The sequence below is a fragment of the Capsicum annuum genome, chromosome 3, assembly GCF_002878395.1.
Source record: "Capsicum annuum cultivar UCD-10X-F1 chromosome 3, UCD10Xv1.1, whole genome shotgun sequence".
Lineage (NCBI taxonomy): Eukaryota > Viridiplantae > Streptophyta > Magnoliopsida > Solanales > Solanaceae > Capsicum > Capsicum annuum.
Window position 1 is genome coordinate 221,674,354 of NC_061113.1, and position 72,089 is coordinate 221,746,442.

At 32.9% G+C, this 72,089-nt stretch overlaps 3 protein-coding genes across 5 annotated transcripts; 1 reads left to right on the top strand and 2 right to left on the bottom strand.

Moving 5' to 3' along the window:
* Positions 1 to 1,230: 1,230 nt before the first annotated feature.
* LOC107863208 lies at positions 1,231 to 7,686 on the bottom strand. 3 transcript variants are annotated; one of them, XR_007053648.1, is made up of 9 exons: positions 6,549 to 7,685; positions 6,347 to 6,445; positions 6,154 to 6,252; positions 5,520 to 5,728; positions 5,062 to 5,150; positions 4,518 to 4,880; positions 2,931 to 4,181; positions 1,831 to 2,107; positions 1,526 to 1,688 (listed from the first exon to the last, which is right to left on the bottom strand). XR_007053648.1 is itself a non-coding variant. In XM_016709026.2 (8 exons), the coding sequence occupies exons 1-7, from the start codon at positions 6,626 to 6,628 to the stop codon at positions 2,937 to 2,939; spliced, it is 2,184 nt and encodes a 727-aa protein (XP_016564512.2). In that variant the 5' UTR covers positions 6,629 to 7,686; the 3' UTR covers positions 1,231 to 1,491; positions 2,931 to 2,936. The 3 variants fall into 3 exon arrangements, 2 of the variants coding, with proteins under 2 accessions (XP_016564512.2, XP_047265353.1); XM_016709026.2 differs by lacking the exons at positions 1,526 to 1,688; positions 1,831 to 2,107 and adding an exon at positions 1,231 to 1,491 and having other exon boundaries at positions 6,549 to 7,686; XM_047409397.1 differs by lacking the exon at positions 1,526 to 1,688 and having other exon boundaries at positions 1,735 to 2,107.
* A 1,577-nt stretch (positions 7,687 to 9,263) lies between these two features.
* Positions 9,264 to 12,712, bottom strand: LOC107863207 (heat shock protein 83). Its single transcript, XM_016709024.2, has 3 exons — positions 12,090 to 12,712; positions 11,144 to 11,424; positions 9,264 to 11,047 (listed from the first exon to the last, which is right to left on the bottom strand). Exons 1-3 carry the CDS (start codon positions 12,367 to 12,369, stop codon positions 9,491 to 9,493), a joined length of 2,118 nt encoding a protein of 705 aa, XP_016564510.1. The 5' UTR covers positions 12,370 to 12,712; the 3' UTR covers positions 9,264 to 9,490.
* Positions 12,713 to 32,074: 19,362 nt separating this feature from the next.
* LOC107865067 lies at positions 32,075 to 32,745 on the top strand. Its single transcript, XM_016711426.2, has 2 exons — positions 32,075 to 32,425; positions 32,647 to 32,745. The coding sequence occupies exons 1-2, from the start codon at positions 32,075 to 32,077 to the stop codon at positions 32,743 to 32,745; spliced, it is 450 nt and encodes a 149-aa protein (XP_016566912.2).
* Positions 32,746 to 72,089: the final 39,344 nt, after the last annotated feature.

The window sequence follows — 72,089 nt, forward strand, 5'->3', positions numbered from 1 at the left end:
TCATTTAAAAAAAAAAATCATATAACAAAATCTTCATAAAAATATAAACATTATCTTCTAGAAAAAAAAAGAAATACTATTTAAGTATATAAGCTAATGGTGATCTTTATGAAGTACATTAGCATGATATAAGAAAATTAGTTTTATTAATAATAATCAAAACTATAATATTTATTTTACAAGCGAAAATAATAAGTAATACAAATTTTATAAACATATTTCAATGCAAAAAATACAAACAATAAATGAAAGAGAAGCCTCTAGTAAAACCTTTATTACATAAAATGGAGTCCACGTTAAAGGTGTCACGTCATCTAAAATGATTGACAAAGGATGTCACGTTAGCTAAAAAGATTGATAAAAATACGGTAAAATTTAATTTAAGGGGTAATAGGACCCCCGTGAAGTTGACGTGTGTCGTAGCAAATTTGGTCATAGTTTGGGGGTACTAGATGTTTTTCTCAAATAAAAATAAGGTCAAATTTTAAAGATTATATTATTTATATAAATTATAAAATATGTAATATTCTATTAATGACAATCACATCTTATTTACTGATACAGACAATAGATAATATTGTTTCTTATCACTTGTCCTCATACTAAAAATAGAAGTTTTAATTTATCTGCTCAATGTGAAATCAAAAGAATTGTATTATATTTTTTTCTATCATTTAGTGTTAAATAACTATATAAAATAACAATATAAACAAATTTAAAGTCTCAAATTGTTATTAATAAGGTTAATTTAGCAAAATATACCTCTGAGTAAAATTTTCTTAAGGATTGTGTTATATCAACAAAAAGTTAAGTAATACAAAACGAATTTAGTAAGAGAGTGATAAAACACGAAAATATATGCATATGCATGTACATACGTATGTATATATACACATTTAGGGGTGGATTGTTTGGAAACAAGTTATTCCTGAATTAGTTATTACAAAATAAGTTGTACTAACACGTATGTGATAATTTATCTCATCACTATGGTATAAATGGTGCGACAAATAATTTTGACACTACCTAGTACATCTAATTAAACGCAGGATAAAGAATCATGAACTTTATCTCTGAATTATTATAATTATACCTCACACCAAACGACTCTTTAATAAATATAATACTAAAATAATGATCTTAAAAAATAACATTAAATTTTGTGATAAATTTATAAAAAGTATTAATTTGCTTATAAAGTTAATAAACTTAAATAAAATACTATAAATATCCATGTTAAAAAAATATTCATTACATATAATATAAATAGATATTACATAAATATAGAATTAAAATTATAAGGACAAAATGGACATTGCATGAGACAGGGGAGAGGTTGATTATTGTTTGATAGTTCCCGAAAGTTAATTTTTGAAACAAACTCCACCGATTTTCACCTCATAGATACCTATATATGTTGTAGAAATTTATATTTACACCCTGTGAGGTATATCCCTGACTCACCAATTTAGGACATGAGCTTCTTGATACCTGCAAACTAACAGGAATGTTAAATTAATCAGAATATTTTCTTAAAACCTGCAAATTAGGAAGAAAAAAAAAAAGTCACGTTTTCATCATTCCTACTGACTTGTTTAGATACCTGGTAATTGTATGTTGCCTTAATTTGCCATAATCAGTTAAACGCCTTATAGAAGAAAGAAGAGATTATTGATAAGGTTATTTTACTGCCAGGAAGATGAAGAATATGACGGAGAAGATGTTAGAATATGATAGAGAAATTGTTAATCACAGTATTTTCATGTATATTGGTGTCAATCAAGATACTGATATTCAGGGATTAAATCTGAAGTTTGATTTACTTAGTACCTTGGCGAATGTTGTGTTATCCTATAGTCGGTTACTTTTCCAACTAAAACAAGCTCCCCCAAGCTGCTTTCCTGTCTAAACCTAATGGGTGGGTAATTACAAACTTCAACGGGGGGTGAGATTTGTGTAATTGTTGTATCAGCCAGAAATTGCCCAACCAATCCATCAAAATGATCATCTACTACATACTACTAAAATTCTACGGTGGTGGAAGTTGGATAGCCACAATTAAGTTTCCTTTTTCCTTCTAGTTGCACATCAGCAGCATCTGGATAATCTGCAATATGATAAGGACCTTGAAATCTGTCTCCAAATGAATCTAGCAGATGGAAATAGACAAACAAAAGAGTAGGCATGCCAGTGAAATCGACAATGGTTGTAGCATTCTGATTTGAGGTTGAAGCAGTTTTCAACATCTTTCTCCAGCATTTTTAACTAATATAAAGGCGTTGAAGTTGAAAACTACAGAGAAAAAAATGGGCTTATGCTTTACACGATCCTAAACATTAATGTTTCATCTTCCCCATGACGTGCTAGAGCAATGACCAATTACGAGAAGATTTCAGAGACAGCTAAATTTGCCATGGATTAGAAGCAATACTAATCATATGTCATTAATTAGATTCTACACATGTAGCTGCATATATACACCATACAGAAGATACTTATTGACTGCTTAAACAAAGGAGAGATGTATTAGTTGATTTATTCTTGGTACTGTACTTAATTCAGTAAAATCTTTACCTTTCCAATCCGAAGAGAAAAAATTAGTTGACATACATATGGAAGGCAAAAGCTGAAGACTGAAGTTACTGCCGAGATGATAAATTACCATATCTTATAGAGATCTTGAGAGGACTCCAAGCAATTGGGAGTAGTGAGTATTTATTCAAACTTTTTTCTCGTTTATTGGGTGGTGGGATCTATTTCCATTTGCTGGGGAATGACAAGTTTGAAATAATCCAGGTAAAAGAAAAAGATGTTTGCATGCAGTACCAAATGACTAAGGAGAGTGATCAAATGAAAACAAGTTCCTGCCTTTCTCCACGACAGGCTTTATGTTGAAGTTAGAGGTAAGATAACAGGGCAGGAAAAGGTACCTCGCTTCATATTGGAAATCCAAATCCAGGATAGTGTAATTGTTGATAAGTCTCAGGCAATTGCTGCATAGCATCCCACTGTTGTACAACATCATAAACAACTTGCTCAATAGCATCTGTTGGGGACACACTTAGCTGCTCCCTTTGCTGAAGAAAACTATCTGGCCGATGCAACACTGTATACTGTTCAAGATATCCATTTTTCTTTTCCATGGCAGGTGTGGTTTTCATGAGAGTCTCATGATGAATGTTCGACCACGGGTAGAAATATACTGCAGGGTAATGATGAACAAATTTTTCTTCTCTTGTGTTCTGGAAACTACTGCAAGTAAAATACAGATCCAATGGATGGAAAGTTGGAATTTCTTGATTTACATAGCAACACGAGGTCTGAGAAGAGATCTGGTGGGGACATGGTTTCCGGTGAGTTGCAGAGCCTGAAAAATTGTGAGATGGTGGAACTTTCCGAGCAGGTGGAAAAGGTTTCTCATAACAATGAGCAACTTCTGGGTGTCCAGTTTTATCAGCAGTGAAGTTAGGCATCAATCTATCAGTATTGCCAACAAATGTTACCTCTGGACAATGCTTTGAGAGCGGCAATAGATGGTCAACAGAAATCAAACTGTCCTCGTCAGGCAAATTGATTTCATCTTCCACAAAATCTGAATCAATAGAACTGTCCACATTAGGGCTCTTGGGCTCTTTTGGGCCTTCCTGATAATTGAGTAAAATCAATTCATCTTCATCCGGTAAATGTAGTGGAACTTCAGATTCAGTTATGTTAACTGTATCAGCTGAGTAATGGTCCCTAGGTTCTTGCTCCAAATGAATAACTGCCAATATTTCAGCCCAAAAATCATCAAAAGGAGATTTACTCTCCTCGATCTCATCCAATTCAAGCTCACAATCGAAGATGGAATCCCTGATGCTTTTACCATCTGTCTCAAAAGCTCCACAATCACAGAGAACTGATGCTAAGAAGAATTCATTGGGCTGTAACTCCTCGCTGTTGGAAATCCTCTCATACAAATTTCCCTGTGAAGCAAAGAATGCTTCATCTGAGAGAACCTCATTGCTGATTTCAGTTTTAACATCTTCCTTGGACTCCAGATTCAGTTTATGATTTTCATGGCTTTCTGCTGCTAAAACGTTGACTGTGAGAATACTATTCTCCATTCCACCAGTACATAGCCCCCTCAAACATTTTGTTTCAATGCCAGGAAAGTCAGTATGTTGCAGGGATACTTCCTTCTGCAAAGAAGATGAAAAAGGACAAACTTGCACCATTATCATTGCAATCATGAGTTAGATGTAGTATGATTATCTGACTACAAAAATGTATTCCAGTTCAGCCTCAGCCCATTTATTTTCTCAACCTTCCTGCCCCTCACCATGGAATGTGATACTTCCAAGGAAAATAAAGTTTTAAATCAAGGAAGAAACCCAGACACCACTTACAAGTTACAAGACAAAACCAATAATTTATCACAAACCTACTAAGAGAAAGAGGGAAAAGTGGATAACAAAATAAATATTGGGACTTAAGTATCTCTTAGTAATCAACATATAAGGATGTACAGAACTTACCCCTAGTATCTTTCCAAGTTGTCCTTTTTCAGATTCTTCCCGAATAATATTCACAGTTGGTGCTTTAGCTTCAGAATCAAGATGTTTTTGCTGAGTAGCAATGACAGCATTAATAGAACCAAATGCTTTGCTGTGTGACTTCTCCTCATCCACAGACTTGTTAACAGAATTTTGGGCTTCAGGTAAGTTTAAAATCTGCTTGCTCCAATGAGTAGCCAGAACACCAGAACTTTTATCCCCAACTACATCATCTTGAAGAGTATCCTTGTTTAATGGAACATCCTCTTGAGCAGTACAGGCTGTGTTGGTCAGAGACTTCGTTCCTTTAGATGAATCGCAAGCATATGAATAGAAATTGCCAACCTGTCATAATAACAAGTCTTAATTTACAAAAGTCAAATGCTCTTAGAGCACATGCAAAAAGATCAAGTTCATGTAGAGCACATTATAAGCGAGTATTGTTTTGCTCAAGAGAGGTACTGGAACATTATAGTCTTTACAAGAGAGATAAACACGACCAATTTTTAGTGCATAATAACCAGACCTTGTAATACTGTGGTGGACGATAAGGGTTCTTGCTCTTACTAAGAAGTGATCCCAAAATCCCAGAAGAATCATTCTGCGCCATGGAATCTGCATAACACATATTATTAGAACAGGGCTATGAGCACTACTTTCTATGTACTTAATAAGTGAACCATCTATGACTGGGCATTTGGAATTTATGCAATATCCAGAACATGTAGAAAACTAACGTGTGCTATTGAAGCATTGATTTAGCCAAGTTAATAACCTAAATGCTATTCCAAGAGTTTGCTGTACATATAAACCTGACTGTTCTATGAAACTAGCTCGATGATAAAGTTCAAGCGCACCGTGGACAAAGATTTATACTTTGGCCTGTTACTTACATGGTTCACCAAGTGAAAATGTGATATCAAGGATTGGATTTGATTGATCATGAAGTAAAACAACTAACTTGATGCATCGTAACAACTATACCTGAATCACAGCTTCCCTGTAAACTGCTCTCTCCGTTCAACCGTGAAAATTGTTTTTCCCATCTTCCACAAGATCCACGAGAATTGGAAACTAAATCACATCTAATAACAGGTGACGAGCCAATGTAACAATTGTTTGAAGCATGTAGGGGTAGAGTTGCAGATGTATGTTGCGCTCCCACCTTACACTCAGATAAGCCATCTTGTTCGCTGTTCCAAAAAGCAATTATAAGATGCAGAACCAACTTGTCACGAGAAACAAATTAGAAATTATTAAACCTATCAGTGTCATGCGTCAACTTAGGATTTTAACATTTTATTTCTGCTTTCGTTTCATTTTTCTTCCTTTAGCTATGGTGAGTACTAAGTACTGAAGTTGCTATCGGGTAATGAATGTAAGGCAGTGCTAAATAGTTTACGACATCAAAATTCTAAGCTATACATGGAAGTATACAACTTAAATTCATGATCGTCAAACAATTAAATTCAAGTAAAATTTCTTCTTTTATCAGCAATAATTGACAGTTCCATACTTTACCTCGCAGCTAAATCATGATGAGCTATAATTCAACCAACAATACAATGTCAAAAACAGAGACCTAATCAAGCAACTAAAAATTGGACTTATAACTCACTGTAAAGCTGATGAATCAAAATCTTCGGGCAAGTCTTCACAAATTTGTTGGTTAGACAATGATAACATGACTTCTTTAGCATATGTAATCCTCAAATCTCTGCAGCGAAAGCATGATGATATAAAGCAATTAATAATGCGATTCAAAAACAGAGACCTAATCGAGCAACTAAAAGTTGCGACTTATCACTTACCGTAAAGCTGATGGATCAAAATCTTCAGGCAAGCTTTTACAAAAAGGCAGGTTAGACAATGATAACATGAACTCTTTACTGTATGTAAGCCTCGAAACTCTGCAGCGCAAGTATTACAACAGGAATTTATGTTAACCGTTTGCTAATTGATTAACTTCCTACTATATAAAAACGAAAACTCAAAAAAAGGTACTAATATCACTTTGAGATCCCTGTAGTGGTACTGGTTCCCTCCGATTCCAACTGCTCTTCCGAGCTGCATTCTTCAATTTCCACACTCATTCCAAAGTCTTGCTCAAATTTTTCAGAGTCCGTACAAGTTCGTGTAACTGAGTATCCAGCCTCTGCAGTTTCCGGATATAACTGTTCACTACGTAAACCTTCCGAAAACAATAATCAGAGTCAATTTCGCACTTGGAACCAAAATCAAAGCTTCTGTATCGTCAATGTTGATGTATATGTTCTGTAAAACCCTAGCTACTGCACATTTCTACAGAGAGATTAGAAGATGAAAATTGAACGGAACTCCACTAGAATCTGCAGAGGTGATTACATATTCACATTGTTTTGTAGTGATGAAGAAGAGAGAGCTTTACAAATGGCTACAAAAACGTGAACTTTTTTACACTAAAAGTGGAAAGAAGATTGCAGAGCAAGTAAAAAAAAAAAAAAGCAAAGGACCTCTGCGAGTAGTAGAGGTGAGAGGTATTTTGTCTTTATATTAACAGCCTAACCAGAGGTACTACTTTTGCTTCTCCACTAACGCACTGCACTGAAGCTTAGGTGGGGTTAAAATAGTCTTTCAACTTTAGATATATTTTGAACAACATTTATTTTATTTTGGATAAAATATAAATGCTGTTGAATAATTAAAATTGTTATTTTGGGAGTTTTGCTACTGGATGGAAAATTTTAGGGAACAGTCTCAGCAGTGTTTTGAATGGCCGAATAGACTTTTATTGGGTTGATGAGAAAACTTTCTTTAAAAAGTCCGGAAATCAGAGGCAAGACAGAAAAGCACTGTGGATAAGTTATTTCAATATAGAAGCAACTTTGCAGGTTATAGCAATTATCTCTTATCAATATAGAAGCAACTTTGCAGGTCATAGCAATTATCTTTGGCAACATCAACACTCCAAAAGAGAGAAGAGTAAAAAACAATGGAACTTAAAAAAAGAATCAGAAAGAAAAAAGCAAAAAAGCAGAAAAAAAAAAAAGCAAGGACATTCGAGAAGATCTCCTTTCACATATATGATCATATGTGACCGGTAACCATCATAATGTTTATCATACTTCATATTTTTTTCCTTTGAAGAAAATGGATTTTTTCTCTTCTTTTGGCATGAATAGAGGATTAGTTGTTCAATGTTTAGGTACTAGGACTCGTGCGTAAAATGTTTTCCCTTTTAAAAGATTATGTAACACCCTCGTACATGTAGGGAACACCCAAATTTTGAATGATTTTTCAATTGAGATAATACATAAATATTATCGTAAATTTGACATCAAATTATAATTTTTATCTTAAATTTTTATAATGCACAAATAGAACCTTTAACTATTCAAAACCTGAACAAATATGACCTCCGATTTTGCAACCCCATGCGTGAGTTTCACTCTCTCCTACATGGATAAGTAATCCAATCACACGGTGCCACATCGTTAAAAGGGCTGACTTGGATGGAGATCATATTTGTGCAATTTTGAATAGCTAAAGGTCATATTTGTACAATATCAAAATTTTATTTTTTGTGTTAAAACAACGTTGTTATTATTATTATTATTAATTATTATTATTATTATTATTTATTTATTTCTATAGCAACAATACCTAAATTTTTTTTAATTAAAAAATCAAACCCACGCAGTAGGCTGAAGGAAGCGTCCAAGAAGAGCAAATAACACCACTGAGCTATCGAAGTGTCTTTTTTCATGTGGTTCAACATTAATATACGTACATAAATATAGATTTTCTACCATATATATAACGTAATTTTTTTACCGAGGGGGTTCGGATGAATCCCATGGCAACCACGTAGGTTCGCCCCTGCATTAATTTAATAACATTTTAATAACGTTAATTTAATATACTACTACTATCCTTAATAACGTTAATTTAATAGTATTTTATTAAAACTATAATTTTTTTTATTATTAGTATATTTTCATCTTTAATTTAATATTTAAATAAATTATATTTAGATATATTATATGACTTAAATTCGCCCTCTACTTTATAATATATATACATATCCGTGCAATTTTTTCGTATGAGGCTCACCCACTTAATTAATAAATCTTTAATATTATTTTTTTTTCTTAATGACAAAAGAAATTAAATGTCATTTTTATCTTTGAACCAAAAATAATTAAAAAAAATAATAGTGATAGGTCATTTAAAAATTATATTTGTACAGTTTTGAATATTTAAAAATCATATTTGTGCATTGTCAAAGTTTAAGATCATATTTTATGTATTATACCCTTAAATTTTAAGATAAACACACGTTTTGCCTCGCAGTTTTAAATAGTTAAGTCATATATGCAGTTTTGAATAATTAAGTCATATTTGTGCACTTTTAAAGATCAAAATTATAATTTAATGTCAAATTTAAAAACATATTATTATCTCTTTTCAATTTGTTTGAAAAATCCGTACGGGTCAAAACCACACAAATCTGCTTGCAAAACCCGAACCGGTCAAAATCACACAAACAATCAAGTTTTCCTTACCGAGGAAGTAGTAATATCTCATGCGGACTTACTTCATACCTCCATTTCTTTCAATAGTTCATTGTTATGACTTTAGCCTCGCCTGGTTACATTAACATGGGCTTTTATCAAAGGATAAATTCAAAAAATTGTTGGATTGTGGACCCTGGAAAAGAGAGAATCGAATGATAAAAGGGGGCATGGATGATCAAAATAGACTATAACAATTCAGTAAACGGATGAACAAACTCTATTACAGCTTGGACGAGACACGACACAGATTGCTTACACAACAGACTCAACTGATCCATCCGAACCACTATAGCCAACAACTACTCTACTAAACACAAGATTGAGAAAATAGAGAACAATTCAAAATGTAATTCCACACACCCAATGTAAGACATCTCACGTCTCAACTGACTTCAGTGCTTAGTCTACTTCTTCCATCTTGCTTTCCTCGCCAGCTTCCTCCAGTGCAGGCATGTCTTCATCTTGACCAGCTTCTTCCTCTTCCTCTTCCTCTATGCTTAGACCCAACTTCAACATCCTGTGGATTCTTGCAGCAAAGGTATTCGGGTCATCAAGGCTAAAACCAGATGTCAGTAGAGCTGTCTCGAAGAGCAACATTACAAGATCCTTCACTGATTTGTCATTTTTGTCTGCCTCAGCTCTCTTCCTCAATTCCTCCATGATTCCATTGTCGGGGTTAATTTCCATAGTCTTCTTGCTAGACATGTAAGAACTCATGCTGCTGTCCCTCAAAGCCTGAGCCTTCATGATCCTTTCCATGTTGGCTGTCCAACCATATTCGCCAGTCACCAAGCAACATGGAGAGTCAACAATCCTATCAGAAACAACCACCTTCTCAACCCTGTCACCAAGGAAGTCTTTGATCGTCTTGCAGAGATTCTCAAAAGATCTTTTCTTCTCCTCTTTTTTCTTCTTCTCTTCTTCGGTTTCATCATCGAGCTTCAATCCTTCCTTGGTGGCAGAGACCAGTTTCTTACCATCATATTCTTTCAGCTGCCCCACAGCGTATTCATCAATAGCATCAACCATGTAGAGCACTTCATATCCTTTCTTCTTGAGACGCTCCAAGAATGGGGAGTTCTCAACCGCCTTCTTGCTCTCTCCAGTTATATAGTAGATATCTTTCTGGCCCTCCTTCATCCTAGTGACATAATCCTTCAGGCTGGTCATCTCATCACCACTCTTGGTGGAGTGGTAACGAAGGAGGTCAGCCAATTTGGCTCTGTTCTGGCTGTCTTCGTGAATACCCAACTTCAAGTTCTTTGAGAAAGCCTCGTAGAACTTGTTATAGTCCTCCTTGTTCTCAGCAATTTCATTGAACATCTCAATACATTTCTTCACGAGGTTCTTCCTAATCACCTTAAGAATCTTGTTTTGTTGTAGCATCTCACGAGAGATGTTGAGAGGCAAATCATCAGAGTCCACAACACCCTTCACAAATCCAAGGTACTCAGGCATAAGCTCCTCACAGTTATCCATAATGAACACCCTCCTGACGTATAACTTTATGTTGTTCATCTTTTTCCGGGAGTCAAAAAGATCGAACGGAGCTCTCTTGGGCACAAAGAGAATAGCCTTGAACTCAAGCTGCCCCTCGACAGAGAAGTGTTTGACAGCAAGGTGATCCTCCCAATCATTGGTCAAACTCTTGTAGAAAGAGGCATACTCCTCCTTAGTAATCTCCTCCGGCTTGCGCAACCAGATAGGTTTCTGCTTGTTAATGAGTTCCCACTCGTGAGAAACCTCCTTAATCTTCTTTTTCTTGCCTTTCTCCTTCTCTTTATCCTCATCGACCTCCTCAACAGCACCCTCCTCGTCTTTCTTGGGCTCATCATCTTCATCATCACTGATTTCTTTCTCAGTAGTCTTCTCAGCCCAGAGGTAAATTGGATAGCTAATGAATTCAGAGTGCTTCTTTACAAGGTCCTTGATTCTCCTTTCTTCCAAGTACTCCAGCTGCACATTATAAACCAAAAAGTAATCGCAATCATCACTCAATTAGGCCAAATGGTGTAATGTACAACCATTCATGCAGGAAATACTGTTGCTTACCTGGTCTTCCTTGAGGAAGAGAGTAATCTTTGTTCCTCTGCCCAATTGCTCTCCACTGACATCCCTCGTAACAGTGAATGAACCACCTGCTTGTGATTCCCAGATATACTGCTCATCATCGTTGTGCTTGGTTGTCACAATAACTTTCTCCGCTACAAGGTAAGCAGAATAGAAACCAACGCCAAATTGACCAATCATGCTCACATCAGCACCAGCTTGCAAAGCTTCCATAAATTCCTTGGTGCCAGACCTTGCAATGGTACCCAGATTGTTCACCAAATCTATTTGAAACCACAGACAGAGAAGGCATCAGTACCATTCGACCAACTAAATCTGAAGAATCTTAAGATCAAAAGCACATCCTAAAATATATTCACCACTGATATCAAACCGTTCCCAATAGTACTGTATACATCAAAGTGTGAGATTAAATTTCTAGCAGGATCCACAGGAAAATAATTAAACAAGCCCCTCGAAATTCAAAACATCCTATACATTCATATAGTTGGACGGAAGCAGCGGCGGAGCCAAAACATGCACTAGAATAGTTAAAAACACAAAGAAGCCACAACAATTCAACACCTACTATATATACAATACAAAACAATTTTCATGAGAATATAAACAGTTAATATTTTGCCAAAGACCCTACCTAGCTCCGCTTTGGAAGCTACTCACACAGAAAAGAGCAGATATCACAATTCACAAGGACCAAATGTAGTGTGTAAATACGTATTACCAATCGATAAATACAGCCAACCAATATGTTCAGGCGGAGCTAAATTTCCTCTGTGGATTATTTATTTCACATAAAACACAACAGGCATACAAAAACGGAATTACAAAAATCGAAATGCACAAAAAGAAATAAAAACAACTCTGATAATTCTATCGATAAAACAAAGAGAGTTTATACAACACAGAGATAAGCCAAGAATGTGCTTACCTGCTTTGGTCATGCCGATACCGCTATCAATAATAGAGAGCGTCTTGCTCGCCTTATCAGGAACAATACGAATGAAGAGTTCCGGCTGAGCATCTAACTTGCTCTTATCCGTCAAGCTCTCGAATCGGATCTTATCCAATGCATCAGATGAATTGCTAATAAGTTCCCGGAGGAAAATCTCCTTGTTGCTGTAGAAAGTATTGATGATCAAACTCAACAACTGGTTAATCTCAGCCTGGAAAGCAAAGGTCTCTCCCTCAGCCATTTGAACATCCGCCATTGAAAATATGCTAAAAATGTGAAGTGAAACTTAAAGGACGCAATGAAGAAGGGATTTGTATTTGCAAGTTGTTTGAATACTTATTGATCTAATTTTCGAGAGGAGGAAGAAAGGTATATTATATATGAAAGAAGAAGAATTCTAGAGTATTCTGTTGGAGAAAGAAAATTGCCAGAGGTGAAGCTGTGCTTCTGGAATCTTCTACGTCCCTCTAGTCTTTACACCATTTCTTATTTCTACTCGTTCCTTCTGGTACAATCCGATCACTGTGATATTTGATAAATTATTAAATGCTATAGTAGTTTTTTTCTATATTAAATATTTAACAAAAAACATCATAATTATTCATTGTTCCACAGCTTTTGTCCATATATGATGTTCAATTTTTTTTTTTCAAAAAGTTTTTGGACATAATTTTATAATTTTCTAAAATCTAATGTGAAGTTGAATTTCGTAATAAGAAAAATCTAATTTTTTTTTTTTTTACAATTTTCATTCAAATCAGTCAAAAATAATTTCAATTTATAGTAATGTGTAAACACAATTCTAATTTGCAACATCATTTTATAACTTGCGAAGCAAATACTATTTCTTTTCTAGATTTTACATTTTTCATAGCCCACTTAATTATCCATATGTTAAATTTTAAATATATTTAATCAAATATAACCTATACTAATCAGATTAAAATTATTTCAATAATCAAGGGGTAAAAATGCTATTATCCCCTTTATTTTTACTTTTTTGTCCTCTTGCATTTTTTTGTTTTATTTTCTTCGTCTCTCTAATGTGGAAATGAATACTTGCACAATAACAAGATTTTATCCAACCACAAGCATTGGTTCAGCATCTCACCCCTTAAGCAAGAGGTTGAGGGTTCGATCCTCACCTCTGGTGAATGGAGAAAATTCTGTTTCCTACTACCGCTTAGTGCGCTGACCGTGGAACGGAGGATTAGTTTCACGACTGCCGGAGGATTAGTAATGATATTATTTGAGATAAAGTAGGAGTAGGCCACGTGGTGAACAAGATAAAGAAAGTGAGATTGAGATAGATGGTCTGGACATGTGATGAGGGATTAAGTTAACTCCCCGGTGAGGAGATGCGAGAGATTGCATATAGTAGGTACGAGGTGAGGCAGACGCCACGCGGTGAACAAGACAAAGAAAGTGAGATTGAGATGGTTTGGACATGTGATGAGGGATTAAGTTAACTCCCCGAGTGAGGAGATGTGAGAGATTGCATATAGTAGGTACGAGGTAAGGTAGAGGTAGATGGTCTGGACATGTGATGAGGGATTAAGCTAACTCCCTGGTGAAGAGGTGCGAGAGATTGCATATAGTAGGTACGAGGTGAGGTAGACGCCACGCGGTGAACAAGACAAAGAAAGTGAGATTGAGATGGTTTGGACATGTGATAAGGGATTAAGCTAACTCCCCGGGTGAGGAGATGCGAGAGATTGCATATAGTAGGTACGAGGTAAGGTAGAGGTAGACCTAAAAGTATTGGGAGACGTAATTAGGCAGGACATGGCGGAACTTCAGGAAGAGGGTGTGGAGGACGCCTATTAGGGTAGACGCTTAGTAGGTAAATTGAGTGTAAACTTGCTTTTAACAGCCTGTTTGGATGGTGGTTTGTCATGGTTTCATAATGTATGGTATGGCGTAGTATGGTATGGTATAATATGGTATGGTACAGTACCATGTTTGGCTGGACTGTATCGTTCACTGTGATTTAGTAATAGATTTTTTGTTTGGTTTGATGGTATGGTACGCTATGGTAACAGGTAAATTTACTAAAATGCCCCTAATTGTATTACATTTGAGATATCAACTCTTTTATCTATATCAGTGCTAGCGTAACCAGTTGTCCTTTCTTTCTTGATGCTTCTCATAGCTACCCGACGATCCTTTTAAGACACCAAATTCACAAGGGTATTTGCTAAACAAAGGTTTGACGAACGCAAACTAATGCAATCGAGAAGTACTTCTCAATCAATAAAACAATTGGTATACATGTATGTATCTTAGAGTTCAAAAATCACTTCCCATGTATATACTTTTTGTGCATTCACTCTGTTTCCCTCTATTTCAATTTTCAATTTTTGTTTAATCGAATTGAGTTTTTATTGGCATTAAAAACTACTACTATTAAATAACTGTGATCATTTTTCTCACTCTTTAAATTTTTATATTGCTAACAGGAAGTCTTACAATCTTCGATCTTGTTAACAAATGCGTAGTCTTAGCATGTATTTTGTTGATAAGGATAAAATAGGATTAAAGAAAATTATATAAGGGTATAGTTGGAGAAGAAAAATGAAAACCATGGCACACCACCAATTTGGTGGTTCAATAAATTATTTCATTCCATGGTTATCAAACTATGAAATAGTAACATACCATACCACCATTTTTAGAAAACCATAAAAACAAACATGTTTCCCAAGGTAACCATACCATACCATACCATCGGAAACCACCATCCAAAAAGGATGTAAGGGTTTAGGCTTGTTTGTGTGGACACGTATTATGATTGAGAAAATGTGAGAGATAATTTCAATATAATTACATAATTGGCCCTGATGAGAAATTGAAAATTATTACTCTCCATCTAAATGCTAAAGCAAAGGTCATGATGTTTTTCCTACCATCTAAGTAGAGGAATAATTAATTGCGCAGAATTTATGAAAGAAAATTGCAGAGATTTACTAATTCAACCAATAGTATGCTGGATTTGTTGAGAGAATTTAAGAAGCTAGAACAAAATAGCAATCTCAATGAATATTTAGAGAAGTTTAAGAAGTTGAAGAATTGGGTCTTAATAAAAAATTCACTATTCATGAAGAGTTTTTTTACGGTGCTTCATTAAGGGATTGAAGGAGGAAATTAGACTTACTGAAAATACTTGCACCTTACACTTTTGAGTTAAGTAGTGGACAAGGACAGACATCAAGAAAAGGTTTTAGAAACTACTAACAAAAGGAACAGGGTGCAGTGGAGCAAATTAATTAGTAACCCTCCTAATTCTTACAACAACAGACTGGGTAATAGTGAAGTGAAGAAATGCCAGATGGGACTAACTTCCACCACTACCAACAAGCTTATGGATACAATAAGATTACATGGGTTATGGTACGAGTATGGAGATAAGTATCACCATGACCATCAATGTAAGAATAAGCTGTAGAATGCATTGATTGTTTGTGAAGATCGAGAAATTATTCAAGAGGAAATGGTGCCAGAAAAAGTACGGGTGAATGATACCTTCAGTGAAAAAGTGACGGTTGATGAGGTCATTACATGACCTATCAAGTGTAGAAGCCCCAAACACTATCAGACCACACAAGGAAGAAGTGGGAAAGAAAGAATTAATAGTACTACTGAATTTAGAAAGCAGTCATAGTTTCTTGGACCTTGCTATAGCCAAAGAAATGAGACACAATATTAGAGAAGCCAACCATATGAGAGTGAAAATGGCTGATGGAAATTTACTTATGATTTATTATTCTTGTCCTAGATTTAAGTAAAAGATTTAAAGAATAACGTTTACTGACTATATTAGACTAGTCAACTGGGTGTTTGTAATATGATTTTGTGAGGAGATTTAGATGAAGAGTTACAACCCCTTATTGTTGAAATCCGGAACCATTCTATGCCACCAAACTAAAAAAAACATCAAAATATGCCATATATTTAAAAATGTACCAATTTATGCTTAACTCACAAAAATTGTGAGTTATGCACAAATATCTTTAACGGAAGGCAGTTCACGGTGTTAAATTTTTTTAAAAGTGCATCACTCATAATTTTTGTGAGTTATTCATTCTTATTTTAACATAACTCGCAAAAATTGTGAGTTATGCTTTTTATTTTCAACATAACTCACAAAAATTGTGAGTTATGCATTCTTATTTTAACATAACTCACAATTTTTATGAGTTATTCATTCTTATTTTAACATAACTCACAAAAATTATGAGTTATGCATTCTTATTTTAACATAACTCACAAAAATTGTGAGTTATGCATTCTTGTTTTTAACATAAATCTTCACAAAAATTGTGAGTTATGCATTCTTGTTTTTAACATAACTCACGATTTTTGTGAGTTATGCATTTTATTATAACATAACTCACAAAAATTGTGAGTTGCCTTTTATTTTAACATAACTCAGATAAATTGAGAGTTATCCATTCATTTGTGAGTTATTTAACTAATGAAAAACATTTCCGAAATTCAATTTAATATATAACTCATTAAAGTACACCTTTTATGAGTTCAAATTGTCGATCACTTTCATTCAAAGTTTCATTCAAATCAGGTATTGAGAATTGTGTTGGCATGTTACTCGGCATGATGTATTGGGGAGCATTCACATCAAAAAAGGCATTATACTGAGTTAAATAAGCATTAATATCACTTGTTGGATCATCAAATTGCGTATGCACATTTGTCTGTATCGGAGACTGCACAAGATGATTTTTACGCTCCTTCTTAACATAAACTTGAAGAATGTTCAGTTTTATTTGACTAGCATAGTCACAAGGAGTCCTCAGAAATTTAGTCAACGACTCATCATCACTAATAATCCATTCTCCATAATTTACCATTCCTTAAGATGAGAAAGAATTTGGATACTGTCCGACTATAAATAAATCAAAATCATTATTTTTTATTTTCATTCTTCTAAAAATTGATTCTACAAATTCTCTCTAACCAATTGAAATTGGATACTTCGCATTGGACTTGGGGGACATACTATAATATATTGTATTTCTCTCGTGAATAATTTCGTCATCCCAAAAAAGTGCAACTTTAACATGTTCAGAATTCATTCTCTAAAATTTGATAAAGTTTTGAAAAGATAAATTGAGTTTGAAGATGATTGACAAAAAATTGAAGTTGAACAGGAAGAAGAATTTGAAAACCATATACAAAGAATGAATATATACGGGTGTTTAAATAGGAGAATTTAAAAAGTATATAACTCACTTTTTTTGTGAGTTATGATAAAACAGATGTATAACTCACAAAAAAGGTGAGTTATATACTTTTAGAAGTTATATGTTAAATAGAATTTCGAAAACGTTTTTCATTATTTAAATAACTCACAAATGAATGGATAACTCACAATTTATCTGAGTTATGTTAAAATAAAAGGCATAACTCACAATTTTTCTGAGTTATGATATAATAAAATGCATAAATCATAAAAATCGTGAGTTTTGTTAAAAATAAGAAAGCATAACTCACAAAAATTGTGAGTTATGTTAAAATAAAATGCATAACTCACAATTTTTTTGAGTTATGTTTAAATAAGAATGAATAACTCACAAAAATTATGAGTTATGTTAAAATAAGAATGCATAACTCACAATTTTTGTGAGTTATGTTGAAAATAAAATGCATAACTCATAATTTTTGTGAGTTATGTTAAAATAAGAATGAATAACTCACAAAAAATTATGAGTTATGCACTTTTCAAAAAATTTAACACCGTGAGCCACCTTCCGTTAAAGATATTTGTGCATAACTCACAATTTTTGTGATTTAAGCATAGATTGGTACATTTTTAAATATTTGGCATAGTTTGGTGCTTTTTTAGTTTGGTGGCATAGAATGGTTCCGGAATCTATTGTAGGACTTTATAGCATATGAGGCTTAGGTGTCACACAAAAGAAATAGGTTTAGACTTAAGAGAATTTATGATGAAGCTAATCTACAGAGTATGACAACTAGTAGTGTGAAACAACTGCTTAATAAGGGAAAGTCAATATAGGATCATCTCTTCACTATCACAACCATAAATGGTAAGGAACAAGAGAACCTACCTCTGTTTAATGCAATATTGGAAGTTATAACAAATTGTTATGTTATCAATGAGTGTTGTTTGAGTTATATAGGTGACGTTATGCAAGACCGCCTCTAAGGACTAACACAAACCAATCCTCTCAGAGTTTAAGGATTCAATGCAAAAGCTCAGGACAAACACAAGTCCATTTAAGGATTTCTGGTTCAAAGGATGAAGTTCAACAAATCAACTTCTATCTTTTCTCATATGTCGGGGTTTTCTACCCTCCAAGAAAATTACTGAATTGTCAGCCCATTCTAGGTGATACATCTTATTGTATTTGGGTCATCCATCCCTTCGAAAGGACACGTATTATTATATTTTGATTTTCCATCCTTTAAGAGGATGCATTGGATCATCACTTTATTTGAGACATTAGTTATTATGTTATGGATCGCCACCTCCTTCAGAGTGACATTTTATTATGTTATGGACTGTCACCTCCTTCAGAGTGACATATTATTATGTTATGGACCGTCACCTCCTTCAAAGTCATATTTTATTATGTTATGGACCGTCAACTCCTTCAAAGTGACATGTTATTATGTTATAGACCGTCACATCCTTCAGAATCACATTTTATTATGTTATGGACCGTCACTTCCTTCAGAGTGACATGTTATTATATTATGGGTTGTAACCTCCTTTAGAGTGACATGTTACTATGTTATGGACCATCACCTTCTTCAGAGTGACATAGTATTATGTTATGGGACGTCACCTCCTTCAAAGTGACATATTATTATGTTATGGACCATTACCTCTTTTAAAGTGACATATTATTATGTACGGGTCCCCTCCTCCTTCAGAGTGTCATATTATTATGTTATGGATCATCCCCTTCTTCAGCGTGATATGTTATTATGTTATAGACTGTCACCTCCTTAAGAGTAACACATTATTATATGGATCATTACCTCCTTCAAAGTGACATGTTATTAGACTGTCATTTTCTTTAGATAATATGTTATTATATAGATTGTCACCTCCTTCAACTATATGTTATGGATTGTAACCTCCTTCGGTATGGCATATTAAAACAAGATTTGCACAATTGCCCTTATATTGCATTTGCTACTAATAAATTTAGTGCAGGTGATTAATAGATTCGTTGGGCCATCACCCCATTCAAAGTGATATATTACATTCAAAATAGGTCATCCTCCTTTCTATGAGACATGTTGGACCATCATCCCGTTCAAAGTGGCATGCTACATTTAACATAGGCGGTCCACCTTTCAATAAGACACGTTGGACTGTCACTTCATTTAAAGTGGCATGTTACACTCAAAATAGGTCGTTCAACTTTCAATGAGATACGTTGGACCGTGACTCCATTCAAAGTAGTTGTTATATTCAAAATAAGTCGTCTGTCTTTCAATAGGATATTCTGGACTGTCACTCCATTTAAAGTGGCATGTTACATTCAAAATAGATCTTTCGCCTTTTAATGAGACACGTTGAATTGTTACTCTGTTCAAAGTGGTATGTTACATTTAAAATAGGTTGCCCACCTTTCAATGAGACACGTTGAACCATCACATCATTCAAAGTGGCATGTTACATTCAAAATAGGTCATCCATCTTTTAATGAGACACGTTGGGTCGTCACTCCGTTCAAAGTGGCATGTTACATTCAAGATAAGTCATTCACTTTTTATTAGTATATGTTGGGTTGTCACCCCGTTCAAAGTGGCATAATATTTTTAGAACAGGTTGTACAAATTGGTTCATCAACTATCTCAACGTGATTGTTTCAAACAGGTTTGTATCAAGTTATGTTTGTGCCATGATACATTTACAACTAACCATTTTGTTTGAGATATTGTTAAGAGCATCCGAAAGGATGAAATTCTCAAATCAAAACCACTGGTGTGGACGACTTTAAAAGAGATGCAACACAACGTGGAATTTATTTTTACCAGCAAACTGGGACATAGTCCGAATAGGAATATCAAAGTCTTTGGGCGCGAGTTGAAGGACGACTTCCACCATCATCAAATCACACCCCTATTGGAAGGCATGTGGGGATTTCTGAATATTCTGGTTTCAATTTCACTTCCAGGATATTTCTAAACTCATACTGGAAGTAACCTTCTTTGTCTTTTAAATTCGGGTGATTATACACTCAAAGTTTTCGAAATTATGTCTAGATAAATTCTTGCCTATGGATGTAAAGGATTCCAAATTCATGGTTAAGAGGTTACAAGTCTCTTTTTCTTAACTCATTTGACTTGTCACTCATCCTAAACCAAAGATCGTCTAAAATAAAAGACTATTTTTTCTACTGATCCAGTCGAACTACAAGCAGTCTGATTCCCTTAATCATTGGGATATGTAGGCTGAGCTCAGTGTTGAAAACTTGACCGCATTCTAACTTCCCCCAATCCTCTTATACCCGACTTTTCGATTTCATCAAAATTCAAAAAGTAGGAGAGCTTATGAATTCTTTGAAAATCGTGCTTAAAATCAAACGTTATGAACTACAAGTGGTCTGAATTCTCATGCAACCTGAGATATGTAGGACACTTGATATCGGAGTCTGGCCATAACTCCCTAAAACTCGTGCGAAAGTCATTTTCTTTTGAAAAAATGAATTTGTGGTCGGACAAAATTAGGAACGTCAAACTCCCTTTTCCCGGGGTTACTTGCATCCACCTTACCCAACGGGAGGGGGCAATTATTGACACCTAATTTTTGTCCTCCATGACTTAGTTTAATTCTGAGTTTCTTCGATTTTAAATAAAATTAAAACATTTATTTTATTTGGATAAAAAACTTTTCAAAGTATTTTCTAGGTAATTTTATCATTTTAAGTAGCAATTATATATTCTCGTATTTGTACATACAAGATCTTATAATTTTGTTAAATAAATAATTATTTTATTGAAAATTTAATTTAATCAAGGCTTGTCTCTAAAATTAATCCAAATAGATTAATATTGATTTAAACATAATTTCAAAATAATTTATTTGAAATTTGTTTCATTTTGTTATACCAAGAAGCTCCAGATTAAGCCGGTTGGTAATTCGTATCAAATTTTATTTTAATTTTAGCCAATTTATTAAATTTGATCATAATTGAAATCAAATTGGTCACAATTACAATGCAATTGATCAATTAATTTTTAATATAATTTAAATTTAAATAAAATTGATTGAAATTATAATTTAGAGCTATTTATTAAATAAAATAGTCTTAAAACCTTATTCCTAATAATTAATCCCATTATTAATTGAGAGAAGGACAAAAATAGCCCTTCTCATACAACTTATTCCACAAAAATAGCTCCTATTTTTAATTTCCACTTAATAGCCGTTAAAATAATTCCATATTCTAACCATTTGCTAATCACCGCTAAAAAGTCGAAAAAATCGCGTAATATATTTCTTTTATTTTCAATTGAAACTCACACTTTCCTTCCCCAATTTTACCTCGGGATTCCTTTTCATTAAAACCTCAAAATTTCTCTTTCAGATACACTATATTACCTTAAAATACCTTTATAAATTGTATATAAATATATAAAATCCTCCGTCAAATGGCTTCATAAAGTTTTTTCATTCATAATTAGCTTAAGTTGATACAAAATTATGGCTTCAAGTTTAATTTTAGTTTTAATTATGCTGCAATACGGAGGAGAGTGGTTAAGTGATGTACAGTTTGACCAGTTTACAATCAATGGAATACTTTTGAATTCAGATTGCTGGTACTAATATTTTGTTGATGAACTGTATAAGCAGCTGAATCTAGAGTGAAATTCTGGTTTAATGACAGTAAAATGCATTGTAAAGAGTGGATCTATGACTATTTACAATAATATGAGTGTTAGACTTTATATGGAGATGAAGAAAAAAATTGGATATAAATGAATTTCCATTGTGTATAACACTACAAAATACATTTGAAAATGGAGAATCCTTAATTGAAAATTTGATCGAAACATCTCCGACTGCTATTCAAGTTTATCTGATACCTATTTCTGATTATACAGTTGAAGATGAAGAAATGAAAGAACACCCGAATCGATAATTAAGGATCCACTTCATAGAGATATTGAAGAAGGGCAGCTGTACTAGGATAAAAATACAATATCAAGTGTGATGAAACATTATGCAATCCGTGAGAAATTCTAATTTAAGGTGAAAAGATCATCATCATCAAGGTATAAACTATAAACTACTTCATATGACATGTGTCAACAATGTGTAAGTTTTATATTTTGTTGGAATATTGGTATAAATTTGCATAAATATTGCATATAATATTGTAACTACTGTATAAAACCTGTATATAAACTGCATATGACTTGTGTATAGACTGTGTAACTACTATATAGGACTTGTATATATACTGCATATAAAGTACTGATATGAACTGTGTAATTTTTGTATAACACCTACATATATATTAGATATTAAACTATATAACTACTTTATATGACCTGTGTCAACAATGTGTAAGTTTTATATTTTGTTGGAATGTTGGTATAAATTTGCATAAATACTGTATATAAACTGCATATGACCTGTGTATAGACTGTGTAACTACTATATAGGACCTGTATATATACCGCATATAAAGTATTGATATGAACTATGTAATTTCTGTGTAGCACCTGCATATATATTGGATATTAAACTATTAGCTACTTTATATGACCTGTGTCAACAATGTGTAAGTTTTATATTTTGTTGGAATATTGGTATAAATTTGCATAAATACTGCATATAATATTGTAACTGCTATATAGGACTTGTATATAAACTGCATATGGCCTGTGTACAGACTATGTAACTACTATATAGGACCTATATATATATTGCATATAAAGTACTGCATATGAACTATGTAATTTATTTATAGCACCTGCATATATATTGGATATGAACCGTGTACTGCATATACATTTATTGTATATAAATGTATCTAGGTACTATCTTAAGTGTATCAATCAGAGATGCAATTAGACTTTTAGATCTTCAAGTCAATAAAATTCAGAAGTTTTCATGGTGATAAAATTTGTCGATGATCACACTTGTCCAATTGTGGACAAAATGCTTTCACAACGACATGCTACTTATTTAAGCTAAAATGGTGTAGCACAACTTTCTAAATCTAAAGTCAACATACACTCCAGCAAAGATCATGGAAGAAATGAGAAACTTGTACGGAATTAGGATGAACTACAAAAATCATATAGAGCCAAAGAAAAAGCACTTGAACTGGTCAGAGTTTCCTTGCGTGAATCTTATGCTAAATTGCCAGTTTACCTATACATGGTAAACATAATAAATCCTGGATAATTCACAAGGCTACATAAAACGGAGGACAATCGCTTTTTATATATTTTTTGTCGCGTTGAGCATATCAATTAGGGGTTGGAGATATTGTACGCCTACCATTGTTATTGAAGGAACTTTTCTGAAATTTGCATACAAGGGAACAATGTTGTCTACTTGTATGCTGGATGCAACAGGTGAGTTTTATGAAGTTTTTTTAGACAAAATTATGTATATGCTGGCATGCACTGATAGACACTTTCCCACTTGTTTAATCAGGATATATTTTGCCACTAGCATATGCTGTTGTTGATTCTGAAAATGATGCTTCATGGGAATGATTTTTCCGCATGTTTAACACTATTTTTGGTGAAAGAGAAGGCATGTGCATAGTATCTGATAGGCATGACAGCACATTAAAAGCTGCTGCACTTGTATATCCAAATGTGGCTCACTGTATATGGATCTACCATCTACGGAATAATATCAAGGGTAGATTTAAGAAGAATCAAAAGAAATTAAAGGGGATCTTCTTTAGAATGGCCAGAACATACATAAAGACAGACTTTGATCGGCTTATGGAAGACATAAACAAAATCAATAATAGGGTGAAGGAGTATTTATTTGATATAGGCTATGAAAAATGGTCCATAGCTCATGCCCATGTCAACAGGTCGATGTTCATGACTTCAAACATAGCAGAGTCCCTAAATTCAACAAATAGAGATGCAAGAGACCTGTCAATAAAAAATTTCTACAATTTATGATGGATCTGGTCATGAGATGGAATAATGAACATAGACAGCATTCAGAAGTAACATTTACAGAACTGGAAAACAAATACAATATAATACTGAGGGAAGATCTCATTCTGTCAGATAAAATGAAGGTATTACTTCTTATTTCTACTTCACAAACACTTACATATTCTAATGTGCACACTATTTACTAATATATTCGTACATTGCAGGTGATGGGTTCTACTCACTATTCTTATGTAGTCATTGATGAAACTGGAAAATGAAACATTGTTTGCATGCGTGAAAAAAAATGCTCCTACCTACAATTTCAAGTAGATGGTATACCTTGTCCACATGCTATGGCGGTCCTAACTTACATGCATATAGACTAACAAAGCTATTGTGCTTCATATTACACAAGAGAAAACTTCTTGAAAGCATATGAACTTCCAGTTATACCACTTCCTGATAAAATAGTTTGGCATATTCCAGCAGAGATATCAGCTAATATAGTACTGCCACCAATCTGAAAACCAAATCAGGAAGACAAAAAAATAGAACAATCGAGGAAAGGGCATTATGGACTACTTTAAGCAATAAATTTCATGCCGGCGCTGTGGAAAAAGAGGACATAATCAAAGAACATGTGGAAATGATCCAATAAGAATCTAATAGGATGCTACTGCAAGAACACTTTTATCTTTTTTATTTTTTTTTCTTGAAAAAAGACTATTCTTTTCATAGCAATGTAATAGCAACAATATTATTTTACTTCAAATGCATTCTACTCTTATAGAAATCTGTACATTATGGTGTTTCATTTAGCCACATTCTTTAGTGAGGTACACTAATCAACTCCTCTGTGCTGGGGGAGTGTAGTTTTTCTGCTACAATGCCTAAAAAAATGCATATTATCTGTGTCAATCATGTATAATACCTATATACAGTTTGAATATATATAAGTACTAGCATTTGTCTTTTGAATTAATTAGCAAATATATAGCACCTCTATATTTTGAATATAACTACTTTATAAACTATATAAATACTTTATTACAACAATATATAAGTTCTATATCTGGTTGGGATAAATGTATAAAATTGTAGAAATAGTGTGCATAAACTGGGTAACAACTATATAGGAACTGAATAAATGATACATATATACTGAATACTGGTATAAATTTGCATAAATACTTCATATAATATTGTAACTACTGTATAGGACCTATATATAAACTGCATATGACCTGTGTACAGACTGTGTAACTACTCTATAGGACCGGTATATATATTGCATATAAAGTGCTGCATATAAACTGCACATAAAGTACTGCATAAATAATGCATAGAACTTATATAACATTCATCATATACAAAATTTTAGTATTCCAATTATCTTATCACTATCAAGTACAAAAATAAAAGATATATAACCTACTAACAAATTCATTACTTACTGAATCGGTTAACGGTACTCCTGGATATGCCAATGTGAAGAACCACTCTTTCATTTTAATAGTATCAACTCAATAGTCAAAATGTTTTGAGAGAGCATTGACAGAATCTGAATAAACAGGCCTAGAAAAAATGTTACAAAAATTATAATATATGATAAAATAAAGCTAAACAAAAAGAAACTGCAAATAGAAACTTACATTTGTTTAACGCACAACGATCTTGCAACAAACCTGTTAAACTGTAATGTCACTTTCATATCATCAATTCACTCCGTAATGCTCTTCACAAAAGGATGCTTTATAGACAAAACACAGTTACTTGGCTGAGCATTGTCTTCACGTTTAGATGAATGGCCTTTAACTTTGCCACAACTAGAATCAAATTTTGACAAAAATGATGATTCACATACTGTCGCTGGCTTATGTAATTGGCGAGGAATAGCGGTTGTTTCATCCAATATAACAGACGCAGCCACCATGTTTTTATCAATCCCTTTAACATTATCACTTGCAGTTGCATAAACCTTTCTAACATTATCACCTACTAAATCAGTTGCATTAGTTCTTGCAACACTCTTATCGGGTTGAGTAAACTCAGAAATTTCAGCGTCTCAAATTTCTGACCAGTCGAGCTCATTCTGGCTAAGCACTGCCACATCACCTTCTTTTTGTGTTTTTTGATCACGAAAAGGTTGAGTTAATTTAGACACTTCAGAATCAGTAAAATTAGCCCAATCACTATCAACCTGACTATTTCTACCCCCCTCCCATATCCTTATTTTCACCTGAGCTTTGTGTGAACTTCAAAAACTCAAAATTTGAAAAATTCTTCCAAGCACCATCCTTAAAAGTTCCAGCCACAGAATCAACAACGACATGACCAACTACACAATCACCTACAAAATTAACTTTCTCTCCAATGCCATCCACCAAATGCCCAAATACGTCACCACCTACACAATCTGTTGTTTTTCTTATATCATCCATCAAATTGTCACTTATATGATCCACTTCCGGTACAATATCATTTTGATGTCCCACATTATGTGGATCATTAACTTGATCATCACCTGTACCACCAACTTTAGGAGTCTCATCGTCTTTTTTATTTGAGTTATCACCATTGTTATCACTAATTGATGTACCAACTGTCAAAAAAACTTTGTAAAATAAGTACAACAGTGTATATAAGTTTTGTTAAAAAAAAATAGGAAAAATTCAGGAAAAGAATACCTTAGGCTCATTCTTTATATCTAGAGCTCGAAAAATCAATTCAAATGAGGATTTCATAAACTTCTCCATCGAAGAAACCTTTTTCGTTAACTAAACATAAAAGGAAAAAGTCAAAACATCAATTAACAAAAACATACAAATATTAATAAAAACCTTCGACATACCATTTTAACATCACTTCTCAAAAGTGCCAATTTATTATCTGAGCTCGACTGACTACAATCTTGTTTACTGGTGCTAGGCAAATCAACAGAGTGCACAACCGCATCCACAGGTTTGAAATTACGTAATTGAAGGATTGTTTTATCAAGAACTGTCGGCATAATGTTACGCAACACAACCTGCACATACAAAACAACACTCGACATTTAAGAAGTATGTAACAACTTAACAAAACATATATAAATTACAATTTAAAACAATGATATACTTGCTCTTGCCTAATATATTAAAATGCAAACTTGACCTCCTTGTATGTTGGTCTATAATTTACAAACCAATTCAGTATACGTGGCACACCATCTCCCTCTCGGTTAGCGAGATGGCCATTGGCATAAGAACAACACTCATAAAGCTAACACTGAAACGCAAGAGGGAAATCAGCACAATAATATATAGTTTTTTGCTGATAAATCTTAGACTTCATTAACTCCAACATAAGACGAAAACATAATTTTCTCCAAGAAAATATTTCATAGTTCCCAGATTCAACCATTAAGAAATCATTCTTAGTTATAACATAACTATACGTGATAGAAAAAATAAAGGAATAAATGAAGAACAAAATAGAGATTCGTAAAGCATCTTCATCACATCTCCACTTTTTATCCATGAAACACTCTTCTAAATCAAGCTTTGTGACCTTGAACTTTCCTGAAAAATACAACTCCATCAGCTTACTTTCTTCAGTACCAACAAACTCATTATTGTAATTTTCAGTATATTTTAAGCCACTAATTATAGCAAACTCTTGTAAGACAAACTGTAACCTAGTGTTATTCACTTTAATCCTATTTCATCATCTCTCTCACAAATAAGTTTCCTAAGCAACATTCCATGGATAAGTTGATTTTGAGGAAAAACACTTGGTACAGATAAGAAATACCCAAAGCAACTATTCTTAAACAAATCAAGTTGCTTCTTGTCTAACTTAGATTTCAAGGCAGTCACAATACTACAATTGTGTGCAAGCGGAGCTGACACTTATAATTATTAGATGAACCAAGAAATAAATCTCAAACCTACAATACTTAAGTGTACTTTTAGGTATAAATATTTCAAAAATCTACATACACTACTCATACAGTATTCATTACGATAGTGTTGCCAATTCTACACAGTTATAATATAAATATTCAAACTATACACAGTTCTTATACAATCCTGATACACAAATAGTTATACAACCAATGTACACTAAATTTCACAAAAATTACTACCCAATATATTTCATATACAACACTGGCATGTATTATATACAACAATAACACACATATTGCAAACATACATAAATTCTGCACAAAAAGTTAACATCTATCAGACATAATTAATACATAGAAAGGACCAATAATATACCTCAAAATCAGTTAATTTGGGTATTTTTCTCTTCCAGGGAGCTTTTTTACTTTTCTTTTTGGATGATTGAGCATCATCTTCTCCCTCATTTGATCGATTCCTTTTTTTCATTTTTTAGGAACAAGAGTATCTCTTTCATCATTCACACTTATCTTCTCCTTTCCTTTAGATGTTTTTTTTGGAGGAACAAGAGTATCTCCTTCATCATTCACAGTTATCTTCTCTTTTCCTTTAGATGACTTACCATCATCTTCATTATTTTTTGAATCACTATTTTTTTTTATTTTTTTTTAATAACAACAAGATCTGAATCATCACTCACATCTGTATGTGCCTTTTTTTTAGTCGTTTTTTTGTTTTGCCATTGATGGATCACCTACTAATTTACCTTGAGACCTAGTAATTCGACTAGGACTACCATAAACATTCTTCAAATCCTTCAATCGAACATCGCGATTTGTTAAATCTTCAAAATCATCATCAGTAATAACGAAATTAGGATCATATCTTATGCCTTTACCAGCTAATTTCGTATCAATACTAATATTTTTCTTGATTTTCATTACTACAAACGTCGTAAAACCCTAATCGAAAAGAACAATCGAAAAAGGTAAGGGAACTGTAGGTATCAGTTATTTCTTATTTTTTTTCGGAAAAAGGACAATTGCAAACCTTTATCCTTTACGTGTGGCTTATTAAAATAACGGGTAGGTATCAGTTATTTATTTTTTTTGGAAAAAGGACAATTGCAAACCTTAGTGTGTGGCTTATTAAAACAAAAGGCTACTAAATGGCATTAAAAATAGCCAAAGTGTTACTTTTGTTCAAAACGGGAAACGTGAGCCATTATTGTTCATTATTTTTCAAAAGAGCTACGTGGTGTCCTTTTTCCTTATTAATTCTACCCAAGCAGACCCAACCTGCCTTGACCCGGACTTAAGGCCCATTGCCTTAATTTTTGGGAAAATTTTATAAATAGCAACTATATAGCATTAATTGTAACTTTTCTAGCAACCGTTTCAAAATTATAAAAAATAACAATATGTATTTTGTATTTGAGTAAACTGTTACTAGTTAAATACATATATAACCGAATATTATTTTCCTAATATAATGCTAATCAGTTTCAGTTTAAAATGGTAAAAAACGGTTCCCTAATTTATGGCATAATTAATTGACAGATTCCTTTACCTTTTAAAACTCTTTTTTTTACATCACCGTTAAATTACAACAAATAATTCAAATTCAAATAACTTTTTTCATAAACAGAAACTAAAATCAAAACCCAAAATACATATTCAAATTAAAGAAGTACTGGTTAAACATAATTTTTTTTCTCATCGACTAGCATTCTGAAGCACATTTTAAAAGAAAAACCATACAATTATAGGTATTGATCTTAAGACTTTATACTATTTGTGGTTTCAGTATAATTATATTCAGAAATTTACTGAAGAAATTGTACCAAATATGTGTAATTTTCGCGGAATACAAAAATTTGATATAGTATGTAAATTTTAAAAAAATTTGAAATAAATTGTTGAAGCATTTTTTTTACAATTTCAAATATGGCCTTGCTGTTATAAAGTTTGAAAGTTGAGAACAATTGTAAAACGTTAATCTGAATTTTAATTTTTGATAAGCTGGTTTCGATTAAAGTATTGTTGTTTGAATTTGCTTTGGAGTTTTGTATTAGCGAATTTGTTGTTGTTTATACTACGAATTAGATATTTAATTTGTTTTTTCCTATTTCGTGGTTTTCTACAGATTGAAGATGGGAAGCATTGTTGTTCTTGTTAAACATTCAGGAAGATGAAATTATGAGCAAGAATATAAAGAGTACATGAGTGATACGATATTGTTGAGCGTAAACTCTACATATGACCAGCTGTACACGGTACTTGCTTTTCATGTTGATGTTTATTTGACATGCAAATGCATTGAAATAGAATATCAATTAACAGATAGTGCGGAGAAAATACGTATACATAATAACATAGATTTGAAGGTCTATATTATGCAGAAAAAAGAGTTGAAGGATTTGAGTAATTTGCCTTTATATGTGAGTGTTTCTGACAGGGATAATTTCAGCAGAATTGTAAGTTCATCATTATGTATTTTAGAAAGTCTAAAGATGTCTGTCAGTGCGAGTAACGTAGGAAATACAAGTACTCAAAAAGTGTTAATAGTTAATCCATCAGAAGAATGTTTGAATGTATTTGAAATGGATACAAGTAGAGTTATTATCTCCGACCCACATCACAAACATATTGACGTTGGTCAAGTTTATATCTCAAAAAGAGTATTAAAATCAGTTATGAAGGACTATTCAATTCGTGAAAAGTTTCAAACACTATCTGTAAGATCGAGTAAAACCTGGTAAGTGTATTATGCATTTAGTTATTTATTTTTTTCAGATGGTTAATTGTATTTGAGCAAATGTATTTTTTTTGTAGTTATACGTTGTTGTGCATATCTGATAATTGTGTTTTTTTATTTCGTTCATCTGGTATCGGTAAATCTGGAATGTTTAATGTCAGAGAATTTTTACCAGAACATACCTGTCCAATCAAAGATAATATTTATCCTAAATTGCATGCTACTAGTAAGTTGATTAGTGGTATATTCAAACCAAATTTAAATGCCACAAACGGAAATACAGTCCATCTGAAATCAGAAGTGATATGAAGGAAGACATGGGTATGGATTTAACATATATTATGTGTTGGCGAGCCAAGGAGAAATCACTTGAAGAGTTAAGAGGGAAACCAGCAGAATCATACGGAAAACTTCCTGCATACATTCATGTGTTAAACACTAGTTATCCCGGGTCACATATAAGAATGAAAAAGAATGAAGACAATGAGTTTTTGTATATATTTATTGCACTAATTGCCTTCATTCAAGGATTCACGCATTGCAGACCTATCATAGTTGTTGATGCAAGTCATCTAAGAGGATTGTATAATGAAATTTTCGTAGCTGCATGTACCATGGATGGAGCTGGTAAGATATTTAATTATAAATATATTTGATTTCAAATATGTTTCCAGCTGTATGTATTTAGAATATACATACATATATATATATATATATATATATATATATATATATATATTTATGTAATGAGATTCAGTTATTATTGTTGAAAGCAAATTGTATTTAAAATATACATATGTAGAAGTTTTAGTTATCCTCTGGAAGTTTAGAATCTTTACAGCTGTTAGAAGTAATAATATAAATGTGCATTATTTGATTTGTCAAAAATCATGTATGCTTATATGAATTTTTTGAACATGCAGGACATATATTTTCTTTGGCCTATGGAGTTCTTAATTCCGAAAATGATGCTTCTTGGACTTGATTCTTTGAAAATCTGAAGGAAGCATATAGTGAATGAAGAGAAATGTGTGTAGTTTTTGATCGTAATGCAAACATCATAAAATCTATAAGTGAGGTGTATAATGATGTACCACATTATGCTTGTATGTGGAATTTATGGGGAAATGTGCAAAAAACTTTAGAAAATCACATCATGTATTATCCGATGTCTTCTATACAATGGCAAAATCATATTCAAAGACTGAATTTTCCAGTTTAATGGAGAAGGTGGAGGCAGTTGATGTTAGAGTGAAGAATTACTTGAATTTGGCGGGATACGATAAGTGGGCTAAATCATATGAATCAGTTCATAGGGGATGGACTTTGACATCAAACATTGCTGAATCAATTAATACTGCACTAGTATCGGCTAGAGAACTACCAATATATGATTTTCTAGAGGAAGTTAGATTGATGTTTGGTAGATGGAACTGTGCAAACAGACAGCAGGCGTTGTATACTTTTACAGATCTTATTGGTAAGTTTCAAGAAATTCTACAACAGAATGAAGCGGAGAGTACACGTATGAAGGTATGATGAAATTTAACTCTTTATATTAAATATAGATATATTAGTTTTTTCATTTGTTTTATGGATATATTTTCATATTCACATAAGAAGTTACATAAATTATATTCTGTAATAAAAATACATATGAATGACAGAAAAATACATATGCTGAGACGGTCAAATACATATGCCAAATTATTTCTGATATAACTTTGCAAATTATTTTTATTTAATAATTTCAGGTTATACCTGCATCAGAATATATCTATACAGTCCACGACAAAGAGAAACATTTTATTGTTTGTCTTAAGGAAAAGAAATGTTCTTGCAATGCATTTTAGTTAGATGAGATACCGTGTGTTCATGCTTGTGCAGTTCTTGATAGCAAGAATTTTAAGAAGGGACCATATTGCTCTGATCTATATAAGCCAAAAACAGTCTTGAGAACATATAATGTTCCAGTTTATCCTCTACTACACAAAGATGACTGGATAATTCCAAATGAAATTTTGGTTGAGGTAGTTCTACCCCCAAAATACAAGCGACCCCCTAGAAGGCCAACAAAGAAGGATCGTGGAAAGTCCGGACGAGATATGTGTGAAAAGAAAAGTAAAAATTATTGTAGTTCATGCGGATGTAAAGGGCACAATAGGCGTTCATGTAGGAAATACAACAAATGATGAGTTGGTTGATGTATTTAGTTATAAACAATTGAAGTTTTTTTTTTCTTGAATAAAATACATTTGATTTGTACTTTTAAAAAATTGTTTGATCTTATAGAAGTTGTTATGCTTAATATGATTGAAAGTTTTTGTTTTTCTTTATTAATAAAATGCATAAAGTAACTTTTATATTATGATAATACATGAAATACATTGTGCAGAAATATATATATATATATATATATATATATATATATATATATAATGGATATCTATTTAAATACATATGTGTGAAGATTAAATACATAAATACATATGCGTTAAATACATATATACATTTTCATTATGATTAAAATATATTTGATTTTTAATTTTAAAGAAATGTTTGATCTTATTAAAGTTTTTATGCTTGATTTGATTGAAAGTTTTTATTTTTCTTTATTAATATACTACATAAAAAAACTTTTATATTATGATAATACATGAAATACGTTATGCAGAAATACATATATATAAAAGGATATCTATGTAAATACGTATATACATATGTGTGAAGAATAAATACATAAATATATATGCGTCAACTGTATTTATATATAAACTTTATTTATGCTTAAAAAAATATGATGTTATTGATGTTGTTATTCTTAATTTGTTGAAAAGTTTTTATTTTTTTTATTAATAAAATACATAAAGTATCTTTTCTATTATGATAATACATGAAATACATTATGCAGAAATACATATATACAAATGGATATCTTTATAAATACATAAATTCATATCTGTGAATATTAAAAACATAAATACATATGCGTTAAATACATATATACATTTTCATTATGCTTAAAATACATATGCTTTGTTATATATTTATTTATGTATGTATACATAATAGTATACTAAACTAAATATTGTAATATAAACAGCACAAAAACTAAATATCACAATAATTAAACATAGGAAAATGTTGTAGATTGATGATTCAATTAACATATGAAACCTAAAATATATTCAACAAAAAGTTCGTCAACAAAATGTTTATTGTTATCAAAAAAATCCATCTCAAAATAAAAGTCAAATATCATGTACTTCAGTAACTTCTGTTATCTGAATTTTCCTACGAGGCCTACTTGGTGCTTCATCATCACTTTGTGCCTTCTCTTATTATTTTTTTGTACCATAATGCCACAGTGTGGAGAAGATCTGGATCAAAGTCAACTTTTGGAACACTTTCACTAAATGTAAGGCACTCAGCATATGTAATCATATGTAACCCACAATCCCTGCATATAAGGAAATTAATAAGTATTAGTATAACATGAGAATATATATATATATATATATATATATATATATATATATATATATATATATATATATATATAAACAAATAATATGTATATTCAAAACTTACAAGCTGCCACGTGATTGTTGAGGCAAATCTTCTATAATGTAAACATAAAAAAAATCATGTTTATCATTTAATTTGTAATTTGGATGGTTGTCAATATCAATACCCTTCTTCTCATAGAATTTGCATGCCAAAAGACAATAAGATATAACCTCAGCTAACTTCTTAACTTCAGCAAGCACAGCAGAATCATGACCAGCAGATGACAGTGAATCATATACGTATATGCATCTACTGTTGAAAGAAAGTACAGCCAGAACCCAGTGATGTTTGGACTTTATGTTGATAGGAATGAATATATGATCAACTGTATACCATGGAATAGTAGCATGCATGCGAAATCCACTTATGTACTCATTCAAATGGTATTCTTTTCCACCAGCAGTAAGTGTTGGATCATCAATTGAATACAAAGCTAACACAACTCTTACAATGTTCATGAAATTGCAGTTAACTATGCTATACATATATGAGCTATTTGATTCATACTTGGATTTCTTTCTCAAATAGTACAGGCAAACATCAATTTGTTGCATCAAATAAAAGAAGATTTGTAAAAGCAACTACCCAAAATTAAATTTTCAATGTATAAGCCACTATATGTATGTACTCATGTACATATGATATACTGCATATGTATATACGAAAATACATATTGTAGATAATCACTATAAGTAATTATAATATAAATATGTACTCGCCTCATCTGACCATGACTGTTCAGGAGTACCCATAACGTAGAACCAATTTTTGTCTTCAACTGATAGACTGCCAAAATTCAAAGCTGATATCTTGGACTTGTTTTTCAGATAATGTTCTCCTTTGTTGCTTCTGTTTATTGATTAAATAAAATACTTAATAATAAACAGAAAATGTAAATGAATAATATAATTAAGTTGTAAAGTACTTACTTCTTTGCATGATATTTGAGAAGGTCCACTGAAAGCCACGTCATGAACTTATTGCTAACCTTAGTGTCTTCAATATAAAAAATTGGATGAGATACAAATGGATGCTTCAGTTTGAATTTTTTGGCCTGCACTTCTGTGCTTCCTTTATAATTACAATAAAATGGAAAAAATAATTAATAAATAAAATAAAAAAGTTTCATATATACAACAAAAAAAAAGTTAAAAATACAAACCTTCTGCTGAACCAAATTTCGTAGTGAATGGTGATTTCTTGAATTTAGATGGTCTCTTAATTCTTGAAACATTCACAGGAGTTTGCTCTTTATTTGTAGATGGATGAACAATAATGCTTCTTTCCAGATTCACATATTCATTAAGACCGGGTAGCAACTCATCAGGAATTGTTACTTGGAAATCACGTAAATCTTGTTGAGACTTTCCTTCTTCAAAAACTGCTTCATGGGTGTGGACTTCTGAATTAATTTGTTTATCCAAATTTTGTTTCTCACAATCAGCCATTGATGTATTTTCAATTATTTTTGTAGCCGCTTCAGTGTTCTGTTTAAAATATACACAAATCTTTTAAAGTTGATACAATAACAAAAAAAGTAAACACAAATTATGTAGGAATTAAGCATACCTTTGAATCATCTCGATCTCTCAAATTTTGTTGTATGAAATCAAGATTGATACTTCGAAGCACCTCATCCGAAAATGTGTTTTGTGAATCTGAAAATTGTGCTTCACCCATACTTTCATCAATAATTTTTTTGTTCTGTTCAACATGTTGAAACATATTAAATAACATCAATATTTGTTCAGAAATTAAAATACAATATTAATTTATTCATCATATTGTTGAATCACAGACATCTCTTGCTTCATGCACGGAGATATCAATTTTGTCCTTTAATAAAGGAAACAATAAAACATTGAAAATATTAATATTCACCTATATTAATATACATCATAAAAATAAGAATCAACAAATTACCAAAACAACATCATTATCCGCATTATACAACTCCGTAAAATTGGTGCTTTATTTTTCTATGATCTCTTCAATAACCTGTTTCTAAACATAAACAATGATGACATGTATAGTTCATATATATAAATAGAAATTTCAATAGTATTAAAAACTAATATACATATGAATGAAAATAATTTACTTACCAACGTGCCTTCAGGATTCTTATCAAAATCATGATGTAAAATTGGTGTGGATTCATGGAGTGAAGTATCCTTATCAGTTTCATTCAATTGTGGCTTGACAAATTCATAATCTTTAACCTGTTTATTCGCGTAAAATATATTAAATACGTATGACGATCAAAATTAATATAACATTTGATTAGTTTTGTACTACACATGTATATCTGAGTGTATATGTATTTATTCAAATACATAATAAATATGTTTTTTATTTATTTAACAGATCAAACATATTTAAAACATTAAATGAACACAAAATTACTTAACAATATGCCTTCAGGATTCTTATTAAAACCTTTCACAGTCGTTGGAGTTGATTGATATGGTGATGTATTCTTATCACCTTCCTCCATTTGAGCCTTGTCACAGTCTTTGTCTTTTTCTTGTTTCTTGTCGTTGAGAAAATATAAATACATATCATTAAATATGTATTTATTCAAACATAAACACATACTAAATATGTACTTACTCTAACCTAAATACATATTAAATTTGTATTTATTCAAACATAAATACATATGTTTGTATTTGTTATATGTATATAACAAATCAACTGTATTTATTCAAACATAAATACAAACTAAATATGTATTTAGTCAAACGTAAATACATACTAAATATGTATTTAGTAAAACCTAAATACAAACCAAATATGTATTTAGTAAAACCTAAATACATATTAAATATGTATCTACTCAAACATAAATACATATTGAATATGTATTTATTCAAACATAAATACATATGTTGTATATGTATATAACAAATCAACTATACTTAACAATTTTGTACCTTCATCTCATTTATTGAATTCATTATTTGATCTCACCTTGTTGTTACTAAATTCCGAATGTCATTAAACTCTTTGCGAACCTGAATTCAAAGAATTGAAATCAGCTTTGAAAGAAACGAAAATACCAAAGTCTTAAGCATAAATTACCTCATTACAAAACTTTTCAAACACTTTCTTAGAAAGAACATCTTCGTCTTCACGATTGAAAAAAGACATATCAGGCGACTGAATCGGAATGTCTTTTCTGTTTGAAGGTACTATTTCTTTTGATTGAATCGTCTTGAAAATTGGTGTCTTCACAGAAGATATCTTCACAGTACGACTTGGAGGAGTCCTTTTTGGTGTATGCTGATCTACACCTTTTGATTGATTCTTCAACTTTTTCTTGGTAAGTGAATTTGACGAATCGCCCTGATATTTTTTTTTGCTGATTGAAAGCTAGTGTTTAAGTGGAGGATCCTGAAAATCATCATCAGAATCAACATAATCTTCTTTATGACTTCCACCTCTATGGAAAACCTTCTTTAGGATCTGAAAGGTTGAAATTTCCTTTCATGTCGGCTCAATGTTCTTGAAAACAACCTACAACATGCATTATAACCAGTTAACCTTGACAGTAATGCAAATCACTCACCCACTATTTTTTGTAAATTAACATATATGAATACAGTAAATGTATTTACAACGTAATCATAACATCACATAAAACAGTATATTTTCAAGAAACCAACCTTATCATTTGAATCATTAAACAAACTTTTGATCAATGATTCATATCGTGGGCGAATAACATTTGTCTTCCAATTTAGAAGACGTGAAATTTGAGAATCCACCTTGAAAGCAACAGTATGAGGAACAGCAGAACAACACTCGTACAACCAAATCTGAATGTCAAGTGGCATTCCATGAAGCATGTAAAACTTCCCTGTGGGTTTCAACTTTTTATTCAAACTTTTAGCTAGTTCTTCATATGCAACCAATCCCCAAGGATAGTCCCTGTAACAATCACTCTCCACCAGATCAAAATAGAGGCGTGGAATAACGACAGTATCAACAGACGACAGCAAAAATCCATGAATAAAATATAAATTAGCAAACTTAAATGCATCTTCATCATTCTCGTTCCCCCATATTTTATCAGTAACAGCAGCAAATAATTCCTTCTTCTGAATAAATCTGGAACCATTAAAATACTGATCAATAATTTTATTTGAAATGTCTTCATCAAATCCAAAATCATCCCTATTTGAATGACAATTCAAACCAGTTACTTCAACAAATTCTCTAAGATTAAAATGCAGAGTTGTGCCCTTTGCACGAATTATTATGTCACTTGTTGAACTTTCCATAATCTCCAGTGACATAATGTATCTCCCTAATTGTGTTTGCACAACACAATTCTTTTTCTTCATGAAAACACCAAAAATACTATCAGTACAAAACTTCTTGAACTGATTCTTCGTTAGCATTGCCTTAATACGGTCTTCAATGTCATTGACCGTATAACAATCCATATGTGGTGCAAATTTAGGCAATACTCTTGCCATATATATTTTATCGCGCAAAACCTGTAAAAAACAAAAATATAATTATATGTCTAAAAGGCCACATATGTATTTATATAAATACATCTTCAAAGTTGGATTACAACATAAAAACAAAAAATTAGCATATGTATTATATGAATACATCATTGCTAGAAATATAAGATAACAATCATCAAAATACATATATTGTGATCATATAAAAAAAATAAAAAAACAAGTGATCATAAAATACAAATTTATCAATAATAAAATACAAAATACATAACTATCCAGTAATAAATACATTTCATGTAATCCCTAACATACAAAATACATATATATTCGATAGATAGTCACAACAAATGAAAAATACATATACAAATACAAATTATCTAATGAAAACATATACAAATACAAATCTTAACATTATCAAATACAATATGTTACGCAAGACTTAAATATAAAAATACAAATTATCTAATCAAAACGTATACAAATAAAAATCTTAACATTATCAAATACAATATATTACAAAAGACTTGAATACAAAAATACAAATTATCTAATGAAAACATATACAAATACAAATTTTAACATTATCAATTACAATATGTTACACAAGACTTAAATGCAAAAATATAAATTATCTAATCAAAATATATACAAATAAAAATCTTAACATTATCAAATACAATATGTTACAAAAAATTTAAATACAAAATTCATCTAATGAAAACGTATATAAATACAAATCTTAACATTATCAAATACAATATGTTACACAAGACCTAAATGCAAAAATACATATCTTAAATATCTAATACAGAATAAATACAACTTTAAAACTTATAAGTAACAAATCCCATAAATTTTCAGAATTATATATCTATAACATAACATATATATATCTTCACATTGGGAACTACAAATTTCATAACTTGACTGAAAGCTAAAATAAGCACACAACTTATTAATTGCATATATAAAATACATATATTAACATATTGTACATAAACTATAAAATTTTGCAAATGCAACAATACCTCCTCAACTTTCTCTTCTTCAGATGACGATTCATAATCAGATGAAATCGGGTTTGAATGAGATTTTTTATCTGGCTTTCTCTTTTTCGTTGTTTTTTGATTTTTTTTTTAGATTTGGGGGACAAAGATTCCCTCACTGCTTTTCGTTTCATTATTTCAACAGACTTTTGTGAATCGTTTTACTTCTTTGATCTCAACTCTTGTAAGTTAAGATTATCCTTTGGCTGATTATTACAAGAAACCAAGTTTATGTTTTCATTTTGGGTTAAACTTGGGCTAAAAGATGGTATTTCATCAAAATTCATAGAACAATTTGCATTCTTTGACATTGTATCGGTAAACAAGAAAAAATTCAACACACGAAATTAAATCAAAAAAAAAATTCAAATTAAACACACACAATTATATGGAAAAAATAGTGACGAACAAGAAAAAGAAGAAGTCATAAGAAAAATTTAACATGCATTAACTGAAAAATCACTTACATTAAAAGGTGGAAACAAGGTTTATCATGATTTAGGGAGAAATTTATGGATTTTGAAAAAAAAGAATAGTCGAAGGAGATATTGGAGGAAATTGAATCTTTGTTTGTGCGTGAAAATAGGTAAACAAAAGGTAAAGAGGCGTGAAAAGCGTATAGTGAAAAAAAAAGAGTGAATGTCACACGTCAGTTAATTAAAATGTAAACTATTGCTACTTTTGCTAATAGTTATAATTTTGGAAAAGTATTGCTATTACTTATAATTATTGTTTTGAAGTTGCAAGTTTATGTAATTTTTCCTTAATTTTTTAGCAACTCTCTCCACAAAAACCTCCACCGACCCAATACCCACCCCAGTCCATAATCTGACCCGATCCACCCCCACACCCTTTTTTTCCTCTGATTCGACCCATCAGGAATCAAACCCCGTACAATAACTTCAGCCTACACAAAACTTCAATAACAGCGAACAACACACAATATAACAACCTCCCGTATCATCTCAGCAAACAACAAATAACAATCAACGCTATCAGCAACAAACAACTTCAACAACAAACATCAGTTGTATACAATGGCTCCAACCTAGCTTCGGCGAAATTCAACCCGAGCAACTCGACAACTCAGCAACCCGTCCAGTGTATCAATCGTACGATTCTAGCTCAATCTTATCCTCATTTGAAATTTTCAAAATTACCCCAAATTCATTGACTCCCATATCGGCTGAAAGTTGAAATTCGATTTCAATCTAGTCCTATAAATATCACTACTGTTTTGGAAGAAAGGGGTTGGAGAGGCGGCCAGATAGCGAAATTTTCAAAAAGCGTGAGATTTTGCTATCGGAAAAGATTTCAGTGCTAAAAAATTTGATAAGACTCATTTGGACTCGAAATTCTAAGCTAAGGAATCAAGTTCATTTTTTAGTGGCGATGCAAAAAAAATTTGATGAAACTCGCCATACCGATTCCTGCCCTAAAAAGGTAAAAATCCCTCCCTTAACCTTGTTCGTATAATTAAACTCATGTTTTGAAACTGAAATTATGATCTCTATTGTTGTATTGATCTAGTTGTTGGTTGTATGATGTACAAGGGACATAAGAAACCTCAGATTGATTGTTAAATTCAGTTTCATCTATTTAATACATTATGTCTCTATTTGAACAAAGTTTGTTTATTCCTATTACCTAAAATCCCCCTTATTTTGACTATGTTTTGATTCTTTCAATCCCATTTTGGATCATGTTGGTACTTTAGCATTTACATGGTCTGAAAGAGACATATGAAGCCTCTACTAAATTTGCTTAAATGCAATTATTTGCTATGTTAGGTAGGTTTTAGTTGTTTGTTGATTCTCCTCTCGACGTCCTCTTGCTGGCTCTCTATTGCTTTATCGTTTGATTAATGAATGTCTTCTTTCAGTACTTAGAGTTAGTGGGGACAATGATAGAAACAACCACCTAAGTCGATAGATGGGTTGTTTATATCATATTCTAGGACTTCATGATTGTACGAACCATGGCTTGAAGTAACTCTTTAGTCATTTCCAATACATGAGACTTAAAATAAGATTTTGCAATAATCTGTTTCTGGCTTGCGATTCACCTCACTTGATTGTTTCATTCTGCTATTGATCTTTCCTTTCCCTTGTAGAATCCCCTAATCCATGAGATCAGAGGTCGTATCCCCTGCTCCTTTCCATGCTTACCATTACTTAAGATCGTATTGACAATGCATTTAACTCCTAAAGATGTTTGGTCTTTGGAATACTATATTGCCTTAGTCACTGCCTTGTTATTTTAAAGGATAAAATATTTTTTTTATCACTGCCCTATTGTTTAAAATCTGGTGCCCTCTTTGTGATTTTGGAGATTTCATAATAGTTAAATTTTATCCCCTTGAATAACATGGCTATCCTTTTTTTTAATGTAAGGGACTGGCTATTTAGATGTAATTGCGCGAACCTCTTATTCCTTGAAATGCAGCTGAAGAATTCAATGTTTGTTAATCTGATTTTGACCATCTATGTGAATTTTTCATGACAAAGACAATAACTTGCACTAATTGGTTTAGTCTCACGTATGTGTCACTTCGAGCTTTTTGTTTCTTCTTTCCAGTCTTGCTACATATCCCCGTTTCATGATATGCTTTTAAGCTGACGATGATGTGTTTGTCTTCCTTGTTTGCTGAAAATTGGAATCTTTGCTGGAAATGCTTATTAAGTTAGAAGACCTTATTGCATCATAATGTCCTTTTTAATGTAACCTACCATCTGTTATAAGATAAGTTTAATTCAAATTCGCTTCAAGATTTTCCTGTCAGTCAAAAGCTTTGCTTAGAGCTTAATTATATGATTCTTTTTACATACTAATCCTTATCTTCTTTTATTGCATGAACTTCCTCATCGAGGCTCCTCGGATTTCCATTATCTTTGCATTCCAGCATTATCGAGTCCAAGCCATCGAGTCTAGCTTCATGCCAAAGTCCCGAATGGATTAGTATAAGGTGAAAGATAGAAAATACAAGTGTGTGTGGTTATCTAGACAAACTTAATATATTTATATAATATATTAAAAGCTTGAAGGGTCTTAGAAATGTTGTTTGAACTTTTTGCCTTTTATTAAAAGTTTTTGCTTTAGACTAAATCGTCTTTTCACTATTTTTTCCTAATATTTAAGAGTTGAAAAATTAATTAAATATATTTATACCCCAGAGATCTATTAAATGACCTATCACATTTTACAGTAATAGAGAATTTTTCAATACCGAGATGATAGGATCTATATGAGTAATATGACCAATGGCAATCATTCACAGATTTCTCAATACTTACAACCATAAAGACATGTCTTTTTATTTTTATAAGTAAGACGCACCTATTCCTAGGATAGTTTTTCATCATTGTATTTTTTTATTTCGCATCTGTAATACCCCGCAAAACCCTCTTCCAGTTTGAGCCTTAGAGCGTATTCAGTAAAGCGGAAATCCGAGTCTAAAAGTTTAGAAATATCTCCCCAAGTATGAAATACTTTGAATCGTGTGGAATTTTCCTAATTTCTACTTTTTGCCATGTAGAGCATTGAATAAGTTTTTCATCGATACAAAATTCGCCCAAATCGGACACTCGAGCGAAGAGTTAGAGTCATTTTAGTGAGACAGTGTGCCACCTGACACTTTAACGCGTCGCGGAGCCAACCAAAATAGTAATTGTCAAAATCCAGTGAGCCTCCGCGATTATGGTGCGTCGCGCCAAGGCGTAATTTCAGAATTTGTCAATTTCCAGGGAGCCTCCGCGATTCCACTGCGTTGCGGTATAGTTCCAGTTCGCAATCAAGATGGCAACGCAATTTTCACCGCGTCGCGCCGTCATGCAGTTTCCTAATTGTCCAATTTCCAGTGAACTGGCGCGATTATGGCGCGTCGCGCCAGCATGTAAAATCGAGGATTTTTCAGCTTAATACCAAGGGCTTTTTGGTCTTTTTTCCTTCTCCCCAGTCTCTATAAATACCCGGTTAAGGGATCTCAGCCTCATTTCTCTCCTTCCACTCCAAAAACTAGGGTTTCCAAAAAAAATCAAACCCTCTCTTCTTCTCCAACCAAAAATCAAGAAAGACCAAGAGAGAGTCAAGAGAAAACAAGAAATCTCTCCAAAGGCCTTCAAGAAAAGAGTTTTCCCAGGTATGTAGATGTTGATTCTTGGGTCCCCTTCATCCAAGAAGCTCAAGAACCTTTTCCCAAAACTCAAAGATTTTTATGTTTGTGAGATCCCATGATTTGTATGAGTTGAAATTGATGTTCCATGTGTTTGTTAAGTTTCGATTTATGTTTATTTACAAGATTCATGAGCTTTGACCCTAGTATGTGGAATTCATGTGATGTTTGTGATAAACCCTCTTGAAGTTGTTTTCCATGTGATGTGTTCACGTCTTTTGGGTGTAGAAATGGTGGAATAAGCGAAGCATGTCCCCCATAGGTTTGATAAAAAGCTTAGGCGGGGCATAAGGGCCATTATAGTATGTTGAATAGGAAACCCAAATTGTGAGCTAGTCCATGCATGCCTAGTGTTTAATAAAATGCCTTAGTGAGTGAAATGTGCCATAATAGTACGAAATCCCCAAGCAGGTGTAAACCTGTACTTGCTTAGTGTTGTTGAAAGACCTTAGTGAACAAGTCAAGATATGATGGTTGTAAATTCCCCAATTATGTGCTCTCTGATATATGCTAAGCTTTTAATACATGCCAAGTGGTTAGCTAGTAAATTGAGACATGATAGTATGAAGTTTTCCCCAAATCATGTGATGTCCAAATACATGTCAAGACTGATTTAGGTGTGAAGTACTTGAGGTAAGACCTTGTTGAAGGAAGTATAATCTAGTAGCATGTTTCCCTACGCTAGTACATGTTGATGTTTCCTAAATACTTGAAGAGATGCTTTAATGATAATGATGAATGAATGATCGTGATGATGATGAATGAATGATTGTGATGATGATGATGAATGAATGATTGTGATGATAATGATGATGAATGAATGATTGTGATGATGATAATGAATGAACGATTGTGATGATGATGAATGAATGATTGTGATGATGGAGGAATGATTATGCTTTATTTTATATTATCGAGTCCTGGGGGTATTTATACCCGACAACTTAGCTGTTGTCTAGAGCCCGTGTCAGTTTCATGATAATTCCAGTCGAGCCATGACTCTCAGAACTCAGTGAATTATAGAACGCTGTATCCTCAGATAGTTACAAAACTTAAGAAATCTCAGTTATCTTTGTAATCTTCGTATTGCTAGTAATCTAGCCTCAGTCCTGTAATTAGCTCAGATCCAATAGTATTCAAGTGTTTAATTCTGATCTCAGAAGCGATTCGAATAATCTATTCAAGCTCTATATCGTCAGTTAGATACCGTAATTCAAAATGTCAGATACGGAACTAAGTGATCTCAATGTAACTCAGTCAAATCTTTTGAGAAACATGATCAGTGACAGAATTCAGTTCAGAGTCTTTCAGTTGGGAGTAGAAACTAGCACCGAGCGAGGAAAGGGATGCGGCTCCTCCCGTCAGCGAGAGAGAGGTCGGAATCGTTTGTAGCAATCCCTGACCTCCAGAACTGCGTAGCCAGCGTAGGATACAGGAGTCATCATCAGGAAAAGGCTGTCACCTCCAGAGAGAGAGTATTTGACTATTATATTGCCTTAGGTCGACTTCCTGGTAAGGGTCATCCGCTAGAGAGGATTGACCAGAGAGAGGTCTTTACCCGTGGCACGGTATTGACTCCCTTCCAGCTGGGGTTACAGTTTGGACCCCACCTGTGGTAGGTTGGGCCATGTTGGTTAAGTAACTATTTCCAACAGTTTCAGTTTCAGTATCAATCTTCAGAAATCAGGACTGTCAGATACAATCATCTATCTTTATAAGGAACTCAGATAGTTTCATTGATTCATGGACCATCCCGTCAGATAGACTTGGTCTTATATACAACCATTTGATATCATATTCAAAGATATGCCGCCAGACAGGCTTGATCACAGTCTCAGATTCTATTGAGTATTCTTGTTGTCGATTCAGATATGATCATTTCCTTACCATTGATAATGGCTTCCTTAATCATCCGTTAGAGAGGTTGATTTTAATCTTGTCAGTCGAGAGTAGTAAGCTCAAAATTTAGTCATCGATGTAAGTACATCCAGTTTCTCAATCATCAGTATCAGATGGGTCAGTTCTTCAGTATCTCAGTGTCAGTAGTGAGTTCAGTCTGCAGTAAGGCAGTATCCGAGTTTCGTTCAGTCTCTAGAGTTGTGATGATTGTGACTACGGTCTATGCATTCATGTATGTGTATGTGTTCTCGTGCGGCATTTTCATGATTATTCAGTTTAGATATTATGCATGCATGAGCCCTTGCATTTAGCCTTACCCCGTCTACATACTTTGTACATCCCTGTACTAACGCATTTGCGCTATGGTGTTTTATTTGACACCATAGGTTCAGGGGCACGAGACCCAGAGTTTTCTCGGCAGTTCAGTCCCAGTTAGCAGCAGTAGTCGTAGCAGTGAGTCCTCTTCTTTCGAGAATGAATCTCAGTTTACTATTATTGCATCAGACTTTGTTTATATTTTCAGTAGACAGAGTTAGTTGGGGACTTGTCCCATTAACTCCACAGTTCAGACAATTTAGAGGCTTTTCAGAAGGATGTATTAGTATTCAATTTTTAGTTTTGTGTATTCATAGATGTGTTGAACCTTATGGCTAGTTTCCGCATTTATTTTAGATATTATACAGTGCACAGGTACAGATATAAAAAAAAGGGTTAGCTTGTGGTCCTTCGGGGTCATAAGCACCTTGTGACGTCTTGGGATGGGATCTCGGGGCGTTACAACATCAGATCCATTAGGTTCTTTGTCGTAATCGCGACCCTTTCTTCTTTTACTTCACATAGCTTTTCGTTTCTTTGATGGATGGAGCTTCTCCACAGGGGCGGACCAATATGTATAGGTGGGGGTGCACATGCACCCGTTAACATCGAAACAAATTGTGTATATATACGTGTATATACCTTGAGAAGTTGGGATATAACTAATAGTGCACCCTTAGATGATTGATAGTGCACCTTGGTGCACTGGTTGAAGCCTGTGCTTCCATCCATGCGACCAGGGATCAATCCCCGGGTTGCATAATTCTTTAATTTTTATCAAATTTAAAAGGCATATTAGTAAATTTATAACAACAAAATTGCTGGACTGGGAATTCGAACCTGTAACCAGTTTGGAACCAGTTTGTAAGGTAAACCCTCCTTGACCATTGAGCTACCATGATTAATTATTCAAAAATGTTAAAAGTAAACTTCATATTAGAAAGTAAAGTTATTAGCTCAAAACTCTTATTTGTTCTATATATTTATTTTTTCAGTATTGTTCATGTCTTTGGCGAGCAATTGAATATGATAATATCCCTTAATCGACACCAAAAGTTTTTCTAACGTCTTTAGATAATATTGATGCTCCACAATATTATCAAAAGCAATTAGCATAAAAAAACTTCAAGGTCTATTATGTTTAAGCATAAAGTACAAATAAAGCATGAAATTTAACGAAAAAAGGCATAAAGATAGAAAAAAAATATATATATGTCTAGTCCAAGACTAATAATATAAGCATGAATGACAAATATATGAACAAAAAAATTATTTTTTTTTTGATAAAGTGAAATATCAATTGTTTAGTGTTCGTCTCTTCAGAAAGCCTCATTGACAAGGGAAAGTATGTATCAGAAATTAGAACCTAAATTGCACATTAAGTGAGGCGAGCGCTTAACACATTTTTGAGTCTTACTTCAAGGCTTATGCGTGTCTTTGACAACACTGGTGCACCCACATACTTCAAATTCTGGGTTCACCTCTGGTTCTCCAAATGTATGAAAGGCTGGAGGACTTAGTACCATTCATTTCGGTGTGGTTGGATTCTTATGTTCATTTTTTAAGTGTTAGTCATGCATGATCTACAACGCCGAGAAAATGTTCCTTATTTTTGCTTAGGATTTTCATCTTCGCACACCCCGGATAATTCTTATCAATCAAAGAACTTCTCTACACTACTTAGCCAATCAAGAAAGTCCTCAAGATGCAAGGATGCAATCGATCATGGAAATCGGCATTCATACCCCGGTTGACCTCTCAGAAATTTCATAAAAAGGGCTTTTTAGAGACCTCCAATAACCAATCCTCGCATGAATTGCTAAGCATCCAATAAGTTCAACATTGATTTGGTAAAACCTTTCTTTATTAGAAGTCATCATAATTTTACTATTTTTTCCTAATTTAAGAGTTGAAAATGAATTAAATATATTTATAGTAAAACTTTTCCTTATTGAAAGTTATCAAAATTAATGGCAACTACTACTTTTTTTCATTAGTTTAAGAATTCTATATCAACTAAATTTGATTTTAAGAAGATTTGAAAAATCTCGAAATAAATATAAATTCGTTAGAATAAGAAAAATTTAAGAAGTACTAGATTTTAAAAAGTTTTAATTACGTAATAAAAGTGTAATCGATGATTTTGTAAATATTTGACATGATTTCGTAAATATTTGACTTTAAAAATAAGAAAAAAAAATTAATATTAAAAAAGAAAAATAATCATAACACAAAAATGATTCAAATTTATGAGTCTCTCTTAGCTTGTGAGTTGTGGCAATAAGGGAAAGAGGTACTATATGACAAACGCAAAAGTAATGATCCATCAACTACTTAAAATTTTGGTGGTAATATATATATATATATATATATATATATATATATATATATATATATATATACGTTTTACACTTTATTAAAAATTTTAATAATAGATAAAATTATTTAATTTCAAATACTCAAATATTAAACGACATGTACGGTTAACTAGTTGACAAAGAAAAAGATGAAAAATCTTGAACCAAAATTTAAAAAAAAAAAGTTAAAAAGGGAGGGAGAGAAAGGACTTTTTCGTCCACTTTTCTAACAATGGAACCATCAATACTTGTGGTAAAATATGTATGGAACCTCCTACAGCTTGCCACATCATGTTGACCCTTATGCATGATAAAATTTTTCACTTTTTTTCGTAGAATTATATATATTTCACTTATTAATAAGTGAAGCATTTGGTCGTCCACCAAAAGGGTAATTTTGTAAATATATGTTGTTAAAATGTGTTTCCGCTTTGACGCGTGTTGCCTACGGTTCAAATTGCAGACACACATACCTTTTCCAGCTTTTTCTTCTCCTCTTCCAACTCATGGTCCAAAAACAACTTTTGCTTCTGCTCTTTCATCAGTTTCTCTTCTCTCGTTTACCCCAAGATGTTTGCTCTTTCATCACTCTGTTCTCTGTATTGCTTCCGTTTACCCTTAGGTGTTATTTGGTTATTATAGATTTTAGTTCTAAATTCGATGTTGTTTTATTATTTCCTTCATTCATATGAACGATTCTATTTGTTCTAGGTCATTTGTGGTTACTTTTTTATTTTTCTGAGTGTTGCATATTTGTATTTTCACTTCCTTATGTTTTCATTAAGGAATGTAAGATTTTGACTTTGGTTTTTGAAATTGGAAGTTTGAGTTTGAGATCGATGGACCAAACAATTGAAAGGTCGCCAATTACACTTTGTATTTTCTTTGTCAGTTCAATAGAAAGAAACAAATGGCTCCAATAGTGGAATATAGTCGGCAGTCATCTTTGGGTGGCTCATACTTAAAGGTAAGGAATGAACTTCTCTATTCCTACTAAGAGTGTCAAGTGGGCCGGGTGTCACGCCTCAAATCCTATTAGGGCGGACTGGCACCCGTAACCGAGGAGGTCCGGGAGAACCATCTCATAACCTTATACTTCCCATGCATACCTCTATGACAACCCGAAATTCGAACAACATCATGTCACATATAAAAGGAAATAATCACCTGTATAAGCTCGAGCACACATATATATATTTATATACAATACTTGACCGTTGGAGCCATCACGTCTATTAACAGAACACCACTTTGACTGTACATTAGGTCTACAAAGCCTCTAGACAATACACAGAGTTTAACTAAGGTCGGGACACACCCTGCCATATAACTAACTTCTATACAATCCCAAAAGTGGCTGGATATGACACGGAAAGCCCCGAAGCAAACTGGAGCTCACCAAAAGCAGCTGAGTATCCTGGTTTCTACTTGTGCGGTGTATGAGCTGAGGTACTTGTGCCTGCAGCATGAAATGCAGGTCCCCCGTGGGGGACGTCAGTACGAAATATGTACTAAGTATGTAAAGCTGTAGATAATCACATATGATATAGGAGCTCAATAAAAATCAGAAACAAGTGAATAAATCGTAATAGGAGTGGACCACACTTACTAGAACTTGTGACAACCTGTACATTGTATTTATTCAATCACTTTACTTTCGTTCTTATCATCTTTGTAATCATTACTGTACTATTAGGCTGCCTCCAGTACATATCAACTGGGATCGACCCATGCTAGGCTTATGCCCCTGGGATACCACCCATAAACACATAAATAGGGATCGACCCATGATAGGCTTATGCCCCTGGGATACCACCCGATAAGAGAGAACTTCCATCACTTAGTTCAATTAATCTTTGAGATTGTTATTTCGGCCGCCACCACATTTTTGATACTTTGAAACAATGATACATCAATAAGAGACATATAAATAGACCATCAATGCAATAACAATGAAGTAAGAACTCATTGGCACATCAATAAAGTGTTTTGGAGTCATCAATGCCATAACAATGAAGTAAGAGCTTATTGGTATATCAATGAAACGTTTTGGAGTCATTAATAGCACATGGATCTTGTTCGAGTAACCGGATACCTTCTGACATTCATTAGTGCAATAAATATGTAAGATTTGGAAAACAAGTAAGTATTGGAATGTCTTGACATCTTGTAGGGTGGAAACAAGTTCATTGGTAACGTAGGACATCATACAAAATCATTATGGATCACATGTTGCTGAATAACTTTGGAAACTTTCTTAATAGAACAATTGTTCACTTTCATGCCAAATATATGGTATAGAGTATGCTTTACATATCTGACTATCAACCTTCAATACTAGTCCCAAATGGACTTCCCGTCTTTTCGGATTACTTATCTACAATGAACATATATAGCAATCTAGTATTAGCGACCAAACGTCACAATTCAATTATTTGAATTCACCAAACTAGTGGTTAAGTAGTAAGCCTTAATTACACCATAAAGGGTGTCACTTTAACCCTCCTATACTCCAATTACATTCACATGCCATGCATATTCATACAACATCCTCCAATATCAAGTTTGGATTCATTTATCCTTCCAACCAATCCATTAAACCAAATTGAGCCATAGACATAAATAATCATCAATTCAATAGTATATCACCATATCCACCTTCCATAAATCAATTACCATATCCACCTTCCACAATTCAATACAACCAAACCATGCAAAATAGTCCATAACCCTATTTTCATCACCTTTCAATAACAACCAATACATATAATCCTTTATCACACATATACATATGGAAGAGAACAAAGGCAAACAATATTCATACCTTAGAATTCACCTCTTAATTATGCAATCCTGTTTGCACAAATAATAGGTGTCGTTCCAAGCTCTCGAGATGACAAACGCAGTTATCGAATTACTTTGGAATTTCTACGGTTGAATCAAAAGTAATTTAAAGGTCAAATTTGGATAGGGTTTGTTCTTTCTCAATGATTGATGATAAAAATGAGTTTTTGAAATCATATACATGTATATATACACATATTCCGGTCCATAATATCATAGGGAATGACCAAAGTGCCTTTAAAATTTAAATAATGTCAAATCTGTACTTTGGTGGACTGTTTTGGTAAGCTAAAGTAGATCGACCATAACTCTTTGATCTGATATCGGATTTGGGTGAAATTGGTATATTTGGAAAGATAATTCAAAGGGATTTCACTTCATATAAAGTAGGCTACCCAATTCATCCTGTACAAGGAGTTATGATCGTTTGAAGTTGACCCTAAAAATCTGTTTTGAGAGGCTGAAGTAAAACGAGTATAAATCCTTACTCAGATGTTGGATTTGGATGAAACCAATTGCATTGGAAAGAAGACTCAAAGATATTTCTTTTCATAGGTCTCATCTCTCCCAGTTAATTATATTAAGGGAGTTATGATCGTTCAAAGTTGACCCAAAAAATTGGCTGGCCTCAGTAGTTTGTGTGCAGGAAATTTTCCTGCACATTTACTATTCCCAAATATCCCGACCACCGTTTTATAGTTTCAAACGTGCTCGATTATATCTGAAACTTATCCGTTTTTTGAAATCTTTATATCATTGGAAAGCTTATTCAATAACCTTCGCATGGAACCATCGACGGCAAATTCCGGTATAAATAAAATAAAAAAATTAATTCCATATAAATAAGACCAATACACGTACTTGAATATGCAAATACATGTACTTGAATACGGGGTGTTACATCCTTCCGCCCTTTAGGACATTCGTCCTCGAATATTAGCGTAGTTATTCAACCGAAACAAGTTCAAGTCCATCATTAACATTCACATCATCACATAAATACTATGCATATATAAAAAAAAAACTTACTTGTTAATGTTCTAACTCTTTTTCTTGAACTTCCTCTTCATCTTTAAACAAATGAGGGTACTTAGATTTCATTGCTTCCTCAGCTTCCTATGTAATCTCTTCCCTTTGACGATTTCTCCAATGTATTTTCACCGATGCTATCTCTTTATTTCTCATCTTCTTAACTTGGCGATCTAGAATAGCAATAGGCACTTTCTCATAGGTGAGATCTTCCGTAATTTGTACATCCTCAGTAGAAGTGATATGTGATGGATCTCCGATGCACTTTCGAAGCATTGACACATGAAATACCGGATGTACTAATGAGAGCTCTTGGGGTAGCTCTAATTCATATGCAACTTGTCCAAACCTTCGAGTGATCTTATATGGGCCTATATAACGTGGACTCAACTTCTCTTTCTTGCCAAATCTCATTACCTCTTTTATTGGTGATACCTTCAAAAATAACCAATCACCTATAGAAAACTCTAGCCCTCTCCTTCTACTATCCGCATATGACTTGTGTCGACTTTGGGATGTTTTTAGTCGTTGCTGAATTACTTTAACCTTCTCTATGGCTTGATAAACAAGATCCGGTCCAACCAAAAGAGTTTCACCCACTTCGAACCATCTTATTGGTGATCTACACTTCCTTCCATATAAAGCTTCATATGGTGCCATTTTGATACTTGAATGATAGCTATTATTGTAGGCAAACTCAATAAGAGGTAAATGATCATCCCAGTTGCCGTTAAAATCTATTACACAAGCTCGTAGCATATCTTCAAGTGTTTAGATGGTACGTTCTGATTGTCCATCTGTTTGAGGGTGAAAAGCTATACTCAACTTTATTTGTGTTCCCAAACACCTCTGAAAAGACTTCCAAAAGTTTGCGGTAAATTGGGTTCTCCGATCTGATATAATAGAGATTGGCACTCCATGTAATCAGACTATCTCTTTAATGTATAGCTTCGCATACTCTTCAAATGTGTAAGTGGTCCTAACTGGTAGGAAATGTGCGGATTTGGTAAGCCTATCAACAATCACCCATATAGAATCAAACTTCCAGGATGTACGAGGCAAACCACTTCCAGCTTGGAAGATCAATGCATTGCATATAACCTCCGGGTTTTTGGTACTCAACTTTAACTCTTTGACAATTTGGACATTCAGCTATAAATTCTGCAATGCTTTTCTTCATGTCATTCCACTAATACATATCTTTCAAATCTTGATACATTTTGGTTGATTCTTGATGAATGGAATACCTTGAAAAATGTGCCTCTATTATAATCTTCTTTCTTAGCCCGTCTACATCCGGCACACACAATCGGTTTTGGCACTGAAGTACTCCTTCTCGCATAAGCTCAAATGCGTTGGTCGCACCACTCTGAACGTTCTCCTTAAGCTGTAATAAAATAGGATCTGCATATTACTTCTCTTTCACTTCAGCTACTAATGAAGATTCCACAGCATTATGTACGATAAGCTCTTTATTCGGAGTTTCAAAAAGGCGAACTCCCAAACTAGCTAACTGGTGAAGATCTTTAACCATCCCTTGCCTTTCTATAGGCGCCATCATAGCCTTACGACTTAACACATCAGCTACCACATTTGCTTTCCCTGGATGGTACAAGATATCAACATCATAGTCCTTTAATAGTTCAAGCCATCTCCGCTGCCTTAAATTTAGATCTTTCTGATTAAAAATATATTGCAAGCTCTTATGGTCAGTATATATATCAACATGAACCCCATATAAGTATTGTCGCCATATCTTTAAAGCAAAAATAACTGCTGCCAGCTCAAGATCATGTGTAGGATAATTTTTCTCATATGGCCACAATTGTCTAGAAGCATATGCTATTACCTTACCATGCTGCATCAATACACATCCTAAACCAATTCTGGAAGCATCACAATACACTGTATACCCTTCGGTGCCTTCTGGAAGTACCAACACGGGTGTAGAAATCAACTTGTTCTTTAAATCTTGAAAACTCTTCTCACAGGCATCATTTCATTGGAATTTGGATGCTTTATGGGTTAGCTTGGTTAAGGGTGCTGAAATGGAAGAAAAACCTTTAACAAACCTTCTATAATAACCGGCTAACCCGAGAAAACTACGAATCTCCGTAGGCGTTGTGGGCCTTGGCAAGTTCTTCACAGCTTCTATCTTTTGAGCATCAACCTTTATCCCTTCACTAGATACAATATGACCCAAAAATGCCACCGAATTTAACCAAAACTCACATTTAGAGAACTTTGCATAAAGCTTACAATCACGAAGAGTCTGCAATGCCTGTCGTAAGTGATTGGCATGATCCTCTTCTGGTCTAGAATAAACTAGAATATCATCTATAAAAACTATCACAAATACATCCAGGAATGGCTTAAAAACCCTATTCATCAAATCCATAAAAGCTGCGGGTGCATTTGTTAGCCCAAATGACATAACTAGAAACTCATAGTGACCATACCGTGTTCGGAAAGCTGTCTTAGGAATATCCTTCTCTTTGACCTTCACTTGGTGGTAACCTGACCTTAAATCAATCTTAGAAAAGCACTTGGCGCCCTGTAACTGCTCAAATAAATCATCAATTCTTGGGAGATGATATTTATTCTTAATAGTCACCTTATTCAATTGCCGATAATCAATACACATCCTCAGCAAGCTATCCTTTTTGCGCACAAATAACACTGGTGCTTCCCAGGGGGACATACTAGGCCTTATGAATCCCTTCTCTAGCAAATCTTTCAATTGCTCTTTCAATTCTCATAATTCTGCTGGGGCCATTCTATACGGAGGAATGGAGATTGGTTGGGTGCCTGGTATTACATCAATACCAAACTCTACTTCTCGTTCAGGAGGCAAACCTGGAAGATCTTTAGAAAATACATCAGAAAATTCATTTACCACCGGAACAACGTGAAGAGTTGGTGGCTCCGCTTCTGTATCCCTTACTCTAACTAAATGATATATGTATCCCTTGGAAATCATTCTTCTCGCCTTAAAATAAGAAATAAATCTACCTCTTGGCGCGCTAATTTCACCTTTCCATTTAAGGACTGATTTATTTGGAAAATAGAAATATACCTTTTTCTTGCAGCAATCAATTGTGGCATAACAAGACGCCAACCAGTCCATACCCATTATAACATCAAAATCTACCATTTCTAACTCCACAAGATCATCCATCGTATCACGACCACAAACAGTTACTATGTAGTTTCGATAAACCCTTCTAGCTATAATAGATTCCCCAACCGGTGTAGATACTTCAAATGGCTTAACTAACAGTTCGGGTATTCTTTCAAACTTTCCAGCAACCAATAGAGTAACATAAGATAATGTAGAACCGGGATCAATTAAGGTATATAAATCAAATGAAAAGATAGACAATGTACCCGTAACCACATCTGAGGAAGCCTCTAAATTCTGTCGATCCGCTAGAGCATACGTACGATTTTAAGCCCCGCTAGAACTCGTGGCTCCTCTATCACCTCTAACACGACCTATTGGTTGTGCACCCCTTCCTGATTAAGGCATTGATGATGCTGATGCAACAAATGACCCCATAGGTAGTGCCATACCCCCTATGCCCCTTCGTGGGCATTCTCTCATCATATGCCCCGACATACCGCACCAAAAGCAAACATTGGTCCCCAGCCTACATGCGCCCAAATGATACCTTCCACATTTATTGCATGGCTCTCGAGGAGGTCTCGATTGGCTCATATTCCCTTGCCCTTGGTATCCCACTATCCGCAAACTCTGACTCTCACTTCTATGCCCAAATTGATTTCCTATGGACCCTTGGAACTGTGGTGGGGCACTAGATGCAGAATAAGAAGATAATGGCCTAGGTGGTCTAGCAGAAAACTGTGGTCTGAACCCTCCTTGGGATGCCATGAACTGCCCTGTAGATATGGCCCTCTTGGAATATCCTCTTTCTGATTCCTGTGTTCTTCTCCTCTGCCTCTGATCTTTCATTTTCTGTGCAAAATCTTGGATCCTCGCTATGTCCATATCTTTGTTCAAAGCGGCAATAGTACAATCTCTAACTAGACATGGATCTAGCCTATCCACATATTGATGAACTCTGTCATCCATAGTAGCTACAACATTAGGAGCATATCTCGACAATGAATTAAATCGGAGACTGTACTCCCTCACGCTCATATTCTCCTGACAAAGATTTAAAAATTGATCTGCACGGGCCTGACGAATCTCGAATGGAAGATAATGATCAAGAAATGCCTCTTTGAACTCTTTCCAAGTAACTGGGGGTGCATCAATACCCCTAGATCGTTTCCAGTCTTCATACCAATACATAGCCTCCCCTTTAAATCTATACGCTGCTAACTCCATTGTCTCTCTACCCCTTACATGCATAACATCTAAGGCCCTTTGAATTTGATCAATAAAGTCCTGTGGGTCCTCGTTAAGATCTGATCCAGTAAAAGTGGGAGGATCCATCTTAAGAAAATCCTGTGTTCGAAGGCTAGCTGCCCTATCTGTACCAATAGGACCCGTGGTAGGAATGGCTTGCCCTTGAGCTTGCCCAGCAACTATACGAGTCAAAAGTTGCATTGCATTTCTAAGATCTTGATCAAAAGCATTAATAGGTGGCTCTGCGGATATAGTTCTCCTCCCTCTTATTTCTTTCGGACTGGAGGAAGTTTCTGATGCATGCTCAGCTGGAGCCTCACTTTGATTAGCTGGTATAGTGGGTGACTTACTAGTCCCCTCTCCGGCAGCCACATCTACTTGCTTACCGGTATTCTTGCTTCTGGTAACCGGCATCATTACTATAATAAGAGAAACAAACGGATTCAGTGATCAACTATGACTTCATATACAATATAGGCTCTATCGCACGATCTAAGACATGAAGAAAACAAACAATTCCTAAATGTCCATAGCCTCTTGTTTATAGATGCGGTGCACGATACACCGATAAACAAGACTCTACATAGACACGGCTTTGTAGACTCACTAGGACGAACTTCTCTGATACCACTTTTGTCACACCTCAAATCCTATTGGGGCGGACTGGCACCCGTAACCGAGGAGGTCCAGAAGAACCATCTCATAACCTTATACTTCCCATGCATACCTCTATGACAACCCAAAATTCGGACAACCTTTGAAAATCTTTATATCGTTGGAAAGCTTATTCAATAACCTTCGCATGGAACCATCGACGGGCAAATTCCGGTATAAATAAAATAAAAAAATTAATTTCATATAAATAAGACCAATACACGTACTTGAATACGGGGTGTTACACCGGGCCGGGCCAACTCAGAATTGGCCCATTTAGTTTAACTGGGTTGTAGGCCGGTTTCGGTTCGGGTTGGAGTTAAGTGAGTCGGATTGGTTCTGGGATCAACAGTAAAAATATTGAAAACAATCCTAAACCGGCCCACTTAACCCAACCCAGTTAAATCCACCTAAATCCGGTCAAACCCGGTTAAAAATCGGTCAAACACGTTTAAAAAAAAATAAAAAATCCAATATACACTACAATTATATACACTATATACACTCCAATATACAATATATATATTTTAAAAAATATATAAACAATTACATAAATATACGTACCATTCAATATATAATTATATATGACTATACGTAATACTTTAAATAAAACATATACTACAATAGTACAATATATATATATATATATATATATACACTACAATATGTTTATATATATATATATATATATATTTATATACTAATTTATAAAACATATACACATATATACGCACCATTCAATACTTATGTACTACTTGTCTACTTTAAATAAAACATATACTACAATATATATATATATATATAGTTATATACTAATTTATAAAACATATACACATGTATACGTTAAATATATACTACTTTAGAAGATATATACACATATATATGCACCATTCAATATATATGTACTATTTTAAATAAATATATTCTACAATATACATATATATATATATACAACAATATGTATATATATAGTTACATACTAATTTATAAAACATATACACTTGTATACGTTAAAGATATACGTCTATAGAAGATATATACACATATGTACGCACCATTCAATATATATGTACTACTTTAAATAAAGTATATACTACAATATATATATATATATATATATATATATATATATAAATATATACTTACATACTAATTTATAAAATATATACACTTGTATGCGTTAAATATATATTACTTTAGAAGATATATACACATATATACTCACCATTCAATATATATGTACTGCTTTAAATAAAATATATACTACAATATACATACATATATATATATATATATATACAACAATATGTATATATATATACTTATATACTAATTTATAAAACATATACACTTGTATACGTTAAAGATATAAGTCTATAGAAGATATATACACATATATACGCACCATTCAATATATATGTACTACTTTAAATAAAGTATATACTACAATATATATATATATATATATACACACACATATATATATATATACTATTATATATATATAATATATACTTATATACTAATTTATAAAACACATACACCTGTATACGTTAAAGATATAAGTCTATAGAAGATATATACACATATACACGCACCATTCAATATATATGTACTACTTTAAATAAAGTATATACTACAATATATATATATATATATATATATATATATATATATATATATATGATAGTTATTTAATAATATATTAAAAGTAAGTTTTTAATTTAAACTAGAAATTCATTTTAAATCATTTTAAATCAATATATAGGTACTATTTTAAATAAAATATATACTACAATATACATATATATACTACAATATGTATATATATATAGTTATATACTAATTTGTAAAACATATACACCTGGATACATTAAATATATACATCTGTAGAAGATATATACACATATGTACACACCATTCAATATATATGTACTACTTTAAATAAAATATATACTACAATACACATCCAGATATAGTACAATATGTATATATATATAGTTATATACTAATTTGTAAAACATATACACTTGTATACGTTAAATATATACGTCTATGTAAGATATATACACATATATACACACCATTCAATATATATGCACTACTTTAAATAAAATATATACTACAATATACATATATATATACTACAATATGTATATATATATAGTTATATACTAATTTGTAAAACATATACACTTGTCTACATTAAATATATATATCTGTAGAAGATATATACACATATATACACACCATTCGATATATATGTACTACTTTAAATAAAATATATACTACAATATACATACATATATAGTACAATATGTATATATAGTTATATACTAATTTGTAAAACATATACACTTGTATATGTTAAATATATACGTCTATAGAAGATATATACACATATATACACACCATTCAATATATATGTACTACTTTAAATAAAATATATACTACAATACATATATATACACTACAATATGTATATATATATATATAGTTATAGTTATATACTAATTTATAAAACGTATACACATTGTATACGTTAAATATATACGTCTATGTAAGATATATACACATATATATGCACCATTCAATATATATGTACTACTTTAAATAAAATATATACTATAATATATATACATATACACTACAATATGTATATGTATATATAGTTATATACTAATTTGTAAAACATATACACTTGGATACGTTAAATATATACGTCTATAGAAGATATATACACGCCATTCAATATATATGTACTACTTTAAATAAAATATATACTACAATACATATATATATACTACAATATTTATATATATATATATATATAGTTGTATACTAATTTATAAACCATATACATAACATATACATTAAATATACTCATCTATAGAAGATATATACACACATATATATATACCATTCAATATCTTCACTACTTTAAATAAAACATATACTACAATATATATATATATATACATATATATATGTATATGTATATGTATATATATATATAGATATATAGTTAATACTAATTTATAAAACATATACACATCTATACGTTAAATATACACTACTTTAGTAGACATATGCACACACACACACACACACACACACATATATATATATACTATTCAATATATACATTACTTTAAATAAAACATATACTACAATATATATATATACACCACAATATATACATATATATATATATAGTTATATACTAATTTATAAAACATATACACATGTATACGTTAAATATATACTACTTTATGTATACTTAAATATATTACTTTAGATTTAGAAGATATATACACACACACATATATATACACATCATTCAATATATACACTACTTTAAATAAAAGTATAAAACATATGCTACTTAATATAATAAATTAATAATACTTGATAGTAAATTAATAATGTATTAAAACTAAGTTTTTAATTTAAGTTTGTGAAATTCTGAATTAAAAAAAAAAATACTTAACCGGGCCGGTTAAACGACGGGCCCAAATAAAAAACCCAACCGGACCGGGACCGGGACCCGAACCCCTAAAGCCCTTGGGCTTATCGGGTCGGGTCAAACCGAGCCGGTTTAATTATGTGGGCCAGTTCGGGCCGGTTAAAACCGGGCTGTTTGACACCCTTAATTCCTACGTATTGGCAATCTTTTAGTGTCTGTAGCTGCAACCCACTAGGTACGAGGTGTTACGATATGGAGAAGCAATTGAAGGAAATCTGCTCACATAACATATGGTTCTTTTGTTGGATAAGGTTTTTGTTGGAATAGTTTGGAATCTGCTTTTTAGATATCCAATCTTTGTTTTACAGTTTGAATTCATTCATAGTTTGTTTTTGCTATGTAGTGTGATTTGGTCACTGTTCAGAAAACAAAGGGATTGCTTTGAAATTCCCTTAAGAGGAGTATTGCTCTACCATTTCATACAGAAGTCGATCAATAAAATTAGTCTGCGAAAGAAAGGATGGTGTAGCGAGAATATTGAAGGTTCTGTATAATCTGAAGTAATTTAATTTGTCTATTTTTTAAGGTCTGATCTTCAAGTTTCAAATGATCATAGTTCATGCATGTTACATTATTTTGTAATGTATTAACTTACTATTATCAGGTTAATGAGTTTAAAAGTGCAACAGAGGTATAAAAATGGCTCACAAATTCTATGACAATAAGTTTTGCTTTCAAAAGTGAGTGCCTAACAAGATACGGATGCACAAGTCCTGCAATTTAAAATCAAAACATTGTTGTATAGGATATGACTAAAATTTTACAAATTTAATAAGCATAGAATATCAGTCAGTTGATGTAACTTGAAGTTCCTGTATCATCCTTTTATTTTTCAGTAATTACTTGTACATATGAGTTGAAGCTAAAATGATTCTTGGTCTCTCTCTAGGCGGAAGATAATCTTTTTTTTTTTAAGATGCTTCCGGGTATGTCTTTAGAATCCTGAAATTCTGAATATTGTTGTACTTATTCTATTAGTGAAGATAACTCTTATTAATTTTTTTCCCTTGTTTAGTCATTTGGTATTTATAAAAGTCATAACAGATATTTAATGGTCCTTATGCTATCAAAACAGGTCATCTATTTTGATAGTCCTTGTAGGTTATATCTTGCATTGCGTCCTCTTTTATATTCTCAGTAAAGCACTTCTTTATTTTCTTATTGTAACTATTAAATATCCAATGCAGGTTGGTGCGAAGGAAAACTTTAAGTTTAAGGTGAGTGTTCAACTAGTGTAACTTGGATTAAATGGTTCCCAAATAGCTCGATTTAAACACATAATGCTATAAGTACTTGCCAGGAAATCAAATCTAGACTTGACTGATAACGACAATTGATGTTGTATGGAAGAGTTACACCATTAAATAAATATATCGGCAACTTTGATCAGTTGGACTCAAGATATAACGATTCTTGGTGCTTAATTTTGAAGAGAGTGGAGTGGAGAGATAGTCATGATGTATGTCAGCTTATCTTTTCCTTAGTCATCAACATTTGAACCCTCCCTCGGCACAAGTAAAAGACAATTGCTGCCCTCCACCTTTAGCTTCTTCTTATCATTATTCTGTTCACAAAAATTATCAGTTGGATAAAAAACGACGTCGTTTTGTGACTTGTGATTCCTCCCCGGAGTTTTCGCTTCGTCTTTTCCCTATTGACCAGGTGAACCTACTTACTTCATTGTTTTCTTTTGTCGCTTCTTGTCCTTTCATTTTTGTGGGTGTTTCTCCGTTTAGTGAACTTATCATTTTCTTCAAGTAAAATTGAGAGTTAAGTTAGTTAGATTTTGAATTTTTAGGGTAAAGTTTAAGGTTGTTTGCAAGCTGAAGCTGAAGACCCTTGTTATGCATGTAGGTATTAGCCCCTTTAGAGAAAAAGATACTACATTTGTATGAAGCAAGATGCTTGGCACTGTTAGAGCAGGTACAACATATAAACTTTTTCATCTTCATTTGTGATGATTGAATCGATGAAGAATTTAAGCATAATGGCTTAGTAATTTCCAACTTAACATTCTATAACCCTCAAATTAATCTGTGTATATACCCGAATAACTCATTTCTACTGGCCACGTAACTATATATCTAGATAATAATTATAAAAAAAATAGTTGTGATCTTTCTATTTTAATGATTACTTTATAAACAATTTTCTTTCTATTTGATCACCTGCACAATGTGCTTGGATCCCACTTACGTTAGATCCCTGCAATTATCTTTGCATGAGAGTGTTATTTGTGCAATATGTGAAATAGATATTGTTGGAAATTTGAGAAGAGTAGTAAATAAATCGAATATCCTCACAAACATTGTCTTTTTTTATGAGTAGTGACTATCAAAACATTCTACCTTAACCACAGTTAGTTTCTCCTGCTCATTTTGCAGTCTCTTTTAAAGAAGAAGTAGTTCTTTGTGCACTTTGTTCTAGATCCTATATCCATCAATGATACATCAGGAGAAGTATCTTTTGCTACCAGATACAGTTGCTTGGTTGCAATAGAGAAAGTGAGTTTACTTGCTTTGCTGCTCTAAAACATTATCAAATAGAACTCACAATAATTGAGATCTTCACTATGTTGCGCAGGTTGAGAAATTGGAAATTGGTGCATTGGTCTTTATTAGAGGTGTAGTCTGTGTCAAAATTCTAAAATTTGAACAGGTGAGAACCCGACGTGGTAATTCTCCTACATGGCTGGTGACACATTTTTCTATCTAGAAAACATGGTGGTAGATAGAATCACTTTAACCACTTCAAAGGACTTGGAATAATGAGTTTCTACTAAATGACTCATTTTGTATTGCCTATATATGTACAATATGTACTGTAACAATTAAACACCTGAAAATGGAGTTGGACAAGGGACTTCTACAGATAAAGGTATCTTTAGTCTTTGCCAATTATGTGCAATTATGGCACTCTACATGTGTGGTCCGGTTCTTTCTAAGCCATTTTATTTTTTTCAATTCAATTGTTAGATGCTAAAAAATAGTGTGGAAATAAGATCTTTCAACCAAAGTTCGACGAAAAAATATACCAAGAGTCAAGAGATGTCAAAAGTAGGGTATGGAGTGAGGTACGACCAATTTTCCCTGTCAATGTTCAGCTTTCTGATGGGAAAAAAGGGATATTCGACTTTGTGCTTTTATAAATAATAGGTAGTTACACCAACCGAGTAAGTTATTTAATGGCATACGGCCTAGGGGATTATAAGTAGTATAGAATCTACTTCATGTTTCTTGTAGCAATCATTTTCCATGAATATTGGCTTAAGCACTATAGACACTCTTATGCTCACAATCAGAATATCCAAGAAGATCTTTACTTTGACATAATTTGTAGGCAGAACCGTACTTGACATGTGCGGTTATACCATTGCTAGACAACATTCCACACAGTAATATAGAGCTAAGTTCCAAAGTTTTGGAGATAAAAGAAGCTTTTCATAATTTGAATTGCTTGGAAATAAAGCTGAAGGTTCTCTTTTATCCCTCCTCTCTTCTCTCTGTGTGTCATCTATAGTCTTCGAGAAACATTGCAGTTAATTAGCATATATTTCTTCAGGCTCCTCACGATGCTTTGTTGCAAACTTAACTGTGAACTCTTTGAGATGGTATGATAATACACCTGTTCTGGATTGTGACAACAGCTTCATTCCACCTCTTGCTGAGCTTGTATCATTTGCAACACTTCAACCTGTTTTAAGCAAGTATTCAGTCTCCAAGTATATCTATGAATTATGCATAAACCTCATTTGTATCCAAGACATTTGATAGCTTCTAAATAAATTGGTAGCATGTCTCTGTTACAGGTCCAACTTGGCTCTATAAATAACCATATATTGAAACTCTAGGTTTGGAACAGGATAATTGCCATCTGCTTGTTTAGCTTCAGCAATACTTTTAGTAGTTGCTGCATTCTGAAGTCCGTTAAGGTTTGTTAGTTATAAACATGTGAGCATGTAATCACTGTACATTCAAAACTCAACGTTGTGCCAACTCTTGAAACAAATTGCACTGAATTGAAATGCCCTGTTGGACTGGATTATTATATAACTTTGACTAAATTTAGCTGGGAAGGCAAAATCTGGACTATTGTTTTGACTCCTCTTATCTACCTTACTTGACCTCTTATCCTGGATAGCTAGCTCCTTGTTTGAGGTATAAATTTGTTCATATCTAAATATTCTGGAGCAAACAAAGTTTATTTCGGGTTAGAGAAAATCACCATAATACTTGAAGGCATATTAACAGTAATATAATAGTTTCAAAGTATGCAGATGAAGATCAATGCTCTCATTTGTCTCTCTTTTATTCCTTTTGTGCTTCAGTTTACCGAAGCCTATAGTTAGATCTTTGACTAAACAAAAGGGAAATGGCTTAAGAAATATCCGAAGGACAAACAAAGGGAATTTAATAAGCAGCAAGAAACATATCTTCTCCATTCTTGTTTCTATGTTGAACAAAAGAGAAACAAGATCCTTGCTGCTACATCTCGCTCCTCATCAGATTTTCTCAACCAAAAGGGGTAACCTAACAATGGGTATTGCACTAAATGGTACAAGATGTAGCATGCATATGTAGTTATGAATTGTGATGGTGGAAACCATTAGGAGCAGTCTGACATTCGATAAAGCTAATTGATGATCTATTATGTCTGTTTCTATTTTTTCAATCTTGCTTTCTTTCCCTTCCACAGGATACAATCCCCACAAGTTAATTGACTTATTTCGATGTTATTTGGAAGTGTTATTACATTTGCTTCTATGTGTATCTCCATTGCAACATGACTCTTGTTTGTCTAACTTTAGGTTGACGAGAAAATTAGATACATTTATAGCGTTTCAGCATAAGTATATATTTTCTGGTGATTTTTAATTTATCCGGGAAATTTTTTAACTTTCAGGTGATTTATCAAGGAATATCAATCTTTTAGACTTGTTGAATTTTGTTCATACAATTTATTTTAATGAAGTTATAACATAAAATCAAATAAAAATTTTCTTCAAACCTAAAATATACGTAAAAATATTTTTTTAATTACTGGGTCAACTATAAAAATTAAAACTTTGATATGGTTTGAAAATTTCTAGTTTTATATTAAACTTTGTGAAGAACACATGGTAGTGATATGAATTGTGGACACTTTACCTTCCCAGACTCCATCTTTGTGGGAATACACTGGGTATATTGTTGTTGTTGTTGTTGTTGTTGTTGTTGTTGTTGTTTTTGACTAACACATGCATTGGGATTGTGTCATTTTTTTGTTGTGGTACTTCGTATTGTCAAGAATAATTTATTTTATTTAAGAATTAATTTCAAGTTTTATTTATTTTTTAAGTAACGATTGTGCTTTATGATTAGAAGTCACAAAAAGTTGTGTGCTAATTCCTAAACTAAGAAGCAATAGAATACAAAATGTGGTTCTAGTTTTTGGATTTACAAGAGATACTTTATATATCTATGGTAAAATTATAAATATGAAAATCTTGGATTTTTATACTTGATTTCTTCTTGCCACGTGTTAGATTACTATCTAATTAAAACACTTTTCATTTTAAATCAACAATCACTTTAACTAAAAAAAAGTTCAAGCTAACTTTTAATAAAAAAGTAATTTTTTTAATAATTTCAACTATAACCTTATAGTTCTTTTTAGGGGTGGGCATGGTATGATATATACCGAATACCATACTGAAATCAATTTTTTTTATATCGTGGTATGGATATTATGGTATTTGGTATGATATTTGGTAGGAGTTTTAAATTATTATGGTATTTGATACGGTATAAAATAAGAACAAATGAATTTGTGGTTAAAATTTTTAATAAATTCATGAATGTTTTCATTTTTGTAGGACTTAGGTCTAGTGTCAAAATGTGGCATCCACACGTGGTGGCGGTATAGAAATAGTGAAGAGGAAAAAAAAGAAAGTGACATTAGACACTATGGGACGGTGAGGAAGGTGACACAGATCCAAATTCACTTCGTGAAGAGTCTGAGATTGCTCATGATTCTCTGTTTAAGGTAATTGCATTGTGAACCTTATCAAATCCTCTGCACTACCATCTCTTATTAGCCTCTTTTTGCATTTTTTATGATGATCAAGCTTCGATTTTTTCCTGTGTTTCAGAGTTTTCCTCAAAGACATCATACGAAGTTTTCATTTTTGTAGATGACTCGTGGAATAAGGTTCATGTTGTCTCAAAATCATTTTTCTTACCTATAGAAAAGTTAGTCGTTCTGTAGCATCTTCACGCTTCATGGTACTTTTTTCCGCTGTTAATGAAAATTAAGTTTTTGAATTCGATTGTCAGGCTGATATTTGATTACCTTTGCTGACTATTTGATCATACTTCGATTTTGTTACAAACGTGATTTACAGTCAATTTTTGGATGATCCAACCTCTACTGGCTTTGAAAAGGGTATGTTGGAGTGCATTAGATTGTATTAAACAACAACATATACCCTGTACAATCCCATAGACTGGGGCCTAGAGAAGGTACAGGTACGCAAACCTTACCCTTACTTCACACAAAGAGAAACTGATTCTGATAGACTCTAAACTAAAATAGTCCAAAGAATAAAGAAATAATAGTACAACAACTATATGATTCCTATACAGTAATTTATTGTATAGTGCTTGGAAAGTGTATTCTGCATTGGATTAAATCTCTGTATGGTCAAATAGAAGAAATCTTACTGGATTCCTCGATCAAATTCACATATGGCAGGTTAGTTCATATCTTCTTACCTATTCACACTTGATTTTTTACAGCGAGTCCTACCAGATGCAATGGTACATAGTCTCTTATGCAAGGCAAATATTTTGACGGGTAGGAGCTTTTTTGGAGCTCAAAAGAAGCAGTACCTAAACCCAAAAAGAAAGTGACATCAGACAATTACTATAGGATGGTGAGTGAAGGTGACACAAATCCAAATTCACTTCGTGAAGAGTCTGAGATTGCTCATGATTCTCTGTTTAAGGTAATTGCATTGTGAACCTCATCAAATCCTCTGCACTACCATCTCTTATTGGCCTCTTTTTGTATTTTTTATGGTGATCAAGCTTTGATTTTATCCTGTGTTTTAGAGTTTTCCTCAAAGACATCATACGACGTTTCCATTTTTGCAGATGACTCATGGAATAAGGTTCATGTTGTCTCAAAATCATTTTTCTTACTTCCTATAAAAAAGTTGGTCTTATTCGTATATTTCATCAACAAATGAATAATTCATTAGATTGTTGTTCTACTATCAGTAGATCCGATGATGTGTTGTGTTGTTTCTTTCATTTATTGATTCTTAAATTTAATGCTTTATTTGTCATTCGAAAATAGCGTAGAGGCAGGGGTAAGGTCTGCGTACACTCTATTCTCTCTACACCGCACTTGGTGGGATTTAAATGGATATGAAGATGTTGTTTGTGTTTAATGCTTTATTTCCATTTAATTTGACATGCAGTATCAAATTGGGAATTTTTAACTTCATCTCCATTTTTTGCAGCCTCCTTTCACTCTCGAAGTTCAGCTCAGCGAAAATGGTGAGTTTTTGCCATCTTCACTCTTTTACCTTTCTCCCCAAGCCATCTATAAATGGAGAAGGCGGTGCTTCTTCGCTCTATTTCTTCCACTTCTACCCTCTTTTTGTTTAGAATCTTCTCACGCTCTTCACATCGCCTCGCTTCTTACTCAGCTAAATGACACCATTTACTTCAAAACCTTCACCGTCGACGTTCACTTCTTTGGATCAATATTCACGGCATATCGCGTTCAATTCACTTGAAAAGATAATTTTACCCTCACACTGTTTGAGCTATCACTACTTCCGCACCCTAATCATTCAAGGTATGTACTATGTACTACTAATTTAACTACTTATTTCTTATCTATTTGATTGCGACTAATTTTGATTTTGTTGCTTTTTTATTTTATTTGTTAAGAGTTTGTTGTTGCTGATGATGAAGTAGCTGAGAAATACGGGTTCGAGAAAGTGTACGAGCAGTTTATTGATGAGTGAAAAATCTAAAGTTGTTTTGTATAAACATAAGAAAACTGGTGCTGAAGTAATGTCAGTGTCCAATGATGATGAGAATAAACTCTTCAGCGTTGTCTTCAGGATGCCTCCGAAAGTTTATGTTTTCGTATTCATCTTCACTTTCATGTTTCACTAACTCTCTTTATCTGCACTCTTCAGATATATTCCTTTTCTCCAGAAGATATTCAAGAATGCTTCAGTGCAGCAATTTTAGGTCAAGTTTTCGTCTCAATATTCATGTCTCTTCCTCTTCTCTGTTGTATGTTCTTATTTGTCTCAAAATTCATCAACTCGGTTATAAACATGAAAACACAATAGATTATCTTAGACCATTTTTTGGATCTTTCCTCATCTCCATCGTTTTTTTTTATTTTAGCGTGAACATTTTTTTGTTGGAGATGAAAAGGGAGAACCCAGCTCCAAACTCTGCCGTAGATCATCTTTCAGAAGCAGAATCATTGTCGAATGATTTCATAGGGTACAACTCAAGTACTGACCTAATGTCTTCAAAAACACCACAACCTGAACAGAAAAAACTGACTGATTATAACAACAACAACAAACCCAGTGTATTCCCACATAGTGGGGTCTGGGAAAGGCAAGGTGTACGCAGTCTGTACCACTACCTCCGGAGAAGTAGAAAGGTTGTTTCAAAAAACTGACTGATTATTAAGAGGAAAAGTTAGCTGATTTCGAGTTAAATGCATACGATGATTGTGATGATTCACATGCCAATGTGAAATGTCAGAACATAGAGAACTATAAGTACGTTTCTCTATGAGCTTATTGTCATTTTGTTTTGCCATTGAATTTATGTCTAAGATTGGGAATTTTATTTTCATGGATACATGTATTTTTGTTTATTATCAATTATTAGAGTGTTACATGAAAACATTTAACTCCATTTTTTGTTTACATTGGATTTAAAAATGGATCATATTAGTCAAATGAATAGTTACGAGGATGGAAATTTGTACAGATAAGGGGAAAAAGTGACAAGGATTAAAGACTTGAAAGGAAACATTTAGAAATCTTCAAGCGATTCAAAAACATTGGAAGATGTGACCATTTAATAGACCAGTTGCAGTTCTATTTTTGCTTGAATACTAAATAAGAAAAATAGTAACTAGAGTTCTTCATCTCAGGTCCGTTATTATGTGCAATCACACATTCAGATTAATGAATATCACGATCGCATGGTTATGGTAAGGACTCATAGATCACTTTCCTTTGTGTATATATGTGTGCACTTTAATCCCTTACATTTTACTAAGTTGGTTCATCTATCACAGTCTGCTGCAACTAAGAAGTATGGGAAATATATCAACAAATCTTTGAAGGTTTTAGATATGACCGACTTGAAACTTTCAGCTCTAAACCAAATAAAGGCATATTCTATCCAGAGTTCTTATCTCATTTAGTTGGAATCTTTAGGAGTATGAAGTAATGGACTTTGGGTCAATTCAATCCCATAAGCTATCTCATGAGGGAAGGACTACCTAGGATCATATAAGGAGACCACAACCCATTCCCTCAATCAGTATGGAACTAACACTCTTCCACATGCTTAGGACTGGAAAACTAGAGCATGGTAACATAGTTCGAGAGCCCAACATTGAGAGACACAACAACACGGATTGTCGAGTCTGTCTTTGATACCATGTCAAGAAATGGTCATTTGGCCTAATTCATTCCCAAAAGTTAGATTATGGGGAGGATTACCCCATACTGTTAAGGAGACCACAACCCATTTCATCAACCAATATGGGACTTAACATAGGATTATTTGATCCATTAAATTGGGGAAGATTTTGATAGTTTTCTGATTGTTAATATAGAAGCCCTTACTTTTATGGAGTAATTTTTTTCTTTCCACTCTTCGTCCAGTGCATAGACCAAAGATATTTTGTTTTGCAGAAGAATTTGAAATTACAAGACTTCTGTCTATGTTTAACCGTATAGACTGATGCATATCTTTATTTGAGAACTACCTTGGAAATGTTCTTGTGAATCTTTAGAGAGTCATATACTAATTCAATTTTATTGCTATCATTCAACTATTAACTATAATTTCCTCCATCGATGATCTAAATTACCTGAATAAGGTAGTTACGTACTACATTGTGAATGCTACCTAAATCTTTTCAGCTTGTTGGAAGGTTTGTCTCTTATTTATTCAATTCTCCTTCCTTTGTTACTCTTTTATCAATTATTTCTACAAATCAATACAAATTACACATCTGGTATAACAATTTTCTAATTTATTGTAACATATGAATTCATTAGGTCATCAAATCTCTTCTACAGGAGAGAACCAGAAAAAAGGTTCAGGTTTTATTAGGTTGTGAATAGGATGATCTATTGAAGGTAACATTTTTTTTAGAATTGTTTTGTTGTCGTTTTATTTGTCTTCTACGAGGATTTAGTAACTTTCTGATTATAAGAACGGGTGGAGAACTAATAAAGAAAACAATTATTTGGGATTCCATGTTACTAGAAAATATTATGCCCATCCAAACACTGCTTTAGAGAAACAAGCGATGCTTATTAGTTGTAGCTTGTAACTCGGAATAGTGTTTCCTCTGTCACCTGTCAAGTAAGTACTTCTATGGTAACTGCCTGATAGCCTGTGGCAAAACGGATAAACAACTTTTGTCTCACTGACCTATTGGGAAAATTATCAATATCTTGTGTTATTCATATGCAGAGTTAAGAGATCTAACCCTGTTTGGTCTGTTAATCATATAGAAATGTTAGCGGCTAAAAGGTTACTTTAGTTTTAATATTGGCTAAGCATTAGTGTTTTGAATGTTGAAAAATATATTGGGAGAAAACTGAAGGATCTAGGCATTATTGTTGCTTTTATGCGGCTGTATTCTGATCCATAAAGCTGAGATATTT

Coding starts and splice junctions, on each gene's coding strand:
- LOC107865067 (XM_016711426.2), top strand. CDS start 32,075: ATGGCAAAATCATATTCAAAGACTGAATTTTCCAGTTTAATGGAGAAG. Junction 32,426..32,646: donor CGGAGAGTACACGTATGAAG/GTATGATGAAAT, acceptor TAATAATTTCAG/GTTATACCTGCATCAGAATA.
- LOC107863207 (XM_016709024.2), bottom strand. CDS start 12,369: ATGGCGGATGTTCAAATGGCTGAGGGAGAGACCTTTGCTTTCCAGGCT. Junction 11,425..12,089: donor TATCGGCATGACCAAAGCAG/GTAAGCACATTC, acceptor GGTTTCAAATAG/ATTTGGTGAACAATCTGGGT. Junction 11,048..11,143: donor TCTTCCTCAAGGAAGACCAG/GTAAGCAACAGT, acceptor TATAATGTGCAG/CTGGAGTACTTGGAAGAAAG.
- LOC107863208 (XM_016709026.2), bottom strand. CDS start 6,628: ATGAGTGTGGAAATTGAAGAATGCAGCTCGGAAGAGCAGTTGGAATCG. Junction 4,881..5,061: donor GTCCACCACAGTATTACAAG/GTCTGGTTATTA, acceptor TTATTATGACAG/GTTGGCAATTTCTATTCATA. Junction 4,182..4,517: donor AACTTGGAAAGATACTAGGG/GTAAGTTCTGTA, acceptor TCTTCTTTGCAG/AAGGAAGTATCCCTGCAACA.